Source organism: Pituophis catenifer, unplaced genomic scaffold, assembly GCF_029215685.1.
Source record: "Pituophis catenifer annectens isolate HBS135680 unplaced genomic scaffold, rPitCat1.0.hap2 SCAF_2, whole genome shotgun sequence".
NCBI classification, from domain to species: domain Eukaryota; kingdom Metazoa; phylum Chordata; class Lepidosauria; order Squamata; family Colubridae; genus Pituophis; species Pituophis catenifer.
Window position 1 is genome coordinate 296,986,379 of NW_027256882.1, and position 64,723 is coordinate 297,051,101.

Below are 64,723 nucleotides of genomic sequence, written 5' to 3' on the forward strand. Positions count from 1 at the left end.
ACAAGGTTTAGTTCATCCACTAAGTCGAAGAAGGTTTTTGGTAAATTTTTCCTTATTTTCTTTTGACCTCTGGGTTTTTTGTGATCTTTGTACGCATCGGCCACTCCATTGAAATCCCCAATGATGAAAATATTGTTGTTATCCAATCCTCTTATTATTTCTCTTGTTTTGTTATAAAACTCTTTCAAATTTTTGTTTGGGGCATAGATCGCTGCTATTAATATTGCCGAATTGCCCCTCTCAATTTCAACAATTAGTAATCTACCTTTGGGGTCTGCATATTTCAGTTCTGTCTTCATCTCTTTTCTAATATATAGTGCCACCCCTCTCTTTTTCTTCATGGCTAAAGAAGTATAAAGATTCCCCAATTTTTTATGTTCCAAATATTTTATGTGTTCTTGTTTAATGTGTACCTCCTGAAGACAGACTATGTCTGCATTTTGTATGACTAATTTGTTAAAGAAGGTTTTTCTTTTTTTATGATCGTTAAGTCCATTTACATTGATCGATAGGATTTTCCAATCGTCCATCCTTTTTGCCTTGTGTTGATTTACTTAAATTTGAGGTTGGTATTAGCTCGAACTGCTCTTTGAGGTCTTTGTTTTTTCCCTGCTTCTCTACTTTCTTTCTCTTCCTTTTCTTTCTCCTCTGGGCTCTCTTTCCCCGTCGGGACCTCTTCTTGGGATCTTCTTTGGGTGAGTTCTTCTTCTGTTGTAACAGCTTCCAGTTCCTCTTTGCTACTTTGTTCGTCTTCTGACCCTCTCAGTTGGTCAAGGAATTCTTGAGCCTCCACCAGACTATTTATTTTAATTCTCCTCCCTTGCCAAGTAATCAGCATGCCCTCCGGCAAGGTCCATCTAAAAAGTATATTCCTTTTTTTCAGCTGTGTGGCCAGGAATCTGTAGTCTCTTCGTTGTTCTCTCACCCTCCTCGGCACTTGCTTCAGGACAATCACCTCCTTTTCCTTATAATTGATCGGTTCTTCTTTTACCATTTTATAAAAGATTGATCTGTCCCCGTCCCCACACACACACACACAGCCAGTCGAGGGTTAAGGAAACACTTTGGAATGCACCCAGTTCTTATCTCCGACTTGGCAGCGATAGACACACCGTCTGCCAAGTTACTTTATTTTCACAAACAGACAGATAAGATACGAACGTTCAAGAAAGTCCAAACAGAAATAATATTCCTCCCAGCAGTTCCGGACGAGGCTTTAGTGACTCCAAGGTTTTGCTTTGTTCGTCACAAAAGATCCTTGACCACCACTCTCTATTATATAGTCTCTGGGGTGTGGTCTCTGGGGTGTGGTCCAGTGACTCAGTTCTAATCCCTAGCACGCCTCCCAAGCTGCTGCAAACGTTTATCACGCCTTCGGAGGCGTGCGTCCAGGAATGATGTGTCATTATCACTTTGACTCGAATCAGCTGTCTCCTCTCCCTCGGCCGGCACTTGAGACAATGCCAGAGGGGAGGGGCCTGGAGAGGGAGGCCTGGCTGACTCCTCTTCCTCATGCTCGGAGCTTTCTTCCTCCGATGGGACAGGCTCAGAGGGCGGGGCCACAACACTGATATCCTTAACTTTCTTTCGTGCGAACCTTATATGTACCTCTCTGGGTAGTTTGTTCCGTCGAGCATAGCTCGTCTGTACTCTGTACACCTCATCCAATTCTTTTATTATGTCGTTTGGATCCTGTTGGAACACCTCCGCTATTAATTCAGCCATTACTTGGCCTAAATTTTCGTCCTTGTCTTCTGTAACGTTTTGGAAACGCAGATAGAAAGAGGCCTTGTCCATTTCCAACTGCGTAATCGATTCCTCCAGATCCCTATTCTGGGCCATTAATTTTTGATCTACTGTCTCTAAATCTTTCTCTTGTTGTTCCACCTTAGATTCTATTTTTTGTATTCTCTGTTCGTTCTTTAGAATGGCTTGTTGTATGTCGCCCATTTTCTGGTCAATGCCTTGTATGTCTATTTTCATTTCCTGGTGATTATTAGACATTTTCTCTTGCATTAAGAGCATTGTCTCTTGAATCATTGCTAATGATGCCTGCATCGCTTGCATTGTTGGAATCACTGATGCTTTCTCGATTTTTGGTAGCCCTTCCATCGATTTTTGGGTTGCAGGGGACGACATTATAATTGTGGGACTTGAAACGCTGGAGGTTACTTTCTTTCCTGTTTTTGCCACAGTGGATGCAAAACTTGTCATCTCCCTAAGCACTTTCGCCTGTTCTTTGACTATCCTTTCTATGTTCCTCCAAACCGTCATCCACTAATTGACTTCCGTTGCTTAGTTTAACAGTACTAAAGGAAAGAAAAAGTTTTTTTTTTAAGATATTCCCAATTTACAAGACAAATAGAAATGGTATAATCGACCTTTTCTCCACTATGCTGCCCACTACTTAGCTTTGTTGACTAATCATTATTTGGAAGCTGTGTTTCTAATTTGGCTCAACTCCTAATTATCAATTAATTAGATTCTCAATTCTTAGAGAGAGAAAAAAAAATCCTTTCAGTACCAATATATATAATCAATAAATTAATACTCAATGTCCAATCAGTAAGCACTTAATTAATTGATGTTATAAATTAAATCACTATTTTATAAAATTGATCCTTAATAATATTAAACACAATAATCAATCCATAGCCACTCTATGCACACAGCAATGAATAAATAAGTGATGGATATATAAATAAGTAGATAGTTAAATAGATATATATATAAATGGGTATATAGATAGGTAAATAAATAGAAGATAATAGGTTCTAATATGTCTATACAGATATTTAGATATATTAATTGACTATGTTGTATTACTACTTTTAATACTTTGAATATATAGGTACTTTAAATACTTATATAAATATTTTAAATACTTTAAATGTGTAGAGAGAAAAAAAGAAGAAGAATAAATATGTATATATTATAGTTTTAGACTATTTTTAAAGTAATAACAATATGTATTAATACAGATTTAAATTCAGGTCTTCTTAGTCCCTTCGAGTACCACACTTATTAGAGTCTATGCAGGAAAGTACATTAATTTAATATCACCCTTCTGCTTCTCGCTTCTTCAAGATCTCCAACACCTTGTAAAAATAAGTTTAATTATTCCGTTGTTCTCTTCCTGGTGCTCCTTCTTTCCTCTCTAGCTCTTCGTTGTTCTTCTCGTTGGTATCAAGTATGGTTGCACTTCCGGTCCTAAATTTCCGGTCGTTCTCCTCTCCAGTCAGCAGAATCTCTTCCCCACGTCCTCAGCGCTCGATCTATGCAGCAAATTAAATCCAAAAAGGTAGTGCCGCTGGTCCGCTTGCCGATCTTTCCTCCTTCTTTCTTGCCGGCCTGTCTGCGATCTTTTTAGCTGTCAATCCTCCTCCTTTCTTTCAATCGCCGCTTTTTTCCTCTTTTGAGCCCTTCCACTCCGACCCGGCCAGCGAAGCTTTATCCGATCTTCCGATCTCAAGCGCGCTCTGAAGAAAGTGGTTACTGGTGCACTCGCCTCTCTTTCCCGGAATCTTTGCTTCCCCTCTTGTTGGCTATCGTGGCTTCAGGTCTGCCATTAAGAGGCAGACACGCCCCGTTAGCTTGACAGTGGAAATCGGTCGCGCCGAGTGGGTTTGCGCTCCGCCACTCGACTCACCGAAGCCCCACTATTGTCCGCGAAGCCCTCCAGGCTTCCACATCTTGAACGGTCCCCAAAACGTTGCGTTAAGTGGCAGTGGGAGAGAGCGATCACTCTCACCACGCCATAACACCACGAGTCACCAACTGGAAGTCCACCAAGACTTTACTTTTATCTATGTTGGATTCATGTTGTTGGATAGAGCCTATTGTTCATGTCTGTCAAGATCTTTTTGGATCCTTAGCTTGTCTTCTGGGGTGTTTTCTAGCTTACCAAGAAGTAGGCTGTGGTCTACTTTATCAAATGTTTTACTGAAATCTAAGTATACTATGTCCACAGCATTTCACTGATGCACTAATTTAGTCACTTTCTCAAAGAATGAAATAACATTTGTTTAGTATGATCTGTTTTTGACAAACCCATGTTGGCTTCTGGTTATAACCTTGTTTGCTTGTAGGTGTATGCAGATTTTTTGCCTGATTATCTTTTCCAAGATCTTCCCAGGTATTGAAGTCAGGCTGACTGGTCTGTAGTTTCCTGGGTCTGTCTTTTTTTTTTTTTTTTTTTTTTTTTGAAGCTGGGGGGCCACATCAGCCCTTTTCCAGTCCTCAGGTAGTTCCTTGGTGCTTTCAAAGATATCAGGGGTTTTGTTGGTGTGTGTGTGTGTGAAAGGTATAGGGTTTCCTGCTTGAGCAGGGGGCAGGACTGGAAGACCTCCAAGATCCCTTCTAGCTCTATTCTATTCCTGATATATTTTAATGGTTCCGAAATCTCATCTGCCAGTTCCTTCAGCACTCTGAGATGTCATCCATCTGGACCCAGTGATTTGAATCCGTCTAGAGCTGACAGGTGTTCTCTTATTTTTGCATGTTTTAATTTGCATTCTTAATCTGTCATTTATGGTTCTGTTTTTGGTAAGTTATTGTTTTCTTTTTGCCTGAAGACAGATACAAAGTATGAATGTAGCAGTTCTGCTTTCCCTGTTACTTCTTTGCCATCTTTTTCCATTAGTGGACCAATTGTTTCTTCAACTTTTGTTCTTTACTCCTTACAATGACTGGTGTCCATGAAATTGCTTTTACTATTGATCAGTTGACTGTTTTGGAGATTTATTTATTTTATTTATTTATTCAAATTTCTATACCGCCCTTCTCCTTTCGGACTCAGGGCGGTGAACAGCCAAGATAAAAACATCTATACAAAACATCACAGTTAAAAAATAAAGTTAAAATAATTTATAAATTTGGCCCATAATTTAAAACTTGTCAATTAAAATCAATATTAAAATTTTAAAACTAACCCTAAAATCAAGACAGACCGGCTAACTGGAAAAAATGAGTTTTTAGGGCCCGACGAAAAATCCGAAGGTCGGAGATCACTCGTATCTCTGGGGGTAGATTGTTCCATAGGGTAGGTGCCACCACAGAGAAGGCTCTCCTCCTGGGGGTCGTCAGCCGGCATTGTCTGGCCGACGGCACCCTGAGGAGGCCCTCTCTGTGGGAGCGAACCGGCCGGTGGGAGGCTATTGGTGGCAGAAGGCGGTCCCGTAAGTACCCTGGCCCTAAGCCATGGAGCGCTTTAAAGGTGATCACCAACACCTTGAAGCGCACCCGGAAGTCCACCGGAAGCCAATGCAGCTCGTGCAGGAGAGGAGTCACATGGGAGCGCCCCGTCGCTCCCATAATCCCCCGCGCAGCCGCATTCTGCACCAGTTGGAGCCTCCGGGTGTACCCCAAGGGGAGCCCCATGTAGCGAGCATTACAATAGTCCAGACGAGAAGTGACGAGTGCTTGAGTGACCGTGCGTAGGGAGTCCCGGTCCAGAAAGGGGCGCAACTGGCGTATCAGGCGAACCTGACAAAAAGCCCCCCTGGCCACGGCTGTCATATGCCCTTCTAAAGATAGCCGCACATCCAGGAGGACACCCAAGTTGCGGGCCCTCTCTGTGGGGGCCAATGATTCGCCCCCAATAACCAGTGATGGCGTCAGCTGGCTATACCGGGACGCCGGCAGCCACAGCCACTCGGTCTTGGAAGGGTTGAGTCGAAGCCTGTTTCTCCCCATCCAGACCCGCACGGCCTCCAGGCACTGGCACATCACTTCCAAGGCATCATTGGGATGGTCTGGGGTGGAAATGTACAGCTGAGTATCATCAGCGTACTGATGGAACTCCACCCCAAAACCACGGATGATCTCACCCAGCGGCTTCACATAAATGTTGAACAGGAGGGGCGAGAGGACCGACCCTTGCAGCACCCCACAAACAAGGTGCCTTGGGGTCGACCGCTGCCCCCGTCAACACGGATTGCGACCGGTCGGAGAGATAGGAGGAGAACCACCGCAAAATGGTGCCCCCCAATCCCAGTCCCTCCAGCCGGCGCAACATGATACCATGGTCGATGGTATCAAAAGCCGCTGAGAGGTCTAATAGGACCAGGATAGAGGAAGAACCCCTATCCCGGGCCCTCCAGAGATCATCCACCAACGCGACCAATGCCGTTTCCATGCTGTACCCAGGTCTGAAGCCGGACTGGAGCGGATCCAGATAGACAGCTTCATCCAGGTACTGGGGAAGCTGTCGCGCCACCACACTCTCAACAACCTTCGCAATAAAGCGAAGGTTGGAGACTGGACGATAGTTAGCCAAAACAGCCGGATCCAGGGATGGCTTCTTGAGGAGAGGCCTCACCACCGCCTCTTTCAAGGCGGCCGGCAGGACACCCTCGCTCAAAGAAGCGTTAATAATCCCCTGGAGCCAGCCTCGTGTAACCTCCCGGGAAGCCAGCACCAACCAGGAGGGACACGGGTCCAATAAACATGTGGTTGCGTTCAGCCGCCCCAAGATCCTGTACACGTCCTCGGGAGCCACAGGATCGAACTCCTCCCAGATAACACTCTCAAGGCCTGCCTCAGTCATCTCGTCTGAACTAACCCAGTCGGCGGCCAAGTCTTCCCGAATCTGAGTTATTTTATCATCCAGATACTGTACAAAATCCTCAGCTCGGCCCTGCAAGGGGTCCTCCCGTGCTCCCAGATGGAGGAGGGAGCGGGTCACCCTAAACAGGGCGGCTGGGCGGTTATCTGATGATGCGATAAGAGCGGCAAAATAGCTAGATTTCGCCGCTTTTATCGCCACTAGGTAGGTCTTAATATGAGACCTTACCAGTGTCAAGTCAGACTCGGAACGACTGGCCCTCCAACCGCTCTCTAGGCGTCTTTTCCGGCGCTTCATCACCCTCAGCTCCTCGGAAAACCAAGGAGCTAAGTGAGTTCGGTGCCGGGTCAGAGGCCGCAAAGGCACGACCCGGTCCAAAGCCCCGGCAGCCGCCCTATCCCAGGCGGCCACCAGGTCATCAGCCGAGTCATGAGCTAGAGTCTCAGGAAATGGCCCAAGCTCCATCTGGAACCTATCAGGGTCCATCAGGCGCCTGGGGCGGAACCACCTGGTCGGGGTACGGCGGTCAGAAAGTCAAGTTGAAGGAGCGAGTGGTCAGACCATGACAAGGGTTCAATATCTACATCCCCTATATCAAGGCCACTCAACCACTGACCAGAGATAAAAACTAAGTCCAGAGTGTGTCCCCCCATATGAGTAGGGCCATGAATTACTTGGGTCAGGTCCATGGCCGTCATGGAAGCCATGAACTCCCGAGCTACCTCAGATGTCTCACCGATGGATGGCAGGTTGAAATCCCCCATGACCACAAGTCTGGGGGTATCAGCCGCCACCTCGGCTATAACATTGAGGAGTTCGGGCAGGGTCGTTGCCACGCGGCAGGGAGCCAGGTACGTGATCAACAGACCCATCTGCGCCCCACGACCCCACTTCACAAAAAGGGACTCACATCCGGCTATCTGAGGTACAGTGGTCTCCCTCGGATCGAGACCTTCTTTTAAAATGACCGCCACCCCACCGCCCCTGCCCTGAGCTCTCGGCTGATGAAATGCACGGAAGCCTGATGGGCACATCTCCACGAGGGGAACTCCCCCCTCATGGCCCAACCAGGTCTCCGTGATACCTGCCAGGTCCGCTCCCCCCTCCTGAATAAGATCACAAATGAGGGGGGCTTTATTTTAGATTAGTAGCAATCTTTGTTAAAATGTACCTATTTGATTGCAACATAATTTCTTGCCCTTGTCCTTGTCAGCTACAGTGGGCTTTAGGGCAGTGGAAAGGATTGGCTAAGACTGTGATTATTTCCACCTGAGGAATCCCACCAGTCTCCTCTGCTGTCGGGCCCAGCAAGATCTGCATGCAGGTGACTCAGTTTCCCCTTCTCTGAAATGGGCCCTTGTGTCAGCCTCAGCTTTTCTGCTTTAGCTGCCATAAGAAACGGGGAGGGATTAGGTATGGAGCAAAGGGGGGGAAGAGAGCAGGAGGGGGTTTGTCTTTGTAGGAGGGGACTTCGTGGGAATCGAAACTGGATTTCAGAAGGGGATGGCTGACCAACTGTCTCGACATTCCTGATGGATGACGCTGCCAGACGTGTTGCCACCTGACCTTTGGAAGACCTTTAGATTGGCTGAGAAAATATAAACACGAGGGGGGGGAAGAAGCTTAGTAGATGCATTTCACGCGTTTTGCTCACTTCCAGCTTTTCCTGGGTTGTTAATCTTTTCATATTCAGTAAAAGTACCAAATTCTTCAAAATGCTTGAGTTTGGGGTTTTCTTTCCTGGATACTGAAGGAAGCATACCTGACATTAAGCTGGAAGTCATCCCAGTCATCCCGGACAAAACCCGAGGGGACTGAAAATCCAAAGTATGTCAGATCGAGGGAGTGATGAAGAAGGGAAGATGGGGGCAGCGAGTTCAACTGCCCTCCAGTCGGAAAGAGAAACTGCAGAATGGCTGGAAAAACTCCGTTTGGAACCGGAGGAAGCTAGATGGTCCAAAGGAGTGGGGAGACTGCCGGACTGGGGGGAGAATCCCCGGGGAGTGACGACTTCCAGACCCCGAAAAAGGGAGGCAGTGTGGATGCAACAGCAGAAGGAACGTCTCATGATAGATCAAGCCTTGCAGCTTATCCGTGATGTGGAAGAAAGCAGAAAAAACCGTGAGTCTTTTGAAACTCCTGTGGAGAAGGGGGAAGCAGACCCCAGGGGGGAGGCCGAAGAGACAGCCTGCGGGGGAGAGGAAGAGTTTGAGGAGGGAACATCCCAGGCTTCGGCAGCTCGAGGAAGAGATGCAGCCGGCCAGAGAACCCCAGCCCTGCAGGCCCCCCCCCGCAGACGTAAAAAGCCAAAAATCCCCCCCCTTCCTGGGAAGTTTGATGGAAATCCTAAAACCTTGGGATTTTTCCTGACCCAAGTGTGGAACCACATGCAGGATTGGGGGGAGGACTATGAAACGGAGGCGGCTAAAGTCAGAAGCGTTGCGAATGCCCTAGAGGGAGTGGCGGCTGAGTGGATGGTGGTTCTCCACAATAACAACTCCCTCCTGCTGAGAAATTACAACCAGTTCATGAGGGCCCTTAGAAGGCGTTTTGAAGACCATTTAGCTGAACGAAAGGCGAGACTCAGAATGAAGAGCATTCAGCAGGGTCGGAGGCCGGTGGCAGAGTATATCCAAGAGTTTCGTGAACTGGCACCCTATATGACAGGCTGGTCAGAAATGGCTCTTTTGGAGAGTTTCAAGGATGGATTGAATGAAGAGATATATCGAGATTGCAGGAGCATGGGGGTCCCCGATGATTTGGATAGATGGTACATAGTAGCTGAGGATGTGGAGATCGAGCTGAAACGGAGCGAACTCCGAGGAAGGCGGATGGGGGACCAGTCATCCTCTTTCTACCGTAAGGGGGCGGCCAAGATGACTGGCGGGAAGACCGAATTCAAACCCAAGGTAGCAGCGCCAGTAATGTTCCGCGAAAAGAAAGATGGATCCTTCAGATTAGTTGTTGATTATAGAAACATGAACGCCATTTGCGTGGAAAATGTCTATCCCCTCCCACTTATGAAGGACATGTTGGCCCATTTAGGAAAGGGAAAAATTTTTACCAAACTTGATTTAAGAGAGGCATACTACCGAGTGAGAATAAAAGAGGGAGATGAATGGAAGACAGCATTTAATTGCCCACTGGGGTGTTTCCAATTTAGAGTACTCCCTTTTGGACTACAGGGGGCCCCGGCCGTATTCATGCAGTTGATCAACGAAGTGTTGCATGAGCATCTATATAAGGGGGTGTTGGTCTATTTGGACGATATTCTAATTTATTCTGACAACATGGCCGACCATATAAGATTGGTTCGAGCAGTCTTGAATAAACTCAGAGCAGCTGAACTCTATGCCAAACTTTCTAAATGTGAATTCCATCAAGACAAAATCGACTATCTTGGATATCGTATATCGCATGAGGGAATAGAGATGGACCCGGAAAAGGTCTGGGCAGTAATGGAATGGGCCGCACCACGCACCCGTAAACAGTTACAGAGTTTCTTAGGGTTTGCTAATTTTTATAGACAATTTATCCCCTCTTTCGCAAAAATCGCACTGCCAATTACAAACTTGCTCAAAACCAAAGGGGAAGTAAAACCCAAACCCTCGAAACCACTAGAATGGACTATGGACTGTCAGGCCGCTTTCGAAAAACTGAAACGGTTGTTTGCAGCTGAACCTGTGCTCAAACACCCCGACATAGAACAACCTTTTGTAGTACAAGCGGATGCTAGCGACGTTGCCGTAGGAGCAATACTCTTGCAAAAGAATGAGAATGGAATATTACAACCCTGTGCTTACACATCCCGTAAACTATCTGAGACAGAAAGGAGATGGGCCATATGGGAGAAGGAAGCGTTTGCAGTTAGATGGGCGCTGTTAACATGGAGACAATTTTTAGAAGGGGCGAAACACCCTTTCGAGGTGTGGACTGACCATAAGAATCTAGAAGCATTAAAAACACCACGCAAATTGTCACCCAAACAGGCACGCTGGGCCCAACATTTCAAGCGTTTCAATTTCACTTTACGTTACCTTCCTGGGGGGAAAAATTTCATGGCGGACGCACTTTCCAGATTACCACAGTACAACAGCATAAAGAAGGAAGTGGTTCAACCAATGATCCCCTTAACGCAATTGGCAACACCTGTCACTACCAGAGCGCAGAGTAAAACCGATCCAGAACTCTCGGGGGATTTACTCGAAAAGTTACGAGAAGCGCTAAAAGCTGACGAGTGGTTTAAAATCCACTCGAATGAATGCACACTTCGCGACAGACTAGCTTGGGTTGGATCAAAATTGTATGTTCCGACCACATTAAGACCAACCGTATTGAAATATGCGCATGATGCCAAAACCGGAGGACACTTTGCGTTTGTCAAAACTTTACATCTTGTTAAGAGACAGTTTTGGTGGCCTGCACTAAAAAAGGACATACAGGCATATGTGGCTAGCTGTCCAGTATGTGCCTCGGCTAAAAGACCTCCAGGAAAATCCCCTGGATTACTGCAAAGTGTGGCTAGACCGAACGCCCCATGGAAGGAAATATCTATGGATTTTATTGTGGACTTACCCGACAGTGAGGGCTGCACTGTCATTTGGGTAGTAACTGATTTGTTTTCCAAACAAGTACATTTCATACCTTGCTCAAAGATCCCTTCAGCAAAAACCCTCGCAAAATTATTTATTCGGCAGATTTACCGACTACATGGGTCTCCGAAAAGAATAATTTCTGACAGGGGTGTGCAATTTACTTCCAGTTTCTGGAGAGAATTTTTAAGATTGATAGGCTCCGCACAGGGGTTGAGTTCCAGTCACCACCCTCAGACAAATGGCGCTTGTGAAAGAACCAATGGGGTGCTCGAACAATACCTTAGGTGTTACGTGAATTACCAACAGGACAATTGGGTAGACTTGTTGCCATTTGCAGAAGTGGCGTATAACAATTCTGTACACAGTAGCACCGGATTCACCCCTTTTAAGGTTGCATCGGGCCAGGATTTTGTACCCATTCCCGAGTTACCTCAAGATGATCCCCAAAATCCCTCCTTGATAGATTGGATGGAACAACTAAGGAGCACCTGGACAGTGACTCGGAAGGCATTAGATGAGGCACACCGAGTTCATAAGGCACAAGCCGATAAGAAAAGGTCCCCAGCTCACATTTATAAAGTGGGGGATAAAGTCTATTTGTCTACCAAATACTTACAAACCACCCAGAGATCTAAAAAGCTGGGGCCTAAGTATGTAGGACCATTCCGTGTGATTAGACTGATAAATCCAGTGACAGTTGAATTGGAATTGCCAAAAACATTGAGATGGATACATCCTGTATTTCATGTTAGTTTATTGAAACCTGAACACTCATCTCCCCTAAGGGTTGATCATAGCAACCCTCCAATTCCCATCCTCATAGAAGGGGAGCAACATTTTGAGGTTAAGGAAATCTTGGACTCTAGAAAACACCATGGTAAAGTCCAATATCTGATTGCCTGGAAACATTTTCCACTATCTCAGGCTGAATGGGTAAATAAACGGGATGTCCGAGCTCCCAAGAAAGTACAACAATTCTATGCCAAATACCCTGATAAACCTTGATCATTGTATATATTCTGTTTCTGTTTCTCTTTTTTCCTTTTATTTAGGACTAACGTCTCTTCTGCAAGAGGGGCCGAATGTCAGCCTCAGCTTTTCTGCTTTAGCTGCCATAAGAAACGGGGAGGGATTAGGTATGGAGCAAAGGGGGGGAAGAGAGCAGGAGGGGGTTTGTCTTTGTAGGAGGGGACTTCGTGGGATTCGAAACTGGATTTCAGAAGGGGATGGCTGACCAACTGTCTCGACATTCCTGATGGATGACGCTGCCAGACGTGTTGCCACCTGACCTTTGGAAGACCTTTAGATTGGCTGAGAAAATATAAACATGAGGGGGGGAAGAAGCTTAGTAGATGCATTTCGCGCGTTTTGCTCACTTCCAGCTTTTCCTGGGTTGTTAATCTTTTCATATTCAGTAAAAGTACCAAATTCTTCAAAATGCTTGAGTTTGGGGTTTTCTTTCCTGGATACTGAAGGAAGCATACCTGACACCCTGCACCCTGCCTGGCTTGCCCTGACTTGACGTGGCTCCCCACCAAGTCTGTGCAGGTGTTTCTGCCTCCCACCCGCCTTTCAGAGCCGAGGCCCCTCCGTGTCCTGCAGGAAGCCCGGCTGCTCAGAGAGGGGCATTCTCAGCTCAGGGGATCTTTGCTGCCCTGCCCTGAAAGAGGAAGGTGTGGATTCTGAGCAGGAGACCCAGGTAGGTAGGTTGTTTGGGGGGCCAGGGGGCATCAGGAGGGCCTGCTGCTGGGGGTCTGTCTTGGGATATGACTAGGAGAGTGTCAGATCTGCCATCAAATCCCTTCAGCCCTGCTTTGCTTCGCTTTGGTGGTAGCTTGCCAGAGAATGTGGGGAGGGGGGATGGGAAGATAGGAAGGGGGGATGATAGGAACCAGAGGTGCCATGGAGAGACAAATGGTTGAACAATCCAAGGTTAGGTTTAGGGTTAGGGTTAGGATTCTCCCGAAGGACTCAGGGCGGTGAACAGCCAAAATTGCTTAGCGCATTGTAAGCCGCCCTGAGTCTCCGGAGAAGGGTGGCATATAAATCAAATTTAAAAAAAAATAAAATACATACAGTATAAAAATTAAAATAAATTAAAAATAAATCAGTTTGGCTTCCCCAAATTTTAAAACCCTTTACCCATAAAATAGCCCATTAAAATTTTAAGCCAGCCTGGCTTGCTGGAATAAGAAGGTCTTCAACGCTCGGCGGAAAGTACGGAGGTCCAGGATCAGTCGTATTCCTGGGGGTAGCTCGTTCCAGAGGGCGGGTGCCCCCACAGAGAAGGCTCTCCCCCTGGGGGTCATCAGCCGACATTGCTTGACCGACGGCACCCTGAGGAGACCCTCTCTGTGGGAGCGGATTGGCCGGTGGGAGGTTATTGGTGGCAGAAGGTGGTCTCGTAAATACCCAGGCCCTAAGCCATGGAGCGCTTTAAAGATGAGAGCCAATACCTTGAAGTGCACCCAGAAGACCACCGGGAGCCAATGCAGCTCGTGCAGGAGAGGTGTTACATGGGAGCACCATGTCGCCCCCATAATTACCCACGCGGCTGCATTGTGGACCAGCTGGAGCCTCCGGGTGCTCCTCAAGGGGAGCCCCATGTAGAGAGCATTGCAGTAGTCCAAGTGAGAGGTGACGAGGGCGTGAGTGACCGTGCATAAGGAGTCCCAATCCAAAAAGGGACGCAACTGGCATATCAGGCAAACCTGATAAAAAGCCCCCCTGGCCACGGCCGTCAAATGCTCTTCTAAAGACAGCCATGCATCCAGGGGGATGCCCAAGTTATGAGCCCTCTCCGTGGGGGCCAATAACTCACCCCCAATAGCCAGCGATGGCACCAGCTGGCTATATCGGGACGCCGGCAGCCACAGCCACTCGGTCTTGGAGGGGTTGAGTCGGAGCCTGTTCCTCCCCATCCAGACCCGCACGGCCTCCAGGCACCAGGACATCACTTCAAGGGCATCGTTGGGATGGTCTGGGGTGGAGATGTACAGCTGAGTGTCATCAGCGTACAGATGGCACCGCACCCCAAAACCACAGATGATCTCACCCAGCGGCTTCACATAAATGTTGAACAGGAGAGGCGAGAGAACCGACCCTTGCGGCACCCCACAAACAAGGTGCCTTGAGGTCGACCTCTGCCCCCCTGCCAACATGGACTGTGACCAGTCAGAGAGATAGGAGGAGAACCACCATAAGATGGTGCCTCCCACTCCCAACCCCTCCAGCCGCCGCAGCATACCATGGTCGATGGTATCAAAAGCCACTGAGAGATCCAATAGGACCAGAACAGAGGAACATCCCCTGTCCCGAGCCCTCCAGAGATCATTAACCAACGCAACCAATGCCGTTTCCATGCTGTACCCAGGCCTGAAGCCAGACTGGAACGGATCCAGATAGACAGTTTCATCCAGGTACTGTGGGAGCTGTCGCACCCTCGGGAGTCACAGGATCAAACTCCTCCCAGATAACATTCTCAAGACCCGCCTCGGACACCCCGCCTGAACCCACCCAGTCAGAGTCCAGGCCGTCCCAAATTTGAGCGATTTTATCGTGCAGATAATGTGCAAAATCCTCAGCACACCCTTGCAAGGGGTCTTCCTGCACTCCCAGGTGGAGAAAGGTAAACAGGGCAGCTGGGCAATTATCTGCCGACGCAATAAGAGTGGAAAAGTAGTTACACTTTGCCGCTTTTATCGCCACTAAGTAGGTCTTGATATAAGACCTCAGTAGTGCTCGGTCAATCCAGAATGACTAGCCCTCCAACTACTCTCCAGGCATCTTTTCCAGTGCTTCATCTCCCTCAGCTCCTCAGAGAACCAAGGAGCTCGGCTAATTCGGTGCCGGGTCAGAGGCCGCAAAGACACGACCTGATCTAAAGCACCAGGGGCCGTCTTATCCCAAGCGGCCACCAGGTCTTCTGTCGAGTCGTGAGCCAGAGTCTCAGAGAATGGCCCAAGCTCCATTTGGAACCTATCAGGATCCATCAAGTGCCTGGGGTGGAACTACCTGGTCGGTTCCGCCTCCCTGTGGCGGGGTGTAGCGGTCAGGAAGTCAAGTCTAAGGAGAGAATGGTCTGACCATGACAAGGGTTTGATGACTATATCCCCTGTATCTAGACCATTTAACCACTGTCCAGAGACGAAAACCAAGTCCAGAGTGTGTCCTCCTGTATGAGTAGGGCCATGAATTAACTGGGTAGGTCCATGGCTGTCATGGAAGCCATGAACTCCCGAGTCACTTCCGACATTTCACCGATGGACGGCAGGTTGAAATCCCCCATGACCAAAAGCCTGGGGGTATCAACCGCCACCCCAGCTATGACATTGAGGAGGTCGGGCAGGGCCGCTGCCATGCAACAGGTATGCAACCAGCAAGCCCACCTGCATCCCATGGCCCCACTTCACAAGGAGAGACTCACATCCGGCTATCTGAGGTATAGTGGCCTCCCTAGGATCGAGGCCTTCCTTTACAATAACTGCCACTCCCCCACCCCTACCCTGGGCCCTCAGCTGATGAAATGTGCGGAAACCCGGTGGGCACATCTCAACAAGGGGGACACCCCCTCCTGGCCCAACCAGGTCTCTGTAATACCCGCCAGGTCCGCTCCCCCCTCCTGAATCAGCTCACAGATGAGGGGGGCATTGTTGACCAAGGACACAAGTGTTGTGGCTCCGTTACCTGAGCCTGGGCTATTGACAGATGCAGACTCTGAGAGTGAGGGAGAGGAGTTGGCAAGGCCTCCCTCTCCAGGACCTCCTCTCTGGCAATGCCTCCGGAGGACACCGAAGGCCAAATGATAGGCTCAGAGCCAAGCACGTCCCCGCAGCCACAGGTGGACAGTGACGAAGAAGATAAGTGCTGGCTGGACCCGCGACAGAGGCGCAGGGAGAAGCATGCACAGCAGAGGGGAAGGCGTGCCAGAGATTAGCTGAGTCACTGGACCACACCCCACAGGGTATAAATGTGGGTGTGGTGGCCGGTTCAGTTTGTGACGAGCAAAAACTGGAAATACTCCATGATCTCTGCGTTATTGGACTTTGCCTGCTTTATCAGACTGCATTTGGATTAATCCTTGTATTGTTGACACTCTGCCTGTTTTATCGGAGTGCTTGCAGTCTAATCTTTGTTTTGTGTGAGTAAAGTCTGAATTGGCAGCTAGCCACTGGGTTGCTGCCAGCTTTATCTTCAAAGAGTTTTGTCGTGTGGCTTATTAACTCCAGGCCGTCTGTGGGGGTGTGTGTGGGGTACGGGGACAGAACAACAAGCCTGGGAATGGAATGCAGAACACCCATCCAAAGAGATGCCAACATGTGGAATTGTTGCCAAAACACCTAATTTGAACATTTTGGGACAAAGTGGGGAGGCCTGGGAGAAAGGAAAATTACTGGGGTTACATAGGAAATCCTCAGATCTGTCTTTGCGACTCTGTAACCGCTGGCCTTTAGTAAAAGTACACCTTTCACTACAAATGGAGTCAAGGGTCTTTCTTTCCTGAGGGCTCAAGCTGGGACAGATCCGACAGAGAGACTATTGGGGAAGAGGTTTTCAGGTAAACAGTCAAGGAAAGTATAGACACAAAGTGCACCTGTGTGCATATGTATACACCAGGGTCAGCAACCTGTGGCTCTGGAGCCGCATGTGGCTCTTTCACCCCTCTGCTGCAGCTCCCTGTCACTCAAAATATGTGTCACAACCGCCAATGTGCAACCCCCGCTGGCATGCGATTATTGAACTATTCAACCCCTGGTAGGCCAATCATGGATAAATCCAAGAAAAGAAAAGTTTCAGAAGAAAACAGAATGTTTAATTCAACTATACTGTATATGCTAGTTTTATGGCCGCTCAAGAAATAGTCAGGCATGGGAAGAGTTTTGTGGCTCCCGGTGTTTTATTTTCTGTGGGAAATGGGTCCAAATGGCTCTTTGAGTGTTTAAGGTTGCAGATCCCTGGTACCATCCTTCTCGTGGCCTCACACTTCCTCCCAGAAGGCTGGGCCTGAGACTTCGATGCTGGGCCCTGGAGTGTCTGGTAGATCCAGGTTAGGCCCAGGTCTGCCTCTATCCTGGGAGCTGGCACTGGGCCCTGCTGACCTGCATTCCTTGAGGAGTTCACACAAGGCACCTTCTGCCTAGGTCACTGCCCCATCTCGCCCCACCCTTCACTTCCTCCAGCTCAGAGGGTCTCATGGCCAAGAGGTCCACTGCCAGTCATTTGACAAAACAGCGGTGCTCCTAGATCATCTTCCTAGATGCATTGTACTCCAGTACCCATAATCCCTAGCCAGAAGGAAGACACACCAGCAAATCAGAGGTGGTTGCCAGAAGCCGGGCAGGAGCTATGAATGCCATTTGCCCTATTTAAAACCTGGAGGGGCTTTGCTACAGATGGTGGGTGAGATCACCAGGGCCAAAGAGTGGCCTTGCGGGGGAGGTTCTAGGGCCTGTGGTGGTGAAAACAGCCAGGGGGCAAATCAGAGACCAGCCTCTAATTCCCATCGTGGCATCATTCCCTTGGTTTCTTGACAAATGGGTCAAATTTTGCAGAAAAGACTTAAAAAATCAAGTTTGGCACCAGGATTGTGAACAAGAACAAGGCAGTATCGAAGTGTCCATCCTCTTGGATGCTCTGGGCTTTGCCTCCTTCCACCCTGATGGAGAGGCTGCTTGGGAGTTTCAGGCCACGCCAGTTACTCCCGGCAAGCATGAAGCATGAATTCCCTCCTTGTTGGACAGATTTATTGGATTTGCAGGCTCTGGAGGCTTACAAGAATGGCCTCCTGAGGGGCCCCTGCAATTTGGCCCAGGTGCAGCCGGCCTTTGTGTTTTCCTCCTTGGAGTAAAGCTGAGAAAAGCTTCCCTTGCGCTGCTCTTCAAGGGCTGCCTACAAGGGCCACGAACCATGTGTCAAAATGGTGAGCATGAGCAGGACTGCAATGCACGTTGCATGCTCCCGAGCACATAAAAAGGGCTGGGACTTTGACCCCCTGGTGATGCCCACCATTTCAATGTGGTTAGCAGCCCCTGCGGATGCCTCCGCTGTCCACCCATAGTCAGTTCTGGAGGAGGAAGATCCCAGCTGTCACCCGCTTCCTTAGTGGAGGCATCTACTTCTTGGGAAGATGGCTTCATCCTAGCCCTGGAGCTGGTGGCCAGCATCAGCTGTAGCTCCGAATGATCAGTTCCAGTTTGTTCTCCCACATCAGGCCGTTTGCAGTCCAAAAGATGCAGAGTCTCTCAAAAGTCCCTCCACAGCCTTGAAGGAAGAAAGCAGAAATGTTGACATCAGGAGGGAAACAAGGCGAGGGAGACCACTCTGGGCAGCTGGACTGAATAGGGTACACTGCATATGAAAAGGGTCTCGGGCAGGGGTGAAATGCTATCGGTTCAGCCCGGTTCACTCAAAGCGGTAGTAGAAAAATATTTTTTAAAAAGTTCCAACGATCAGTTGAGTCACGTACGACCGTTGGAACTTTTTTTTTTTTTTTTTTTTTTGCTTTTATAGCATTTTTTACTATCGGTTCTCCAGAACAGGTAGTAAAAAAATGCTTTAAAAAGTTTTTTTTAAAACAGTTCTGACAATCATGTGTCACTCAGCTGATCGTTGGAACTTTTTTTTTAACTTTTTAAGCATTTTTTTACTACCGGTTCAGGTAGATAGGTAGTAAAAAAATGCTTTAAAAAAAGTTTTTTTAAAAAGGTTCTGACGATTGCGTGGCACAGCTGTGATAGTCAGGATCTTTTTTTTACTTTTTAAAAGTATTTTTACTACTTATTCACCCACACCAGTAGTAAAAAAATGCTTTAAAAAGTTTTTTTTAAAACAGTTCTGACAATCATGTGTCACTCAGCTGATCGTTGGAACTTTTTTTTTAACTTTTTAAGCATTTTTTTACTACCGGTTCAGGCGGATAGGTAGTAAAAAAATGCTTTAAAAAAGTTTTTTTAAAAAGGTTCTGACGATTGCGTGGCACAGCTGTGATAGTCAGGATCTTTTTTTTACTTTTTAAAAGTATTTTTACTACTTATTCACCCACACCAGTAGTAAAAAATGCTTTAAAAATTTTTAAAAACTTTAAGTTTAAAAACTTAAAAAGTTCCCAAGATTGCACACCGCAGCTGATTCCCCCCTCCCCCATTGTTCTCCTTACCTTCCCAAGCCTCCTTTTAGTGTGTCCTGTGCATACGTGCGGATCAGGCATTTGGTGCAAACTGCGCATGTGCATGCACAGTGCGTGCTTAGCTCGCATGTGCGGCCAGCAAACCGGTTCAGACTTCCCCCTTGATCTGGGGTCTGGGGTGGAACACAGGCTGAACATAAGCTGGGGCTATGATGCGGCAGCAAGAAGGGCAAGAACAGTTCTGGGCTATGTTGACAGAAGCAGAAGGTCAAAGTCAAAATATGTTTTTGCTCTTCTTGGTTCTGCATCGGGCAAACTGCTCCAGAATGCTGCAGCCCCATTTTAGGAAGGATTTGGGCAAAAGGGAGGGGTGGGAAAGACGACAGAATGAGTAGAGATTGGGGGGCAAGCGGCTGATTTGCCGAGTCTGGAGAAGGAAGCCTGGGGGGCCTGAAGGGGCAGAGACCGAAGCCAGCCACAGAAATTTTGGGCTTCAAATTCCAGGGAGCAGATTTTGGCTGGATATCAGGAAGAATTTCTTAAGGACAGAAATTGCTCCCCGTGGGCCAGATGGAGCTCAGGGGAGAGAAAGAGACCCTCCTTCTGAGCAGAGGGTAGGGGACCATCTGCCAGGAGGTTCCCGGGGTGGATTTTTCTCTGCAGCACCCTGACCCAAGGGGGGGGGGCAATGTGATCCAGAGTCCTTGTGTCACCTTCTGTAATGTCCTGGTCATGGAATTAACCCATGTTCTGAGTTCACAAGGTATCCTGAGGCAAAAATTGAGCAAAGTGGCTGGGTCCATACCAGGGGTGAAATGCTCCCGGTTTGGACCGGATCATTTGATCCAGTAGCGATGGCGGCGGGTGGTTCGGAGAACCGGTAGAAAAAATCCCTGCCCGCCCCCCCATGCCCAGCTGAGCCGCACGATCATCAGAGGCTTTTTTTTTTTTTTACTTTTAAAAGCATTTTTTCTACAACCTCTTCCGACGAAAAAATGCTTTTAGAAGTTAAAACAAAAAAGCCTCTGATGATCGCGCGGCTCAGCTGGGATCGTCAGAGGCTTTTCAAAGCATTAGAAAAAATGCTTTGAAAAGTTTTAAAAAAAAATTACCCACCACCACCACCAAGCCACGCCCACAGAACCAGTAGTAACAAATTTTACATTTCACCCCTGGTCCATACCACACATTAAACCATGAGAAACCAACTAAGGTTAAAACTAAACAAGTTTGGCATTTTCAATCTTAGCTTAGAATCAGTATTCCCACTGTGCACTTTGTCCCTCCCTTCCCGGAATGGGTCCGTTGGCTTCATTAAGGGAGTTGCGTACCCATTGCTCAGTGGGTGGTCCTCAGGACTGGCTGCCCTCTCGCAGATGAATCTGTAACTCGAAGATGATGATCCCTCTGAGGATAGTTGTCCGTTGTGAATCATTGCGTAGTCGCTGTAGTAGCTATTAGATAGAGTTTCACTTCTGGAATGTTTAAAAGATACTTATGAAGAAACCCCGAAGTCAACATCTTCACAGATTTCTTTCTTTCTCTACTAAATATGAAACACAAACTCTGCAGCAGCCGAATTTCCAAAGTGGTTAAAGATGAATGATGATGAGGTAAATATTAGTGTATATAATAAGGTAGATTAATGAATGGGAATGGGAAAGTAGACACTGTAACAATAATAGTGATTTTGATAGTCTTGAACTTAAATTGTTATTGTATTGGTAAGAGAAGAATTATAGGATATACTGTGATGTTATTTAGGTGAAAGCATTGAATATGAAATGATAAAGAAATGTGAAAATAAGTAATTTGATAACATTATTAATTTTGATAACAATGTAAATTAAGATGAATATTTAAAATGTCAATTGTAAAGAGAATAACAATGTTGAAATCATGTAAGCAATTATTATTGTAAAGAAGGATGAATAGAACTTGTTTGTGATGAACCTCAGCAGATGGAAATGTGAAAATAAGTACTCTAGCAACATTATTAATTTTGATAACAATGTAAATTAAGATGAATAATTCAAGTGCTAATGATTGGGAAAAAGGAATTAGAGACATACTTCCGGAAATGAAGAAAGATGGTAAATAACTGCAATAATTGAAACTGAGGAGAAATATAAGGCATAAAATGATCTTATTTGTAAGTAAAATTGAAAATGATAAAGAATTATGGAAAGAGAACAAAATGGCAGAAGTTGAAATAATAAGATATGGTGAAAAATGACTAATTTGTGATAAAGAATTATATAAAAGAGATGAATATTGGAAAAAAATGGGAAGATTAAGATACATTATAACTATGATTGTGTATAAGATGTGACCCGGTCAACACTCTGTTCATAAAATATGTATGATGAAAGAAGAAATGTAATAAAACTTGTATTAAAAAAAAAGTAAGAAATTGCGGGCAGTCCAACACTGGGAGGGTCTCCTGCTTGAGCAAAGGGGTGGAACTAGAAGACCTTCCAAGTCTTGTTATTCTGTTCATCTAGAAGGCTGGCAGCCGGGCAGGCATGGCTTCCTCAGGCGTTCACTCTGAGCTGAACCATCTAGGGGTGGAGCTCGCCTCAAAGTGGCCTCCCTGCCCCAAAGTCTTTCAAAGGGCGATTGGCAGGGGCCTGTAGCCACCTCCTGGGTAGCCACCCCCTCCCCTTTGCTGATGTGGAGCTGCCTCCACACCTTCACTTCCAGCAGACAAGCATTTCTGCAGGAGACCCAGAGGGAGAGCCAGGATCTCCAGTGGGCAGAGTGACTGGCTGCTTCCCCAGGACAGCCTCCTCTGCCATTCCCCCCAGCCTCCACCAGGCCCTTCAGTCTCACTCACCCTTTGTAGGGGGAACCATCCACCCACTTCCAGGTCCAGTCTGAAAGTCCAGTTCTGTCTTTCAGAAGTCCGATCCAGAACCACTCTGAATCCCAGGAACTCAACACCTAGAAACGAGTAAAGTAATAACTAGCAGTCAGCACGGGTTTGTTAAAAACATATCATGCCAAATCAATCTTGTTTCATTCTTCAACATAGTGACTAAATTAGCAGACCAGGAAAATGCTGTGAACATAGTATAGTTCGACTTCAGCAAGGCATTTGACAAAGTAGACCACAACCTACTTCTTAGTAAGCTAGAAAAATGTGGGATAGACAGCATCACCACCAGACAGATTCGTAACTGGCTGACACACTGTACTCAATGAGTAGTCCTTAATGGGTCTACGTCTACATGGAGGGAAGTAAGCAGTGGAGTACCACAAGATTCCATCTTAGGCCCAGTACTCTTCAATATCTTCATAAATAACTGAGATGAGAGAATAGAAGGGGAACTTACCAAATTTGCAGATGATACTAAACTGGCAGGAATAGCCAACACCCTGAGATAGGCTCAAGATCCAGATGGATCTTGACAGACTTGAACTCTATAGGGTTTGAAGAGGAAAAGTTCTGCTCATACATTCTAAGAATAGGTTGGTGCTGCTCCGTTGAGACTGGGGGTGTGAGGGGGGGCTGTCACTCTTATGGAACATGTTAGGAAATTGTTATTGCTCAACTGGTTGGTCAGGAAATATATAAACCAACATTGTGTGTTTGTAGCTAAAAGTATTATGTAGCTTTAAAAACTGTGTTGCATCGGCTTCCGGTTTGATTTCCACCACCGCCGGACAGTCTTTTGGGACCGCCAGCCTCGCCCCCCTTAAAGAGACGTCTCTACAGCTGAGAGACGGCTCAAAAAACTCCGTCTCCTTGAGGAGACGTGAGATAGAGCCGGCAAGAACAAGTAGAGCACTCTGCGAACTCCCCAGAGTTTTTTATTACTCTTGGGGAGGAAGCAGAATGTGGCTCCCTATTCAGCTCGCCTCTGCTCCGGGCATTGGGGGAACTCTGCCTTTTTGCAGTGTCAGGCGATGGGACTAATCCAATCAACGAAATTTAATAGATTGTCTGAATAAACAGGATGAAACCCGGATTTGGGACCCTAAATCGCAAGTATTTCTAACAATTTTATGAGAGATTTTAAAAGCGAAGAAAGAAAGTTTAAAATGGCGACTGGCTGAGGCTTGAGAAGAAGAAAGCTGAAAGCGAAAGTCCTTCCGTTTGAATAGCTTAATATGCTACAAAGTATCTGAAACAATAGCGCTGGCTAGAATTGAAGAGAAAAAATTCTATTTTATGTTTCTTCCTTCTTAGAGACTTGATATTGATATTGTTTGGAGAAAAGTTCTTTTTTTTAAAAAAAAGAGTTTGTTTGTGTGGCAGGATGGCGTTAAAACAGACAAAGCCAGACAACCAAGCTGTGGGGGGGGGTTCCCCCATTTACAAATCATATGAGCAAGTTTTGAGCTTGCAGATTCAGAAGAATGGCTCTAAAGACCTAAAAGAATTTGTTTTGGAGGAGATGGCAAGACATGATTACTTACGGGACCACCTACTACCATCAATAGCCTCCCACCGACTGGTACGCTCCCACAGAGAGGGGCTCCTCCAGGTGCCATCGGCCAAACAATGTCGGCTGTCAGCCCCTAGGGGGAGAGCCTTCTCTGTGGGGGCACCGACGATCTGGAATGAGCTCCCCCCAGAGATACGGAGGATTCCGGATCTGCGCACCTTCCGCCGCGAGCTGAAGATGCTTTTGTTTCATCAAGCTGGCCTCGCCTAAATCTTCTCCCTTTTAAGTGTAAATTTTAAATTTTTACTGTATTTTAAAATATGGGTATTTTAAATTATGGGTATCAATTCAGCCAAATTTATTTAATTCATTTTATTCGATTTTAAATTTTGTATATTATTTCATGACTGTGCACCGCCCTGAGTCCTTCGGGAGTAGGGCGGTATAGAAATTCAACAAAAACTAAACTAAACTAAAACTAAAAAACTAAAACATGATGAGATTGTGAACCAGAATCTTGAAAAATTCAGGCAGGAAATTAAAGAGTTGGTACAACGAAAGTATGATAATCTGAAACAACAGATTGTAACAGCTTTGAAAACTTTTTCAGAAATAGTTATAAAGATGGATAAAGATACCAACTTAGAATTAGAGTCTAAAATGAAGGAAGCTGATGATAAGATTTATAATTTGGACAATAAAATACAAAGAATTGAAAATGATTTGATAAATATTCAAGAAAATAGCTCAGAAGTAAAGCCTAAAATAAAGGAAGCTGACCACAAGACTTACAATGCAGGTAATATAAAACAAAGGATTGAAAGAGAAGTCACAATGATGCAATATAGGTCCATGGAATTTGCGGTCAGAATGAGGGGAATACAGGAAAATAATAGAGAGGACTTGAGAAAGATGTCTGCTGAAGTTCTGGCTGTGATTTTAAAGGTTAGTCCTGAAGAGGTATCCTGTAAGATTGATAAGGCCTACAGAGTAAATTCTTGGGTTGCAAAGCAAAGGCAGTTGCCTAGAGATGTGGTGATTTACTTTACTGATAAAGGAATAAGAAATGATATTGGGCAAAAGTCTTTTAACTCCACTCTAGAAATGAATGGAAGGAAGATTTGGATATATAAAGAGCTGCCGTCCAAGATGTTAAAAGATAGAAAGGAATTTGGATTTTTGGTGACTGAGCTAAAGAAACAAAACATCCCATTTAGGTGGGATGCTCCAGTTGGTATAATATTGAGATACCAAGGAGAAAGATATCAACTAAATACTGTTGAAAAAGCGGAAGAATTTTACTACAAGGTTTTTAAAATGGATCCAACATCTCCACGTATGCCATCAGTGTCAGGAACACAGGAGGGGAATAAAGAAAAGCAAAATGAACAAGAGATTGAAACTCAGCCTAAGCAGATGGAGATGGAGGTAATGGAAAAACAAGTTACAGAGGCCCTTTTGGACGAGCCACTTTTGGATTCTCCTTCAGAAGTTATAGCTGGATTACCTATAAATATAAGAGAGGCAGCTTTCGACTTTAATGAGATGTCTTATCAAGTTACAGACCAGCATGGAACTCAATCAGCTGATATACAAGTCCTAGAAAGGCAACTAGGATGGAGATCTAAACCACAAAAAATTAAGAAAAGAAGAAGCAGGTTCTACAAAACTAAAAAATTTTAAACTAAACAATAGTCTAATGCCAGTTACTGAAGAGACGATTAAATATAATAAGCGGGATTTATACATGGCTGATACATGAAAATATAAGTGAGGCAAATTATTGACTTATACTATTTTGAGAAGAATAACAGATCTCTGCAGTGCTGGTGCTTTTGGGATGTGGAAGAAGGCCTCTGATTGAGTGGATTGGAACTTTCTATTCTGGACTCTTTGAAAAATGGATTACGTATATGCTGAGTTATAAGGCAAGAGAACTATGGGATTGGGGCATGCAGAAGATCTGGTTGTTACCCCAATGTGGTGGTTGGAATTAATAATCTAGATAAAAGACACTATAGAAGATACTATATGGAATATAAATATAAAGTCACTCGGGTGGTTTTTTATATACGAAAATACTTACTATTGATGGGGGCAGATGGTAATGGAAGATACTGAATATACTGTTGGAAGCTGAACCTGATGTTACCCTAACATGGGCGATGGAATTAATAATCTAGTTGAAAGACGTTACAGAAGATACTATATGGATTACAAATTTAAAGTCATTTGAGGATTTTATTCATATATGGAAATATTTTTTAGTTGTGTGGTGTGGGCAGAAGAACAAAGATATTAAAAATATTATGTATGGTAGACCTGTAGGAAAATGGGTGGAGATGGGTTAGGTTACTGATTGTTTAGTTTAGGAAAAGGGATGTTATGTTTAGATATAAATATACGTAAAAGATTTGAAATAGGAGATATATGTATGGGGGTGGAGGAAATGGGTAGATTATGAGTTGAATAAATGTCAAATTAGGATTTATTATATAGTTTTATAGCTGAAGGTTGCTTTGAAATGTATAGTATAGGGGGGATATAATAACAATGTTAGAAAGAAATGGTTAGCATGTGGGGGGGGGTGTAAAAGGATGTTAAAGTATTATATAATTTGATATCAATTTGGATTTTACTTTTGGAGAAGCCATGGGGGGTGGGGAGGGTGAGGGGGGGTTAGGGAGGAGGAGGGGAAAAAAGGGGGAAAAATCTGTATTTGAAAAACTTTTTCAATGAAAAAAAAACAAAAACTGTGTTGCATCATCATGCATCCTGATTGGCTGAGCTCTGTAGCCAATGTACTTAAGGAGAGCTGAATTATGGTTTGTGTGGACACTATACCATTTTACCTGCTGATATGCTGTAACTCTATATTTGATATCTCTGCATGATCATTGCTTGATCGTGGTTATTTATTGCTTCTCTAATCTTTATTGACTGTTTTTATATTGAACTGTGTTCCTGAATGAAACTAAAGAAGATCTGTTTTATTGTATTTTTCTATAACTGGTAAGAAGACTTTATATTGGAAAATATCCCTGGACTGATCTTTATCTCACTTTATATGTGTATGACTTGGAAAGTAAAAGTAAACTAAAAGTAAAATATTATCAAAACCCAGTTTGTTTGTATGTGAACTGTTATTATCCACAATCATTCTCAGTCGCTTTCATGTGTAAACTCAAAGGGTACTCTGCTCAATAACCCACAACATCGGTTATTAGCCAAGAATATCCTTAACATTGGTTATGGGCCCAGGACACTGAGAGTGGGTGTGAATATACAGTACTATATTCAGACAGCTGTGTTTGTTATTTATTGTCCAAGTCAAGATGGCACAAGAACAGTCATCCAGTATATCCATGATAACCTGGTTGAATGGAACAAACTATGTTTCATGGTCCATGAAATGCAACCTACTTCTCTGTAAGGAAGGACTGTGGGATGTAGTTAATAATCCACCGGATGTAACTGCATGGAATCCAGAAGATAATGAAGATGAGAAGAAAATAGCTAAATTTGTTTGTGATAACGAACGAGCTCTTTGCATAATTGGACTGACACTGAGTGATCAGCAGCTAGTCCATATTCATGGTGAAGATTCTGCTGCTAGGCGTTGGAACAATTTAAAGAGAATTTATGTTCGTGATAGTGTGGGTGCACATATACACCTTACACGTAACTGTTTAAAACCTGTCTTCTTAAAGGTGGAGATACGTTAGCTCATTTGGAGTTTATGATGAGAACTTTTCAAGAGCTACACAAGAAGGAACTTATTTTTTCAGAGTTTGCAACAAGTTTATATTATTCTTTCTTCTTTGGATGAAAGTTAAGACGACTATGTTTCTTCACTGGAGGTTTTGACCAGAAATGAACTAACATTGACTGGCATAACCAGAAGATTGTTGGAAGAGTCAAGAAGAAGGCAAGAAAGAAAACAATTTAAGAGAGAGACAACCACAAGAAGAAAGATTGTCTTCAACTGCCTATATTGTTAAAAGACATTTTCTTGTGGGGCTAAGGGACATATAGCTAAATACTGTACTAAGGGTAAGAAAATGATTGTTGGTAATCAAAAGAGAACCAAGAAGGATGTTAATCTAGCTATATCAAGCCCTACTACTGTAAACAATGATTTGTGGGTAGTTGATAGTGATGCATCTCAATCCATCACTGGAAGTAAAGAAAAGTTTGTAAAACTGAAAAATAGCAAACAACATGTAACGTTAGCCAATGGGTGGAGAATGAAAGTAGCTGGAGAAGGTATTGCACATTGTTCATTTATTAATGAGCATTTGCCAATGTTGTATATACCTAATTTAAAATTCAACTTGTTATCTGTTAAATCATTATTACAGGCTGGATTTGTAGTAACCTTTAGGGGAGGTAAATGTTTAATTGAGAAGGATGGTAAATGTGTTACTGCAAAGTTAGAAAATGACTTGTCTATATTAAGAGATAATCCAGCAATTGTGGCTAATACTAATTCAGTTTATGACAATAAGAAGCCACATGATGGATGTATACATTTACTTCATCGACGTTTAGGACATATGAATTTTAAGGTATTGAAAAAGACAGTAGAATTATCTGAAGGGATAAAGTTAAAACCATGTAATAGATACCTCAATTGTAATGCCTGTAATCAAGAGAAAAGCAAACCGAGTGAATGGATTTAAAACCAAAAGACCATTAGAAGTAGTGTTTGCTGACATAATTGGACCTAAACAACCCAGTTTGGGTGGAGCCTGCTGTATCTTAAGCATTGTTGATCATTTCTCTAGATATGGTTTCTGTTACTTGATGAAAACAAAGTCTGAAACATTTCAGCCTATGTCAAATTGGCTAAAATTTGTTGAGAGAAAACAGAAACATAAGGTGGTTTGCTTGGTAACAGATAATGGTACCGAGTTTACAAATCTAAGATTAGAGAATATGCTGCAGGAGGCAGGTATTGAACCTAAACGTTCTGCCCCTTAACAGAACACATCCGCTAATCCTTAACAGCTAATAACAGCTAATATCCTTAACAGAACACATCCGCCGCCTGCCCACCCCCCCACCCCCCAGGCTCTTTGCTTGGCTTTTCCTCACCTGTGTGAACGCTTCACCCACAGCCTCCCAGAGCTCTCGGGCCAACCAGGGCTTCGGGAGGACCAGCAGCCGTGAGGACTTCCACTCGCAGTCCAACTTGCTCTGTCTCCACGTCTTCCGCTCGCTCGATGCCCACAGGCACTTCCAGCGGAACAGCGTCCATCCATGAGGGCAGCACCCTAGAGGGAAGGTTCGGAGGGGGACCTGCCAGGACTGGGAGAGCGGCGTCCGCTGGAGCTTCCTCAGGTCCGCCCTGCCCAGGACCACTGGTGGCACCGCTCCAAGACCCGCCCCGCCCCCCAGTCCATCCCCCTGCTCTGAGATGCCATCGAAGCAGCTTTAAGTCGGCCAGGGGGACGGGGGTGCAACCAGCATCTCCGGGGAGTCCCGTGAGAAGGAGGCGGTGTTTGCAACAGCTTAAGAGGGAGCTGGTCACACTCAGGTTCCCCTGGTCCAGGCTGAGGAACCGAAACTTTGGGGACGGGGTGTAAGGTGCTCAGTGACACCAGGCTCAGAACCTGGGGGCAGTTCATTCCAGGAAGTTAGCAAATGTGGAGAAGCAACCACCACCCCACCCCACCCCACCCCACCCCTGGGATTTACCCACCCAGACCCCACCTCCTGCTCAGGGAAGCCCCCAAGGTCCCCAACAATGCAGGCTTTTCCACTGGAAGAGGCAGGAAGAGGGGAGGCCAGACAGAGCCCAGAACCTACCAATCTGCCGGCAGGAGGTGGCCTGGCTGAGGTTGGTCTCCAGGCTCGCCTTCTCCCTCTGCAGGAGAGCCAGGCTGCTATTGACCTGGCCCAGCAGCAGTTCCTGGCGCTGCAGCTTCCACCGGGTCTGGTTCTCGGCCGCCTGGCTCTGCCAAAGGGCCACCTTGGTGGAGTTGAGCTCCTTCTTGGTGGAGTTGAGCTCCTGCTCGGTCAGGTGCAGCAGGTGCCAGCTCTCCTCCAGGCCGGCTTGAAGGTGGTGGGTTCTTTCTCCCAGGATGTGGCTCTTGGCTGCATGGTCGTGAGATGCTTGCTGAAGCTGCCGGGAGGCCTGCAAGTCTGGAGAGAAAGTGGGTGCGGATGAAGGTCTCTTCTCCAGGATTCTGGGCTGCCAGGTGAGACAATTCTCAGTTCAGCAGCCCTGACTCTCCTGGTGGTGCCCTGGCTTCTGTGGCATTGAGCAGGAGCTGGGGGTCACCAGCGCTGGAGTCCTGCACAGGCGGAAGCTGCCCCACAGCCTCCCATAGTGGGGAGCCACAGCATGGCTTGTCTTGGCCTGCGTGGGGACCTGCCCTCCCTCGAATACAGAGGGAGGCACACCTCCAGAAAACCCTTCTTCTCTCCCCCCCACAAGAATCTGGGGGTCTGCTACCCCCTTGTTCCCTGGAGATTGTCAGGGGACAGGTTTGAGCTTAAAGCAGCTGCTACTCACACTGGACGCCAAGCGTGATGTTGGTGGCCAGAAGGAAGAGGCACAGAGCCAGGGCTCCCAGCATTGGGCGGTTTGTCACTGAAAGAAAAGTCCAGATCCTTCTTAGTACGATGCGCCCCACCCCACCCCACCCCGGTTTGCAAAATTGTTTCTTCCATGATGTAGAATAAAGAAGGGATAACCTGGTGTCCTACTTTCTGCTTTCATTCTGCTGCTATTAAAACAGTTATCCCACAGCTGAGTAAAGCTGGAATAATGTCCAGATAATAGGGTGATATAAAAATAAATGTGCCAACTCTTCTCCAAAATCTGCCCCCTTTTTCTTTGTGTCTCCTTTCCCCCCTTTTCTGTTGCAAACACTTTCTCCATTTCCCTCTGCTGTCTCTGCCCCCCCCCCACTTGCACACCTAAATTGGACCAGCTCCAGAATAATGCCCAGTTCAAACACAGCTATGTTTCCACTGCCAAAATAGTCTTTTTGTCCTGTCCCAAGCAGAACAATGCAAAGTGCTCACCTAAGAAAAGTTCACCTAAGAAACAGGAGGTGAGAAATGGGAGCTCTTCCCTCCCCATCAATGTGAGCCTTGAGGGTCTCTGCGCATCCCCTCCTCTTTGCTGTGGAATCCGCAGCAGCTTCACTTTACAAAGACTTTTTCCTTATCTCACTTGCTCAAAAGATCCCCAGGAATCCGCTCCTTCAGATTTCTCATCCTCGTCCCCATAATATGAAAAGATCTCTGCCTTTCTATTATCCAGGGTCCCTTTTTTTCCTTTCTTTCTTTCTAGCCAACCCAGTGATTCAGTATTCCAGTATCTGAGAGGCTGCCACAAAGGGGTTGGTGCGTTTCAGCCTATTCTCCAAAGCACCTGAGGGCAGGACAAGAAGCAATGGATGGAAACTAACCAAGGAGAGAAGCAACCGAGAACTAAGGAGAAGTTTCCTAATGGTTAGGACAATTAATCATAGGAATGGTTTGCCTTCAAAGTTGTGGGTGCTTCATCATTGGAGGTTTTTAAGAAGAGCTTGGACAGCCACCTCTCTGAAATGGTCTAGGGCAGGGGTGTCAAACTCCAGGCCCGTGGCCAGGATCTGACCCGCAGGGTACTTAGATCTGGCCCGCAGGGCCGCCTGGAAACAGCGAAGGACCAGCCCGCAGTGCTTCTGCGAGCGAAAACGGGCTCCCGAGCATTCGGCCTTCCCGAGCATCGTTTTCACTGGCAGAGGGTTGCAGGAGGCTGTGGCAGCCGAAAAGGGAGCTCCAGAGCCTGTTTTCGCTGGCAGAGCACTTGGGTCACCACAGGCACCAACAAGAGGGAGGTTGAACTGGCCATGCCCCACACCCTCCCCAGGTCAAACACAACCCTGATGTGGGCCTCAATGAAATTGAGTTTGACACCCCTGGTCTAGGGCCTCCTGCTTGAACGGGTTGGACTATAAGACCTCCAAGCTCCCTTCCAGCTCTATTCTGATTGATTGATGCTTGAATAAAGTTTGGCCAATTCTTCTCAACATTGTGATCCTTTCTTTGGCAAAAAAAAGTTCCAGGGGGTTATTGAATTAAATCTTTCTTTCACCTTTCATGTGAGCTCTCTGTCTCTCCCTTTATCTTTCTCTCTGTCCCCCTCCCCCCTTCCCCCCTCCCCCTCTCCTTTTCCTCCTGCTTTTCCTTTTTTACTCCTTCCTGGTGTCTAAACATCCAGCTCCTTTTTCTCAGCTGAACTGAGCGTGCGGCTCTGCCTTGGAGAGAGGAACCAGCTGGGCATGTGCCAGCTGCAGCCTCCTGCCAGCTGTCCAGACACAGGCAGGAGAGGCTTCTGCCAGCCTTTAAGCTACTCACCTGGTCTCCAGCGGTGACAGGAGGTGGCCCAGCATGGCAGTTCTGGCGTATTCTTCAGGGGGCCACACTCTGCCGCCTCTTTCTCCAGGCCCCGGGGTACCTGGAAGTTCTCATAGGTGAGCTCCCCATCATTGGGCTCTGGAAGACAAAGGGAGTCAGGAAGGAGAGGACAGAGGGGAGGTCGGAAGGACCCTAACCAGGCTGACCCCTACCTTCCCCATGGCTTTTCTCCGGAGGGCTTCTTGCAAACCGCAGGTCAGCATAGGTGAGGTCCCCAGCCATCAGGCTGCACGAGGGCAGCCCTGGAGCAGCAGAACAAGGAACTGCAGAGGCACAAACAATGGGCAGAGTCTATTCAATGCTCTCCTGGGACAGCACAAAGCAGAAGTAGCTCTCTGGTGGGTGGGGAGCAGCCGGCCAAGCCCAGCCCCAAATTCCCGCAACTCTAGCCCTGTGCTGCACCCCAAAGCTCCGTCTCTAGGGACCGAGCCAGCTGCCTCTGCGGACTTTCCCGGCCCAGCGAGACACGAGCACTTGGCTTCCCCCCAGTGAATGACACATCTTTGCAGCCTCAAGGGTAGATGAGCCAGAGGTTCTGGGAGGAGAATTGCTTGGTTCTGCTGCACCATCGTCAGTGACCCCATCGACCTTGCCCAAACCACACCCCTCCCTGGTCCTCCAGTCTCCCCACGGGGCTTCCATCATTTGTCCCCCGGGCTGCTGGCCCTCCTTCTCCTTCCTTCCACCTCTCCCAGCCTCAGAGCCCTTTCCAGAGAGCTGGGTCTTTGCAAAATGGGTCTCCTCAACTATGGCAATTTAAGCCTGAATATTTGTGCCTCAAATCAGAACCCGGGATTGATTTGTTCCAGGATCCATTCATTGGTTTATTTGGCTGTCCACCATATTCTCCAAAACCTTCTCCAACACCATAGTTCAAAAGTATCCGTGCTTCTCCTCTCCTGCTTCTTCAAAGTCCAACTTGTGCTTCCATAGAGGGTCCCAGGGAATACCACGATTTGCACAATTCTGATCTTTGGATTGAGCGGATCCAGTCATTTCCCAAGCCCCTCCTTGCAGGCCTTTATGATGTTTGTAGGTAAAGGCAATCATGATAGCTGAGAATCTTCTCCAATTCCTTCAGGGTTTTCCTACCACGTTCTCGTCTGCAGCAAATTCCTTGGCTGCCTGCTTCCTTCACAATCACCCCTGCAATATCTTCACAGTCAGTTGTAAGGCTGTTGCCATATGTTGTGTCTCGGTCCCGTTTTTACTCTGTTCCGTGCAGAGTTTGCTGATCACTTGATGGCTTCAGCCATCAAAATAACAGCATCATGCAGGTTATCAATCTCTCTTGCTCCAGTTTTAAATCATGCTAATCTTGCTCTGGTCCAGCTCCCCTCAATCTCCATTCTGTACCTGGGTTGAATAAGTTAGGGGAAAGTATTCAGCCTTGTCTTTCTTGCTCTCTTAAAAGGCATCCTCAGAAGGTCCTCCACACAGAAGAAGGAAAACCACCCCCTCCTCAACCTCAGAAGGAAACCTCCAACTGGCACCGGCAGTGCAGCTCAAACTACAGAAACAATCAGCATTCTCTGCCCTGCTGCCCCCCCCCCCGCTATCAAGTGTGATGAAAGTGCTTGGTGTTAATTAGAGAACAAAAACAAAGCTGGTAAGAGAGGATGTGGCTGTCCTGGGGGCCATCTTGTGATTTCAGAAGCCCCAGCTCAACATCTTCTCAAAGGGAAATTATCACGAAAAGAGAAGAAAAGCAAGAAGACCAAGTTCTTGGGGAAGATCGTGGGGGGGGGTGTTGGTTCCTGGGAATGGTCCACGGCTGTCATGGTTGCCATGACCTCCTAAACTGAGAGGGAAGGCAAAGCCCATCAGCTGTGGGAGCTCCAGGGCCAAACCAGCAATGAGGCCCAGCAGCCATTCGGGAAAAGGCTCTGCAGCAGGAAGGTAGACAAGGGGGGGTCCTGCCTTGTCCACAGACCCCCATCCAGTTATCTGCAGGAAGGTCTCCTAAATGTCAGCATCCTCCTGGCAGCCCAGCCTCTGCCTCTTTGGAGGCCAGTGCTACCTAGATCCATGAACCGTTCCGCACTGGACTTGGTTTCCAGGCTTTCTGTCAGGTCTGCCATTTTCAGCTTGGTGCCATGCTGGCATCCTGCCATCAAAGGCTATGGGGGAGGGAGGAAGCAAGGGGGAAACAGTGGCCAATAAAACTGTATTAGTTGTGCTGGTAAAGAAGGAGGGGGGAAGTGACATCTTGATGACCAGAGCATTCAAGGCCAGGCACCCTGAGAAAGTATGCAGACTACCCTAAACGTCTCAGCATTCTCAAAACACCTGGGTGAATCTTCATTGGCTGAAGATGACCTGGTCATAGGGGGTGGGGGCTGGGTTGAGGGGAACCGTTTTTGTATTCTTTTAGCATAGGAAGTATCTTTTACTAAAAGAACCTATCACTTCAACCAAATGGAGTTGAGGGTTTTTCTTTCCTAAGGAATTGGAGTGGGGCAGGCCTAACACCTTCACCCTCTTGGCAGTGTTCCTTCTCCTCTGAACATGCTTCCATTGGTTACAAACCCTTTCAAACTGGGGTGCCCGTGGCTTCCTGCTGAGATCTTAGCCTTCCAATACCTGAAGGGCTGCCACAAGGGAGAGGGGGCATCTTACTTACCAAAGCACTTGAAGGCAAGACAAGAAGCAATGGATGGAAAATAACCAAGGAAAAAAGCAACCTAGAACTAAGGAGAAATTCCCTAACAGTGAGAACAATTAATCAAATTGCCATCAGAAATTATGGATGCTCCAACACTGAAGGCTTTCAAGAAGAGACTGTCAGAAATAGGTCTCCTACAAGAGCAAGGGGTTAGACTAGGTGACCTCCAAGGTCCCTTCCAACTCTATTACTGTTACATCCCTGGAACCGCCCCACAAGTGTGAACAGGGCTGCAGTGGTATCGCTGGCCAGGACAGCCAGGTTCTGCTCACGAAAACCTCTCCAGAGGTGCTGGGTGGCAGCCAGCCTCTAGTATTGGCCATCCTGCATGCAGGGCTGCTGTAGATGTGATGCCAAAGAGACATCACTCTGCAAGCTGCACAGCTGGATGCTGGGTTGCCATGGAGATGGGTGGGTTGCTGGGGTTACAGTAACAAAGACTGTCATCCTGCCTGAGGATGCCCTGCGGAAACCCCCAAGCTCAGCACCAGGACTGGCCGCTGTCCACGCAAAGGCATCTATGTAGCCAGTGACTGGCATGAACGCTGGGGGGGGGGGGGGAGGAATGGTTGAGTGAGTAGGGGCTGCTTCAGGCCAGTCCTTCCTTGCAAGCAGGGTAGCATTGGCAGAATGCCCCCCCTCCACAGCCTCTTATTCTCAGCCCCCCCCCAATCCTCCTGTGGAGCTGTGTTCAGGGCACAAAGACCCTCCCACCTTCCATGGTGGCCCCACATGTAGAGGAAGGCCAGACTGGTGCACAAGAGCCTTCCTTGCAGGAACAGTCGACCAAGGAATGGACCATCACGCTCTGGCACTTTGGGAGCCTATTGCACGGGCTCAGCGCCCATGCTTGCCCCCCTCAGAGCAAACCTGCAAACTGTGAGTGGTAAGAGCAAAACCAAAGGTGAGAAGGAAAAGTGAAATGAGGAGGCTGGCACTCTCTCGCTCTTTCTCTGTGAAATGAGAGTTTGATTCTGAAAGGATTTAACATGTACTTGGCAAGCATGAATTCACCAGGTCAGCCTTTCTCAACCTTTTGCCTTGGAAGAACCCTGGAAATAATTTTCAGGTCTCAGGCAACTCCAACAGCCAACACACAGCATGTAAAACGTGCCACCACTGCTTGCATTGCATGGCACATAAAGTTCAAAACCCATCTTTTGTTCCTATCAGAGTCCCTCACGGAGCTCCAGGCAGAAAGGCTGATCTACATTGTTATGAATGCCCATGAAAATCAGAACAACAGAATTGGAAGGGACCTTGGAGGTCTTCTAGTCCAGGGGTCCCCAAGCCCCGGGCCAGTCTGTTTCAAACCTGACCGTGTGAGCGATGGGCAAGAGTGTGTGCGTGCGAAGCTCCATTCGCATGAGCAGAGGGCACTCCCGTGCAAAGCTCCTTTTGTGTGAATGGAGTTCACACTCCATTCACACAAAAGTTGTGTGTGATCATTCCAGGCTCACACATAGGAAGCTCTGGTGGCTCAGCAGACTAATTAACATCCACTTACATCTGCTGCCTGCAATTACTGTAAGTTCGAATCTCACCAGGCTCAAGGTTGACTCAGCCTTCCATCCTTTCAAAGGTAGGTGAAATGAGGACCCGGATTGTGGGGGCAATAAGCTGACTTTGTATAAATATACAAAAGTATGAAGGCTATTGCTTAACGCATTGCAAGCCACCCTGAGTCTCTGGAGAAGGGCGGCATATAAATCAAATTAAATAAAAAATAAAAATAAAATGAAGCTCCATTCGCGCCAGTGGAGGGCGAGTGTGCCCACAGCTTGCACCAATTGAGCTGTGCGTGCACGTGTGCACCTGCCACTCACACATACATCTACATGTGCCGGGCCGGCAAGGTGGAAAGGTTGGAGACTCTTGTTCCAGTCCGACCCCCTGCCCTACACAATTCCTTCAAAGCCTCCAGCCATGGGAGCCCAGAGAAGCTGCCAGCTGGAGGCAGGAGAGAGCGGCTTCTGGCACTTGGGAGTCATGAGTGGGGGGTGGGGAGACAGGTAGGTGGGTGGGTGATAACTGAAGAACCAGAAAGGAGTCCCCCGCACCATCCTGAGGGAGGGAGGGAGGGCCATCCTGAGTTAAAGAGACAGAAAGTCAAGCCAGGAGAGCCTTTGCCTCTCCTGCAGGAGAAATGCCCATTTTGAGTCTGTGCTGCAGAAAGGGAGAGAAATCAGGAAGCATGGTTGCCTTTGTTGTTTGTGGTTGAGATGCTGACCCTGGAACTGACCGTTTTTTGGCTGTGCCAAAGCTTTAGGGTCCTGGAAATGCTGGACGTGCCTGTTGGAAGACACGGGATGAATCCTGTCTGAAAAATGGACAGGCAGACGGAAGATGGAGAGGCGGCAGGGGGGCAGAAGCTGCTGGGAAAGGGAGTTTATGGCTGCATGGGGGGGGGGAGGCATGAAAAAAAAGCAGGAGGAGGAAGAGGCTGCCAATAAACAAAAATGCATATAAAGGAGATGTTGCAAAAAAAATGAAAAGATTGTACAATGTTTATCGAGTTGTATACAGTTGCAAAGATTCCAGTAAAGGAGAGAACAAGGAAAGTTTAAGTTCAAAAGAAGCAACCGAGAGAGAGAAAAACTTAGGGAAATTTTGATAGAAATAAAAAACAACTCTGAAATTGTCCAGGAGCAAATCCTCCAGCAGAAGGGAGGGATTTTAAAAAAAGCAGGTATGGCAAGATTTGGGATCAGCCTGAAGCTCCCCAGCTGTGGCCTGGGCCAAGCGGCCTTCAGGAAATATCAGTGAGGAAGGGGCCTCGTGCTCAGGCCAGCCCTGCAGCCCCTTCCTGACCTCCTCTAGCTAACAGGAAGGGGCCGTATCTGACCAAGGACCAGCCCTGCCCTCGGGGCTACACTTTGGTTGAAACAGCCAGTATCACCCTTTGTCTTTGGAGCCTGTTAGCCCATGACTGGCCCTGGATCAACCCTCGCACTTCCCTTCTTCTTCGCTGCTAAGGCCAGGACTCGCTGCTTCTCCCGGCAATTCTGCCTGCAGATCTGTAGATGCACAAACAGACCACGAACATCTAGATGACCTTTTAGGAGAGTCTGCTGGAATTACTCGAGAAAAACCTCTCCCCCCCCCACATACAGACCCAGAGAATGACAGAAAACAGGGACCCAACATACCTTCTACCATCCAACCTGCCCAATCTTCTCCCCCGTCCACCCCACAGCCTCCCAATATCAGAAATCAATACAAAACAGCACAGGGTGTGGCAAGAGTACATTTATGCAACAATCACAAGCATTTCCTCATCCGAACTTTGTTTTAGACCCTCAACCACAAGTCAACCAAAATTGTGGTGATGCTATTTGAATCCTTAAAAGCCTTCTGTCAATTCCACAGCCTCCCCCCAGCACAGAGTCCCTCCTGCTTACAGCCCCCTCCCAAAGTGAGCTGCTTCCCTTTGCTGGGGGCTGCCCCAGGGACCCCCCCCCCCCACCCTTCTGCTCAGCGGTGTGAGACTGAGCGGAGGCCACTTCCCCTTTCGGCCTTAAAGCAACAGACGTCGGAAAGTCACAGCGGCCCAAGGAACAAGTTCATGGGCTGAGGCTTCCGGCTCAGGCACATGGGAGCACAGCAGGGCCGCATTTCTGTTCGCAGAGGGGGTGAGCCCTGGAACCAGAACACCAGGCCTGCCGCATGAGCACTTTCCAGCCATCATCAGGGAACTTTTGCCTCGAGGAGGGTTTTCCCTTCGGAAGCTTCTGCTTCACGGAGCTCTTAAGCCCACCTAACAAGCATCCAGGGCTGTTATGAAGAAGGACCTCCCGGGTGGGATCGGGACAGGAAAAAAAACAACCCCAAATTGTCAGTGAAGATCTGCGGCAGAAGGCCAGGTAATATCTACATTTCAGGACTGAATCATGAGCAGCGTGCAAAGGAGGCTTCAGAGTTCGTTGTGCTGGAGGCCTCTAGAAATTCTGCTGGATAAATCTTGCAAGTGTTTCTTGACCTGGAAGGACAAAACAGATTTTATTCATCCTAAATAGAGTTTAGACATTTCAGTCACAATTTAACTTAATTTATTCAGTTTACATCTTCCAATTTGAAACCACTCTGCAGTTTCATTTTTTAAAAAAATATGTAACATTTCTGCTTCAGGATTTTAAAATCACAGGATATAAATTTATAAATGAAGAAAAAAAAAGTACAGATTTTTCATTAAAGCCCACACTCGGTTTTTACTTTCTAAATGAAAACACTTCTTGTCTCATGAGCAACTTTTACCTTATAAATCCCAAGCATTCAGGGCATGATTGCCAAGAACTTGGTTGCAATTCAAAAAGAAGCAGCAAGTCCTCAGGAGGAGGAGAGGGCACTACCAGTTGCCAGCCTGACACCCAGCCCAACAGCAGCCCCCGAACTTGGCTTGGAGCTCACCAGACCAGCCACCTTTCCAGAAACTAAAATGGTTCCATGAAAACCACAGCCTCTGCTCCGTCAGGCAGGCCGAGGGGCCAGGCTGCCTTCCCTCTCCCCGGCCTTTCTACCAGATGAGGAGGCCCAGCAAGCAATGGGCCGAGGAGCTGCACTGCTTCCTGGCTGCTGAGGCAGCCCATTATCTCAACAGCTTTTCCAAATGACCGTATCTGACTGACTGTCTTCATGGCAGGATGTGGGTTTGTTCCATGAAGCAGCCTCCTTCTCAGGTTCTGCCCTGCTTCAAGTCCAAAAGGATCTTGCTGAGCTTTGGAACCTGCAGCTATTCTGCGCGTTCTGCTTAGATGACTTAGGTGTGTTCTGCTTAGGTGCTCGCTTGGCCGCTCTGCATTTCTGGACATAATTCTGATTTCCCCACCCTGAAGGTCCCTGCAGGTGCTCTGAGGAAAGGCACACCTGAAGGACAGGAACTGGGAAGCGCCCCACAGGAAGGCCCAAAAAACTCAGTAACTGCCAGGGGCCCCTCAGCTGGTCACCCAATGGCCACATCTGTTTTGCTGCCATGGTTTCACTCTTGTTGTGTCCCATGTCCATGTCCCCGCCCCCTTCCAGGTCAGGATCGAAGCCTATTTGCAACGTGGCAGTGGAGGGAGAGGGCTTCACAGGGCTTGGGGCAGCAACAGAGGGGCTCTGGCCCAGGACGGAGGGGCCTGGACCACCCCACCTAGACCAGGACAGCTGCTCTCTCTCCTCTTAATACATTTTGTGATATTAATTTTAATTCTTAATTTCGATTATAATAATTTTATGGTTTGGGATTTTTTCTTAGCCTGGAACCCAGGCAAAAGATGCAATCAAGGTTAGATGGGTGAGGATTTAGCAGCTTCTCTGCTCCCCCCCCCCGCCCCCCCGGGTAGGGCAGAAGGCCAAAGCAGAGGGCTCCCTGCTGCCCACCTTGTACCCCAGCTCTTTCGTCTTCTCTTCCAGCATGGCGTATTTCTCCTTGTTTCGGCCGAGATGCTCCTTGTCCCCCGTTCCTTCCACGTGCTTCAATTTCTGGTGGGAGATCTCCAGCTGCTTCTGATAATGGTGGTGCTTTTCCACTTTGGCTTCAAAATGTTTCAGCTCTTCCTAGAATACAAAATAGGCCTTTGTCCAAATGGGAGCTTGTCACATGGCCACCAAAGAGAGCCAGTCCCTCTAAGCCACACCAGCACTTGCCATCTTCCGCATGCACAGCAGCACAACCCCACCAACTGTCTCAGGTACAAACAGGCCGAAGCCACTGAAGCCCTTTTCAAAGAGTGCGGGGGGGGGGGGGAAGGGGGGGGGGAAAGGTAGCCACTCTCCTGGTCCTGAGCCACTGTGGCACAGTGATTAGAGTGCAGGACTGCAGGCTGCTTCTGCTGACTGCTGGCTGCCTGCAATTTGGCAGTTCAAACCTCACCAGGCTCAAGGTTGACTCAGCCTTCCATCCTTCCGAGGTGGGTAAAATGAGGACCCAGATTGTTGGGGGCAATATATAAGCTGCTTAGAGAGGGCTGTAAGGCACTGTGAAGTAACTCTTAAGTGCTATTGCTAGCCGTGCCAAATCATTCCAAATGTGCAAACTTACAAGTTCCAGAACTTTCACCGGACAAGGGCATTGCCTGGACATCCACCTGTTGGGGACACCTCCAGTGGGACTCTGCACTGACCAGGTGGCTGGATTCAACGGCCCCTTTCCGTTCTATGGGTCAGCCACAGGTCCGCAGATGCTTTCAGGACCCATGGGAAGAGTAAAGGGCAGGTGCCTTTGGGGTAACTATGCCTGTCCTTTGTCTGAGGAAAGGGGCCCGTGAGAGAACTGCCCTCTTCGAAGGGCAGAGGTCAGGGGCCTGGCATTTCACGCAAGAGCAAACAGTAATGCACCCAGGCTGCCTACCCGAAGTGATTCAAGCTCTTTCTCTGTGAAATTAGTTGACTGAGCCAAATCCCACAAGTCAATCACACGGGGCTCTTCGAATTCTGGAGGAGGAAAGAAAGGGACATTTTCAGGGCTGAACACAACATCGGCCGACTCAATCATCTGTGTATGTGTCTGCAGAGACTTCCGCAAGATGCGTTTGCAACAGGACTTTGGAAGAGGCGGCCGAAAACAGTAAGAGCTGTCTGTGAAGGCAGAGGCAGAGAAAAAGCACGGAGGCCCGTGGGCACCAGGCAGCGGCGGTTAGAACCAGCCTGGAAGAAAGACTGAGACCATCTGGCCTTTCCCGGCCAATCAGAGGTCCTCCCGAGGACACTTACCCGGGCGGGGGCTCCTTTGGGCTGGGCCCCTCTCCCAAGCCCAGCTCCCTGGGGCCCTTCCTGCAACCTCCAGACAGCCGGTGCCCCTTCCATCCTCAGAGCAGCTGCAGACCCACCTGGGCTCCAGGCAGCGAGTCCCACCTTTGGCCCTCACGTCCACGAAGAGGAAGGTGTCCCTCTTAGCTGCTGCTTGGTCGCCTCCCCCTCCCTCCCCCGTGCCTGGCTAGCCCGAGGGAGCCCTGAGGGGGATGGAGTGCTCACCGCTGGCGGAATCGTAGCCCTGGTGGCTGACTTTGCGCAGGCGCTCAAAGCCCTGGTTGATGCTGTGCAGCTGCTCCTTGAGCTCCGAGTGTTTGCGATGCAGTAGCTCCTTCCTGGCTGCGCTCTCTTCCTCCGCCGGCCGGTCGATCGTGTTTTTGTGGACATCTGCAAGGAGAGGAGCTGGCACCGACCCCAGGCCCACCCAGGGCCCAGATGTGGAGGCCTCACTAACCCCGCCTGGATCAACATTCACAAAGGTAGAGCTGAAAACACGGGGGTCTCTTGTTCAGAACCAGAAGTGGGGGAGCTCCTGGCAATTCACCAGAGAAAGGCCCTGCAGGGGGCATGGACCTTCAGCAAAGATGGCGGGGACAGACAGGAGAGAGCAGAAGCTGCCTTGGGCACCTGCCCTCAAGACAGGTCTTCTTCCCGCTGGGCAAGAAGCCAAAGGGGAGAAACAGATTCCTTTTGTCAGACTGGAAAGCAGCCCCCGTCCCTGGCTTCCTGCTTAGAGACTGCTTCACTTAATGACAGAACTGCCAGTCACAATTGTAACTAAACAAGGACCACCTGAATCAGCCAGCCATGCGCCTCTCACAGCTCAGGGGGCCTCGCTGCCCCTCCCCCAGCTCTTAAGCTCCCTGAGGGCTCATCTCCATACCTTCTGTCCGGCTCATGGTCTCCAGCAGGATGTTGTATTCGTGGACTTTCTCTTTGTGGTGCTGGAATTCCCTCCACAACTTCTCCAGTTCCTCATCTGAGAACTTCCCGGAGCTTTTGGCCTTGAAGAGAGATCCAAGGGAAAGCAGGAGGATCACTCCCACTCTGCTTAAAATGCTCTCCCTGTGCTCAGTAGAAGAATCGCTTCTGAAAACTATTCAATAGGGTATTGAAGATACATTTCCTGGGGGAATCTAACATTAACCACTTAATATTTTAGCTTTAATTAATATTAAAATTAAATATTAACATTAATACTTTAATATTGAATTTTTAACACTGCTTTTATATAGTTATATGATTTTCATATATGCATTGTTGTATTGGATTACTGTATGCCACCCAAAGTACTCTTGGTGAGATGAGCAGCCATTTAAAGTTGATTATTTAATTAACCTTCTTGATATTCTATTCTCTGGAAAGAGATTTTGCTACTGCCCCCCAATTCTAAGAGAAGGAGCTGCTGTGGAAGGCAGGCATTCTTCCGGGCCAGCAGCCCAAGAGGGTCTCCCTGAGCGGAAGGAGGCAAGATCGGCTTCTTCCTCCAGCCTCGCGACCAGAGTGTCCCTGTGGGATGAGAATGGCAGGCACCACCAGGACCAGGAATAGGCAACCAATCTCTGCCAAACGGGGCTTTGGGGAGCACAAAATTGGGGGGTGGGGAAAGAGCATCATTGTGGCACCTTAAGGCCCTAACAAAAGGAGGACTCACTATCCCAGCCAACCAGGTTATAGAGTGCAAAATGGGTGGGAACTCATTTGCAGGGAGACTCCTTCTCCCTGCAATGCAGCTGGGCATCTTGTCCCCTCAAGCATGACTTACTAACACCCCAACTTGGAAACAGTAAATAAAACTCAATCAATGAATCAATGAAAATCAGAAGCCCTCCAAGGCCCCCCCCCCCCCCCCCCGGGCCCAGGGCTCCAGACAAACCTTGTTCCAGAGTTTCTCCAGCCGGGGGTCACCAAGGCCATCCTGCGCGAAGCCCTCCTTGATGTGGTTGGTCTCCCACTGCTGCCCCTCCTTCTTCCCACTCAAGCCGTATTTAGTCATAATTACTGGAGGGAACCAAAGGAGAACAAGATGGCAATTTTGGCCCAGATCACTAACATTTATTTTCACGGTTTTGTGAAACTGGGAGTGAGCAGCCAGTGGACTCTTTGGGGTGTCGGGAGAATCTAGTGCTTTCTGCATTTTGGGAAATTCCACCTACCCACCCATAGAGTGGACTGACCCTTAATCTGATTCAGCAAAGCAACATATTTTTGACAAAAAAAGTGCACCTTCAGGACCATTTAATATATTTTAGTCAGATATTAAAAAGGTAAAGGTTCCCCTCACACATATGTGCTAGTCGTTCCTGACTCTAGGGGGCGGTGCTCATCTGTGTTTCAAAGCCAAAGAGCCAGCACTGTCCAGACACCTCTCCGTGGTCATGTGGCCAGCATGACTAAATGCCAAAAGTGCACAGAACGCTGTTACCTTCCCACCAAAGGTAGTCTCTATTTTTCTATTTGCATTTTTTACGTGCTTTTGAACTGCTAGGTTGGCAGAAGCTGGGACAAGTAATGGGAGCTCATCCCGTTATGCGGCACTAGGGATTCGAACCACTGAACTGCCAATCTTTTGATCGACAAGCTCAGTGTCTTAGCCACTGAGCCACCGCGTCTCCCAGTCAGATATTAATATTAATTTAATTTAAATATTAATTTAATATCCCAGTCAGAGATTAAATTGCTACAATTATCAGCTGCCACCTCAGGCTTGCTTGTGCCTCGCTACCATGGGGGACAGTCTGCCGTGGACCCAGGGGATGGGAGGGAGGGTGCTTGGGGGAAAGCAAAACTAACTGCTGTATCTCCCCGAGAGGCTGCTTCAAGGTTAGCCGGCTGAGAGGAGGTGGCAGCTGCGTACCAACCTACACTTGACTGTTCTGAAAACATCCTGATTCAACTTGATTGGACACAGGGGTCAGCGATGGGAGTTAAGGGAGAGAAAAATTTAACTTAGGGATTTTGGCACGCGATTCTTAGTTCTGGCTATGCTTTACTGCAATACACTTGACTTCTATTAAACAATACCTTTCTCAACAATTGGAGCCAAGAATCGTTTCTAATGTTTAAACTGTGGCAGGACTGACCACAATTAATGATCAACAGGTTCAGGCTTTGGAAAAAAATGCAGTTCCTCTGATTGCATGACAACACTGAAGAGAGGCTTTCATTCTTAGAAGGGCCTGAACCAGCTGGAAAAATGGGACTGATGCAGCCAGGTAAATTTAGGGAACAGATGCAAATTCCCAGATTTGGGCAGAAAATATCAAGGGACATAAATAAATGGAATTCATCCAGAGCGGCAGTGTGCAAAACGGTCCTGGGCGCCTTGGGGATCAAAAGCCATATAGAAGCCAACAGCAAATGCACAAAGTGACTCCATGACTTCTTGTAGCAAGCAGCTCCACTGGTTAATTGTCCTCATTGTTAGGAAGTTTCTCCTTAATTCCAGGTTGCTTCTCTCCCTGACTAGTTTCCATCCATTGGTTCTTGTCCTGCCTTCTGCTGCTTTGGAGAATAGCTTGACTCCCTCCTCTTTGTGGCAGCCCCTCAAATATTGGAAGACTGCTATTATGTCCCCCCTCCCCCCCCATCCTTCTTCTCTCTAGACTGGCCTCTCCAGACCTCGCTCTCCTTCTCAACACAGTGGAGACGCCAAACTTTTCAAAATCATCTTTACTAACAGGATTTGCAGAGCAGACCTCAGGGGATCCCTGGGGAGGAGGGGGGGAAGCTGACAATGAGCCCAAAAGCCCCCCTCGCCCCCACTAAGCAAGCAAGGAATTTAACAGGGGAAACGAAGCCTGGTACAGACTGAAAGCAAAGGAAGCCACAGAGAGGTCGCACATTAACGCCAAAGAGGGGGAAAGTGTCAGAGAATAGAGGTGCACCCCCAGCACCCCTAAAACTCAGAAGCTCCCTGGGATGAGACCCTACTTTAAATGGCCCTCTCCAAGAACAGCCTTTGGAAAACTGCCGGTTGGGCAGCAGATCTGAAGGTTCATGTGAGATGCAGACACGAACCGCAACTGGATGCTGCTATGCTCAGTCATACTCAAGTCAGAATAGACCTGGAAGGGACCTTGGAGGTCTTCTAGTCCAACCCTCTGCTCAAGCAGGAGACCCTATGCCATTTCAGACAGGTGGCTGTCCAGCCTCTTCTTAAAGAACTCCAGTGATGGAGCACCCACAACTTCTGGTGGCAAACGGTTCCACTGGTTAATTGTCCTGTTAGGAAGCTTCTCCTTAATTCCAGGTGGCTTCTCTCCTTGGTTAGTTTCCATCCGTTGCTTCTTCTCCTGCCTTCTGGTGCTTTGGAGAATAGGTTGACCCCCTCTTCTTTGGGGCAGCTTCTCAAATATTGGAAGACTGCTAACATGTCACCCCTAGCCCTTCTCTCCATTAGACTCGATGCACCCAGTTTCTGCAACCGTTCTTCATGTGTTTTAGTCTGCAGGCCTTTAATAGCCTCCAGGCACTCCATATGGCCTCCTGTCTGATTTTGGTTCCATGTTCCTGCCTCCTTTTCAACCCCAGAGACCCCTGCAGGAATCCAAGAAGACGGACGGAGGAGCCACTCGGAGCTGGCAAGCAAGATTTCTGCACCGCTGTCCACCCGCAGCGCATCTCCAGTGAGATGCCTGGAGCATAAAGGACGCCCAGCTGCAAACTTGGTGCCTGGAGGAGCTCAACCCCCCCCCTGGAAGACCAACACCCCCCCACCCCCCAAGGCAGGCAGACACTCTATCGACTCGCAGCATCCTCGTCTTCTATAGATTGTGTCTGGGTTTACTGGCCCACATCCAGTCCATTATTTCTGCAAGGCCAGGAATCCTGCCAAACTTGGCATTGATCCACAGCCAAGCCCCCCCTCCCTCCCCCTCCCCCAATCCCAGCTCCAAATATTGCAAAGTGATCAGCGCCGCTCCATCCCATAATAGGAAAGCAGAGCCCTCTTTGGATTTTAAGAGGAAGGAGCCCCCTGGGGATGGCCAAGCTCTCCCAGGCAGGATGGCTGGGGAACACCCCGCTTGTTCTCCATGGAGTAGATAATCAAGCGGCATTTTCTCTTTGGCAGGAAAAGCTGAGAGAGGGTCAGCTTCTTGAAGGCAAGCAGAGGAACGTCCTAATTTGCCCCCAGAAGCTGTGGGTGCTCCAACACTGGAGGCTTTTAAGAAGAGACCAGACAGCCGCTTGTCTCAAATTGAATATGATCTCCTGCTTGAGCAGGGGGGTGGACTAGAAGACCTCCAAGGTCCCTTCCAACCCTGTTATTCAACAAAGCAGGTAGCATTGTGACAAATGTCTATGGAGATTGTCAGTCATCCAGGTCATGGCTGTCCCAAAGGTGCTTTTTCAAGAGACAACTGGACTTTGCTTTTCATTGAATTCATTTCGCTTCTCATCCAAGAAGCTTCCTCAGTTCTGACTGAATTGTGAGGAATGAAAGGATTTATATTCCTTGCAATCATCTGGTCATTAGCACTTTTTCTGAGAGTCACTGAGGCCACTTGGAGGTTTGTCTCTGCCCTCAGGGTCATCTGAATAGAACCAGTGGTCCTCTCTGCCCAAGGGATTGTGACAATTAAACACAAAGAGAATAGCTTGTCACAAAAGAAAACCACAAATACGAACTATAGATAAATAAAGATATACCCGGTAATCAAATTATTGCTGGGAAAAGCGCCTTTTGCTGTCATGTATTTATGGTACTTCTGAATAACTGCTTGATTTTCTTACCTCTTTGACCTTGAGCAATTGACTAATAATGAAAAATAATGCATACTGCAGTTAAAATGTTGCCAGAACATTGAAAACTACTAATAGAACAAAATTAAAGACTTCATCCCTGTGCTGTCTCTTAATCTTGGTCTTTTGTATAACTTAACATTTTTAATTTACATATTGTAATTATTTATCTGCTTGCCTTTTTATAATCCGTAAGTGGCCCAGAGTCACCTTACAGGGGAGATGGGCGGCATAAACATTTGAGGAATAAGTAACAGAGCCGCGTACAGCGCCTCAGAAGACGACGGATAGAAAATCGGAATATGGGGGGGGGGGGCAAGACCCTTCAACTTCATCTCAGCAGTGGGGAGCAGCCCAAAGGCCTCCGGGCGAAGGGGGCGGCCTGGGGAAAGGCCGGCTGGGGGACTCGGGCAGCGGGACACCCACCGAGCCTCCTTAGCCATTAACTCCGCCGCAGCACTTAATAGGTGACGGATGAAGTGGGAGCGAGGCGGCTGAGAGAACCGAAGGGCCGAAAGGGAGGAAGGCCGCACAGCCCCCCCCCCCCGCAAAGGGCACCGAGACCAGAGGGGGGGAGGGGGGGGAGGGGTCCCGGGGGCCTCCGCACGTCACTCACCCTCCAGCCGGCGCCTCAGGCGGGCCTCCCGCTCCCCGTCCTCGTCCAGCCCGGCGGCCTTCAGCTTCTTCCAGCTCAGCTCGTCCTTCTCCTGCAGCCGCAGGTCGCTGTGCAGCTCGGCCAGGCGCACCGCCGGCAGCCCCACCTGCCCGCAGGGAGAGACGCAGGGAGGGAGGGAGGCGGCCGCCCCGTCAGTCCCGCCGCCCGCCGCACCGCCTCGCCTCGCCCGCCCGCCCGCCCGCCGGCCCGGCACTCACGCGCTGCGCCTTCTCCCACAGCTGGTTCAGGCGCACCAGGCGGAACTCGGCGGAGGGGGAGGCGGCGGCGGCCTCGTTGGCCTCCCGCGAGTACAGCCCGCCTCCGCCCGCCTCCGCCTCCGCTCCCGCCAGCAGCAGCAGCAGCAGCAGCAGCAGCACCGGGGCTGCCATGGCGCTCCTCGGACTACGGATCCCAGCAGGCGCCTCGCTCCCTCCCTCCCTCGCGTCGCCGGGAGCAGGCCCCGCCCCTGAGCATGGGCGGAGCCTCGGCGGGCGCGCCACTTCCGGGGAGGGCCGAGCGAGCCGGCGCCCGTCCTTCCGGGGAGGAGGTGGCTCCGCCTCCCCGCAAAGGCTGTCGGGAAACGGGGGCAGCCTCCGTGGTAGGAGCGGGGGGGGGGGGCGGGCGGAGAAATCCCGGAAGAGAGTCGCCGCCGGTGGCGCTTCTGGGGGGGCGGGCGGGGAGGCCGGTGGCCGCGGGAGGAGGAGCCGGGGCTGCCTTGCCTGCTCCGCGGCCTCCCCGGCGCCCCGAGCCGCTGCGAGGAAGCGGATGAAATGGATTCCGAGCCCCGCGGCGCCTCCCGGGGATTTGGGGCTGGAAACGGCGCCCACATCGAGCGAGGCGGCCTTGGACTGCCCGCCCCATCAGCCACAGCCCGCGTGGCCGGCCGCCCTGGTGGAAGCGAGGGGCGCGGGCTGAACGGGCCGGCAGGGGAGCAGCTGCCCCTTAGCCCGAGGCGGCCCTGCGCCAAAACGCGGACGGAGCCAGAGCAAAAATACATTTAATGTGCATTTCAGTTGCAATTACAATGAAACACCGCGGGTAGAGCTTCCCCCGTGCACGGAGCCACTTCCCTCTTCCCACATGAGAAACGAGAATTTGCTGGCACCTTTTGGGGGGCTCGGAGACCCCCCGGAGCCCCCAACCCCGAGCCTCTTCCAGGATGAAGCGCCCTGGGCTCCGGCCGTGGGGGGCAGGGGGGCGCCTTTCCTCCCCGCTGCTCTCCCGGTGGGGCTCCAGGGGGAGGGAAGCCGCGGGGTTAGTGGCGGACGGGGCCCTCTTGCCCCCTGCAGCTGCAGCGGGAAAGGCCTGGAACTTGGCGGCCGCAGCCCAGGTAGCCAGCCGAGGAGCCCCTCCCGCACCAGGCAGTCGGAGCCGCTCCCTTGTGGGGGGCTGCCAGCTTCCGCAGGGAGGTGGGAAAGGAACGGTGCCCAGAAAACTTTCCAGGTGTGGGCAGGCCCTGGCTACCCCAACACCTGGATCTCGGTGAGGAGGGCGGCTCTCCACAGGCCAGGGATGACTTGTGGGGAAACCTTGCAGCGGGCTGGCTCAACCTGTCTGAAGCCAGGCACTTTCTCAGGGCCGGCCCTCCTGCCCCCACCCCAGCCAAAACTCCAGAGGCACTAATGTTATGGCTGGGTGCCATAATGGAGGCACTGTCCCCTCAGACAGGCAGGGGGGCACTGGCAGCAGCCTGGCCTTCCTGTGGGGAGCCCCAGACTTCTGAAGCCAGAAGCAGCTGCTGCTTTGCCCCTCTGAGGATGCAAAGGCCTTGAGCTTGCAGGGGTGGGGGCTGTTCTGCCTCTCTCCAGAAATGATCTTCCAGTGTAGTGTGTGCATATTGGGAGGGGGGGGCCGGCGCAAGGGAAGGGCATGGTGGGGGAGCCTCGTGAACTGGGGGGAGGAAGACTCCTCTTCTGCATCATCCCTGGGCATCCAGGCAGGTAGGCACGTGACAGTCTCCCCTCCCTTGGCACCAGAGGCCCTGGGCCAAGAGTGGAGGGGTCCATAGTTGGCACAGAGTCCAGAGCAAGAGTGGTCTGGCTTGGGGGGAGGCTCTCATCTTGGCCGCCCGTCTGTCTGAAGTCCCCTAGGCCACCGCCCTGCATCAGCTGGTGCAGACACTGGTGATGGAAACGCCAGTGCCAGCATTGCCTGGGTCCACCAGGCCGAGCTCCTCCTGCTCGTTGATGCAGAGCTGGTAGCCGCAGCCCTTCCGGCGAGGCAGGGGTCCCGCCAGCTCGGATGCCTCCGCCTTGGCCTGGGGTGGCAGCAAGAAGCCCACACTGCCAGCAATCAGCATGTGCCAGATGCTGTGGATATAGAAGTAGTTCTCCTCCGTCTCCACAAAAGCATAGAGCAGCACGGCCGAGGCGGCAATCAGGGCTCCGGGCAGGAGGCAGAAGGTCCAGCGCTGCCAGGTGGGTGGGTAGCAATGCCGCCGGTGGATGCTGCGAACCGTCTGCAGGCAGAAGAAGGTTGGAGCCAGTCCAGGGGGCAGCCTGGCCAAGGAGTGGCTGCTCGTGCATGTCGCCCATTCTGCAGAGCTCCAGCCACCCCCGCCCTGCCACAGGAGGGAGTACAATACTGGCCACAATACTTGCTGAAAATCAAGTCCTCCTGCCACCCACCCACCCCCGTGTTTGAGGGAGCAGGCGTGGGCAGCCTGGCTTGGAGGGAGACTCTGGTGTCCTGGGCTCAGCCTCTCTTCTGCAGGGCATAGAGGGGGCTGCTCCCCCAAAGTCAGGCTGCCTCTTGAAGGAGCTCTCCGATTCACTGAAGGTGTCCGAGGCCCTTGCCGAGTGTCCAAAGGTCTGTCCATCTGGAAGCCCCACAGCGAGGCTGGGCAGCTGAGCCTCTGGCCCAAGCAGCCCAGCTGGGGACCCAGGGGAGGGGAGGGAGGCCCGGGGTCCTTACCCAAGCGATGGCCATGACGCCCACAGCAAAGAGGCTGGGCCCCAGCAGGTTCCAGAGGCCGTGGCGGTCCAGCTGCAGGGCCATGGAGAGGAGCATGGCTCCCAGCAGGTACAGCACCTGCTCAGGGGAAGCAGAGGGAGTCACTCTTATGGTCAGTCTGCTGGCTCAGAAGCACCGCCTCAGGAGAGCCGGGCAGAATGGCTCCCGTGCCCTCAGCTGTCCCCAGATCAGCCTGCCTCCCCAGCCCTCCCTGCAGCAGAAGGGTCAGCCCAGCAGGCGAACCCTGAGCCCTACAGGTGGCTGGCAGCAGCACCCCTGCCCTGGTGCTGCCTTGCTGGCATGCCAGGCTCACCACTCCTCCTCCTTCCCCACAGGTCCTGAGCCTGGTGGATGCTGGAGCTCTCCTGGAAGGGGAGGAGGGCCCCACAGCCCCTTCCCCTTCTGACCCAGAGAAGCAGACTGGGTCTATTCCCCACACTGGCACAACAGCGTAGGGAGAGGGAGCTTGCCCTGGGGCGTTCGTTTACTCTCGGGGCTGGGTGGCTGAAATTATGACAATTTCTTGCCTTTCTTATGTGAGCCAGGGCAGCAGCCATAGTGATCCCTCTTTCCCACACAACAACCCTGTGAGGGAGGCTGGACCAAGAAGGGCCGTTGACCCGTTCCGGGAAGCGGTCTCTGACCTACCGGCTGAGTCCCTTGGACTCGGATCCTTTGCCAAGCTGGACCCTATTTCCTATTTCCTTGGCCGAGGCATTGTCCTGCAGGGCACTGCGTAGCCTCTGTTATGCTCTCTGGTTCCTGCCCAGAATCTGCCAGGATTGGCTCACTGCGATACACCCTGGGGAGGAGTGGGGCTGCTGCCACCCCGGGCACTCTATGGTCCTGCTCGCCATCTCCCTGCCCAGGGCGTGTGGTGCTCTACCAGCCCGACTCCCAGGGCCCCGCCTGCTTCCATCCTGGGCTCCCAGCTGCTCCTTTGAGCAGCCCTGCCCCCTTCCTTCTCACTACCTGTTTGATGACGGGCTGCAGGCGGGCCATGGCGATGACGGTGACCCAGACGGACATGAGGGAGCCCAAGAAGTCACAGAACTGCAGGACGTCGTAGTCCATGATGCAGAAGACCACAATGCCTGGCTGGTCACACGCATGGTAGAACTGGCAGAGGCAGAAAGGATCACTCCATCAGGAGTGGGACTGATCGCTTGCCCCCACCTGGGCCAGCCCCTCCAGCAACCCGGCTTCTCCTCACCCTGGAACCTGGCCAGTTGGCCTTGCCCTTGGGGGCTCCCTTCCAGTTGAGACCCCCAGAGACTACATCAAGCAGGGGGCTCCGTCTGAGGGAGGGGCTGAGGGAGCAGCTGAGAGACCTTGCAAGAAGATCCGGATGCTCTTGCGGCAGGCAGGGGGGAGATAGAGCCACCCTCCCCAGGACTCAGAGTTGGACCAGAGGGGAGAAGGAGGCTCTTCTGGCATGCCGGGCTGCTGGACCGGCCACTGTGGCTACTGTGGGAGGGGGGGCTGGAGAGGCTTTTCGCTTTGCCAGTAAGAGCCAAGTCTTTGGCCCAGAGGACTACAGGGCTCCTTCAGGGCTCATTCAACTAAGGGGGTCAACAGGAATTAGAAACCGGGTGGGGGACCCCCCCTCCTTCCACCCAGGAGGCTGAGTGGCTGGCCAATCCCCGTCTTAAAGCCACTGGGGCAGAAAACCAAGTTAGAGAAGTTTGCACATCAGAGCAGGCAGCACCAGGGCCACTCAGAACCTTCTCCCCCCCCCCCCCGAGTGACCGCCAACTGCAGGTGAGCCCCTTGCACCTTCCTGCCCTCCCCCTCCCTCCTGTCCTTCTGTCTCAGGGGGGCATCCCTGGCAGCCCTCACCGTGGAGAAGAACATGGTGAATATGTAGACGGCTGCCTCCAGCAGGTAGCCGGTCCGCACCGCAATGGCCACTGGGGGGACGAACATGAGGTTGCTCAGGCACAGGAGGAGGGTGGAGAGCAGCTGGAAGCCGTAGGAGAAGGCGGCCGCATTGTCGGTGCAGCCCCAGCCGCTCCAGCCTGCGGGCAAGAACTGGCATCAGGGACGGCCCCAAGAGAGTGCGCTCTCCCCACCGTATTTCAAAGCCCATCCCCAGGGACTCTCTGGTGGGGGCCTCCCTCCCTCCCCCTCCAAAGCTAGGAGTGACCAGGCAGTAGGGGCTGGCAGTTGTCAGAAGAGCAGCGGCCCTGGAGACAGGGCAAGGTGGGAATGGAACCCCTCTCCCCCCAGACAGCATCTGGGGGCCAGGCCAATCCACTGCCCACTCACCCGCTTTGCACTCGCAGGCTGCATACAGGTAGTTGTTGGTGCGCAGAAGCTTGCACTGGCCGTAGGGGCCGCAGTCGTTTATGCAGGGTGAGAGGAAGGCACGCAAGTACACTTCAGCGGTCACGTTCCCACAGGACGAAGACCTGCAGGGAAGGAGGGGGGCTGGGTCGGGAGGGAGCGCCCTGGCAGCATCCCACCTGCCGCTTGAGGCCAGGCACCTGGGCCCATGTGCCCAGAGGGAGAACGCCCGGCCAGGCAGTGGACAAAGAGCCAAGCTTGAGTTCTGGCGCTGGGGGTGGGGGGGGCAGGACACAAGCAGCTAGCTGGGGGGATCCAGATCTCTTCTTCCAGGGGTGTGAGTGTGGGGTATGTGTCACCCAAGAACTGCCAGACCTCCTACTGATGGGAGCAAGAAAGGGGTAACAAGGAGCTGCCTTTGTTGTTTCTAGTTTGAAGTATGAAGAAATTGTGTGGAATACAGAACTCGTAGAATTGTATAGGAAAGTGAACTGTAGTAATTCAAAAACTCATTATAATGGCAAAACCACACCTCTTGAATATTCAGTTAGTTATTAACAAGCAATGCTAAAAGTATTATGGGATAATACATGTTACATGGTACATGTATAGCTTCTGGGCATACTCTCTAGATGTTTGATGGTTGAAATGGTGCCGACCAACTGAAAAACACATTCCAAGCCTAATATGTTTAAAGTGTATATAAAGTTATTTTTTCCCCTTTCCACCTTCTACTTGAGGGAAACCTATCCTTTGCTCATGCGTAAATAAAAGATATTAGTCTACGTTTCTGGTTGGGATGCTATTTTGACCCAGTAAGAGTCTTGGCACCGTGAGCTAAGACCCCTACTATGGGAGAGCTCCCAGCTGCTTCTGCGGGCACCACATGGCTGCCTCCTGCTAGACGAGGGCATCGGGTGCTTCCCCCACAGCTGAACCCCTCCCTGGCAGCCCCACAGAGAGGCCCATAGGAGCTGGGGAGCCTCCCACTCTGTCACAACACCGATATCATAGTGGGGCGTTCTGGAAAGTTTCTATGATGTGGATTCCGTCACTCCTTCTAAGCAGGCCATGTCTTCTCAAAACATTTAGCTGGGCATTTTGACAGGAGGATCACCCTTCACTCAAAGTGGCACAACATAAATGGCAAAGAGAAAAATTAACCACTCACATTGTCTCTCCTCTACTGAGCGTAGTTTCCTCCCAGCTGCTGGGCATGAGGGAGGCCCTCCCAGCCGGTGGAAAAGAGAAACAACTGCTTTCCAAAGGGGAGGTTTTCCCAGACAGGGAGGGTTCTTCACCACCAGCTCCGGGCATGGACTGGGACCACCCCAAGCAGCAGGCACAGGGGCAACTCAGGCCAACTAGGCTTGCCTTCTCTGTTTTCTGCTGCTTCTTGGGAGATGCCCCGCCAGGCTGCCCTACCTTTGGTCCGTGGTGCAGAGCGAGCGCAGACTCAGGTACCAGCTCCCTGTCTGGGGGTAGGGGATCCGCAGTCGGGTGAAGGGGGAGGTGGCGTTGATGGACAGCAGGAACCCAGCCAGCAGCTCTGCCAAGGAGAACCAGCGGCTGAGGGCAGCTTGCCTGCCATGCGAGGGCTGCCCCTCTGGTTGTGCAGCAAAGCCCCCCTGCAAGGAGAGTCCTCGCTGGTCACTGTAGATGGGGGGGCGGTTCTGACTTTACCTGTCTGGCAGGTCACTGAGGAGTCCCCTTCTGAGGCCAAAGGCACCTCGTGGTTCAAGCACGCAAAGATGGTGGCATTCTTCCCGTGCAGAGAAGACTAAAGGAAGAGAGACGAGGCTGCATCATCACCACAAACATTTCCATGTCTCCCCTCGTTCCCACATTCAGTTCTGCCCCCTTGCTGCCTCGGGGCTCCCCTTTGGGGCAGAGGGTGGTCGGAAGAAGTCAGTCACGGAGGCTGTCTCTCCACTCCTGCCTGCACCTGGGCACTGGGCTCCCACCCCCTGGCCGCCCTTCTGTGCCCCACAGCCACTGACCACTGTTGAGAACCCCCCCGGACGTGCCAAAAGGACGCACCACATTCAGCTTCAGCTCCAGGTTGAGGATCCCTCCGCTGTCCAGCACGGGCAGGAGATTGATGGCAAAGACGGCTGGCCGGTCGGGGGGCACTGACACGTTGGGCCCGAAGAAGATGTAGAAGTGCACCGAGAAGGTGTCCAGCTCGTTGCGCAGAGTTGGCCGGGTGGGCCAGCAGTGCTCCCCACCTCTGGGAGGCCTGGGGGGCGTGGGGGTGGCTGGGGGCTGGAAGCTGCTGGGGAGGGAGGGGGACAGGAGGTCCGCCAGGGCCAGCCCTCCTGGGGAGCCGAAGGAGTGAGGCATGTTCAAGTGGGAGGCAGGTAGCTGGGCTTCCCCCAGGCCAGTCCGGGAGCAGTCTGTAAAGACAGGAAGGGGGGCATTTGGATCATGGCCCACCCAGCAGCCCCTCATTCCAGCAGCCCTCCCGCCCTCAATAGGACAGCCTCCTTCATTCTCCAGGAGACCCTCTTTGGGTCAGGGTCTCTGGACAGGGCCATCTTAACAGCATTATGGGCCCCTGGCAAAGCAGTGTACTGGGGCCCTTACAACAACTACTCACAGGAACAAAAGTGAAAATGGTCAATAAAATTAAACATATATTTGCATGTTAGTATTAATTTAAAAATGCAGTAAAATCTAATAAATATGTTGCTGTATTTATATGATACAAGGTGCATTGAAGAGCTAACATTCACAGATTAATATGGGGCCCCTATGCTTGTGGGACCCCCAGGCAAGTGCCCATCAGGCCCATGCGTTAAGACAGCCCTGGATCCAGTCCCAGCGGAACCATCTGCCAAGGGGTCCTTTTCACACAAGGGTCAGAGAAGGGAGCCAACTGAGGCCCCTGGGGTCCCCTCCCTCCCCTCATCAGGGACCCCCACCTGAAGCCGCTCTGCCTGACCTGGGAGGTGGGAGATCAAGCGCTTTGCCACTTGGCAGTACCAGAGGAGTAGCACCCCTCCCCCATTGCCCAGGCCTTCTCTGCCCTCTGTAGGACAAAGGCAGTCAGCCTCCTCCCCCCACCTTCCCTGGGTTTAATGCCCCCCTCAAGCCCACCTTGGTCTCTATCCCTGACATTCAGCCTGCTACCTGGGGGGGAGCTGGATGGGCCCTAGATGACTTCACATTTGTGTCCTGGGAACCAGGGGAGCTCAGTTTAGGAAATGCATCCCACCAGGTGAGCTTGCTCAGTTCCGTGAAGTCTCCCAAGAGCAATTCTGCGCTCCCCGTTCCATGCCACATCCCCAGGTGCCACTTGAGGCCCGGAGCTGGTGCTTCCTACCCCAGCAGCTCCATCCCTCGTGGGCCCAGCTCACCTTTCAGCTGCACCCCCAGCTGGAAGCTGATCCGGTCAGGCAGCGGCAGAAGCTTCTCCACCAGGATGAAGTACCAGTTTTGCCAGAAGGGGCGCTCCAGCACGAGGCGGCAGGGCAGCTGCTCTCGGCAGTCCACGGCTGTGGAGTTGTGCAGAGGGGGGGCTTTGCCACGCACTTTCAGTCCCAGTGGGCAGCCTGGTGCACTCTGGTTGCCCCTGTGGCAGCTTCGCAACTGCAGGAGCACCCTGGAGGTGTAGCTGGGGACGAAGACCCTGTGGGCAAAGGAAATCTCATCGCCCCGTATCAAGATGGGCAACTGGTCGTCTTGGCTGCCCCTCCCAGAGGTGGCCCAGGACAGGCAGGCCAATCTTTCAGCCAGCTTTTTCTGCATGTTGGGAACACTGGGGGAAGGGAGGGCTCCCTCTTCTTTGACCTTCATTCGTTCCAAAGCCCCTGCCCCCCCCAATGATGTCATGACTTTCCCAGCATGCCTCTTGCTGCCAACAAAGTGGACCCTGGACCCAAAACGGTTGTCTTTCCAGGTGGCCATTTTTTAACTGGGAGCCAGGTATGAACCTGATGCCCTGGCTGGGTCTGTGGGGGCATCACTGGGGACCCCCGGCTAGATCAGTGGGGGCCTCCTTCATTCAAACTTCTTGGCAACATCCCCCAAGACCTCTCAGCCAGAGGCACATGGGGAAGAGTTGAAGAAGGAGGTTTTGTGGGGTGGGAAGGAGCAGATCCTGCAATCCTTTCTCTGCAGGAAAGGTGTGTTTTCTATCAACCACCTCACGGAGGCTTCCCTCCCACTTTCCTGGTCCCCTCATGAGATTTTATGCTACCTTGGAAACACCTGGGACACCTCATTATTCCCTTGTGCACCCGTCCGAATGCCTGCTTCCCACACCACGAGAGAAGCCTTGTTCCTTGGCCATGACACTTACTTGTACAGCAGGGACCGATTGTGGGGGGAGAGGACATGCTCAGTCTCATAGCCTGGGTGCAGCACCGCAATGCCCACCAGGCGCTGGACGATGAGCTGCGGCTGGAAGAGATACTGGCAGTCCTCTGCAAGTCCCTGTGGGGGGAAGGGGGCCCTGTCAGAAGACCCCAGCCAAGTCCAACTGTCCCCCATCCGTATGCCCAGCCTTGCAAGATGGCCTGAAGCTGCTGCATGGGCCTCACCTAAGAGTCAGGGGCCGGTGGCTGCCCTTGAGATAGGTGTGATGCAAATGCCCTCCTTGTGCCTTCTCTCCACACAAGGAACCCCTTATGTAATCCCTGCATCATCCCCCTCCTCAAATCCCCCCCTCCAGGGCAGAACTGCCTCCCATTCCCCACCCTAACCCTTCATTCTGGGCTGTCTCCATGGAGGAGCAAACTGAGTGGGTCAGGGAGCTCACCCATATGCCAACTGCCCCTGCCCCAACCAAGGCTTCTTCCCTCAGAAGTCCAGACACCCCAGCAGTCTCCTGGGCCTTCTCCCTCCCCAGGCATTTTTTATGGAGGGGGTTACAAGCATCATATCTTCTTTGGCCTTTTTCATTCCATGGTGCCATGAACTGGGCCACAACCTCCATCATCTCTGCCCTTGCTCTCTCCCTGGGACTGGCTCTCCCAGATCCTCCAGGGATCTGCCCTCCTGCAGCCCACACTCACCTTGACAGAGATCTTGCCCTGCTCTTTGGGCAAATGGGCAGCCAGGAACCAGTCCCCGGGCAGGGGGCTGGTGATGTTGAAGACTCCGGTGGTCCGGTTGGGTAGCGTCCAAGTGAGCGTGAGGGCAAAGGAGCCAGGCACGGCTGTGTCCCTGGGGAAGTGCATGCCCAGCGGGTTAATGACTGGTGGCGCTCCTGAGCGAAAATACCTGCTCAGAGAGAAAAGGTGAGAGTTGGAGGCAGGAGAGCCCGGGCACTGAGTTGGGGGAGGGCTGGCCTGGTGGGAACGGACTGCAAGAGGAGGAGGGAGCTGGAGAGTTCACATTTCTCTGCCAGGATGGGAAGCCAGCCCTCTGTTTTGGGCCTGGAAAGCTTCCCCTTCCCTATCCTGGCACCTCATAAGGGTTCTGCCACCCTTTAATCGGCCCCAAAATTAACAAAACCAAACATCCAGCTCCCACCCCTCAGCGCAAACTTCCGTTTGCAGAGTCTTCGTAAACTCGGGGCCTAAAGCTTTGGGCGGCCTGCGAATCCCGCAGGGGCCCGGCCATTCCCTCGAGGGCATGGGGCCGGTTAAAGGTTGAAGAGCTCCCGGACAGAAACGGGAGCGTTACAGCGCCGAGAAACGAAACCGGGAGGCCCCGCAGCCGGACCAAGACCCCCGCCTCGACTCACACGGTGATTCTCCGGTCCGGGCATCGGTCCCCGAGGCTGCCGCCCTGCTCTTTGAAGGTGACCAGGTTCCAGACGGCCACCGCCGTGTCCTCCGGGATGCGGAAATGGAAGAGCTCTAGGCTGGTGAAGGAGCGGAAGGCATTCAGCTTGCGGGGCGTCCGGGTGAAGTAGTCGGTCACGAACAGCCCAGCTGGGGAAAGAGAGGCAGGGCGGAGGGCGGTCGGAGGCTGCTAGGCAGGGCAGGGGAGCAAAGCCAGCCCAAGCCGCGAGGGGGCAGCTGGTTCCCCAAAGGGCCGGCCACCCATCCCACAGACCTGGAAAGCCTCTGGCGGCTGAAGGACAGTGAGCCGCGGGCTGAAGATGCGGTTAGGCGCTTTTCTCACCCGCCCTCTCCGCCTCTGCGAAACGGGTTTGCAGCGCTTCCAAGGCGAACCAGCAGAAAGTTCTGTGCGGAGAAGACTCCGCCCCAGAAGGCTCAGCTGGCCTAAGATCAGAGAAGCTCCCCCCCCTCAAAGCAGATGTACCCTTCCCCATAAGGATCGTCTGGGCCTGCCTTCTAGAAGAGGTTCCGGTGCCCTTCTGCACCGTATTTGCAGCAAGAGGATCCTGGAACTGGCCTTTCCGAGGACGCCTAGCAGCCTCTAGTCCAGTTGCAAGGACAGTGGTGCCCGCCTGGCCTGCCATCTTCTGAGCTGGCCAAGCACTTACTCAACTCCTGTCAGCTGTCTATTACCCTCCCCACTCAGCAACCCTCCACCCACAACACTCTGGCTGCCCCAGATTATCTGGGTGGAAAGCAGGGCCTGTTCCTTTCTGACAGGGAGAGCAGGCAGAAGATGGGAAGGGCTGCTCCTTGGGTGAGTGGGCATTCTTCACCCTCTGCCAAGACTCAGAGATGGGACCAAGGGCAGAGGCAGCCTACTGGAGATGTGTGTGTGAGCGCATGTACATGCACACCCTGTCTCATGGCAAACTGGAAGAAATCTGTGTAGAGAGCATCACTGGGCAAATCAGTGTGCTAGAGAGGCTACCTTTGTCCATCTGTGAGATTCTCCATCCGGGAAGCCCAGCCTGTTGCCTCAGGTTTCCCTTTCCCCACTTGGGACCTCACTTCCTGGAGTAGACAGAGGAGCCCTGCTCCGCAGAGAAGAGTGTTCTGCCTTCTCCGTGCGTTTCTTCCCCATAGGACTCAGTTCCCTTTTGTGCCTGGGTGAAAGCCACAACCAGGATTGTGGTATCTGATTGATACCCCTGGAATTCGGTCTGAAAGCTGCTTCCCTGTAACCGGGATCCATTGCTTTCTGGAGTCAGAGAGAGCAGGCAGGGGCCATCTTCTGTATGGGACTCTGGGGTGAGTTCGTCTGTGGGGCTGGTGGTGGCTTTTCAGCTGTGTTTTTATGACTGGATTTGGTCTGGGGTGGGGAGTTGTTTATGGTTTAGCTTACTATTGCAAGCCAGTCAGAGTCTGTTGGAGAGGATGGCTATAATAAATGTAAACAGTGTATAAATGTAATAGTGAAATGGTTATTTTATTCCCCCCTTGTCCTTTTTCAAGGTCAAACATGCCCAGCTTATTCAGGGAATCCCCCTTCAGGCCTCCTCCCAGGACTCTAGCTGTGGACATTCGCCTCCAAGGTGCTCTTACCAATCGTCCCAGGGGGAAGCTCCATTAGGCCTCCTCCTTCTCGGTGGTTGGAGTCTTTCATGGACTGAAGAGTTCTCTGTTTCAGATAAGTGAGTGGGCTATAAAGAAGGGTGGGCTGCATCTGCAGAGAAAACCCCCTCACAGGTTCCCACCAGGTTAGAGGGTTCAGATGTCCTGGGGAAGCTGAAGGGATCATTAACCCTGGAGTCCTTGGTGTGTGTCTGCACACTTGCTTGCTTGCAAATATTTCACAACCCGATTTGGAAACATCATCAGGGCACAGAGCACTGATAATGTGACCTTGCCAGCTCATGAAATACCTGCAAGCAAACAGCCAAGCACAGAGTGGCAGGAGCCCAGAGTTCAACTCTCAGCTAGGAAGATCTGTGGCTCATTTACACTCAGCCAACGGGAATGAAAGGCAGCCTGTCCTCAGATCGCCTTTGGCTTTCGGCTTCATAAGCCTGGCTTAGACTCACACCCACAACAAGGCTCAGCTACTGTAGGTGGAAGCCCCTACAGGCAAAAACAGGCTTCACGGGAAGCCCAAAGCAGCCAGAAGAACTGGGCCTCTCTGTTTCTACTGTTGCTGCCTGGAGCAGCATTTGATTTATTTACACCTGTCCAGCTCACGGGTCAATCTGAAAAAGAGACAGCACTCAAATAATATAGACAGAACTAGCTGGCTGGCTAGCTTGAGTGTCATATATATGAATAGCTAAAACCAGGCTAACAAAATCCCATTCTGATAGTCATACAACATCCGTGGGCTTTGCAAAGAGAAGGATTCTGACGTAATCGGAGGGCCTGGCTCACACCAGGCAGTGGCTGGATTCCCACGAGATGCTGAACCACAAACTCCCCAGTGCCATTTTAACCTGAAAGGAAGAAATGAGAGACACACACAGAGCAACCAGGCATGAATTTTAAGTTCAGTGTTGCAATGTGCCCTGAATTCTGAAGGGTCATTCAGGCCTGGCTGGTGCTGTCATCAGTTTTAGCCTCAAGAACATTTGGGACATGGGAAGTCTGTCCATGCCTGATGCGGAGTGGGGAGAAGCACAGGCAAGGAGGTGCTGGGGTACTAGAGGGCTCCCCCTTCCATTCCCAGCCATCAACCAAGGCATGGAACAGTTACGCCACCGACATCACTTCTCAAGGTGCTCCTCCTTTCTTAGGTGCTCTAGAAGAAGCACAGAATAATGGAATATCCTGCACATAGGCTGGAAGGGAAGCACAGAACATAGAATCCTAGGCAGGAAGGGGCCTCAGAGGTCTTCTAATTTAGTCCAACCCTCTGCTCAAGGCAGGAGGCCCTATACTATCCCAGTCAAAAGGTTGTCCAGTCTATTTCTGAAAACTTCCAGCGATGGAAAAGCCACAACTCTGGGAGGCAAACTATTCCATATTTCTCCTTACTACTAAGTTGGATCTCTCTTTAACAAGCTTCTACCCATTACTTCTTATCCTGCCCTCTGGTGCTCTGGAGAATAAGTCATTCCCTTCTCCTTTGTGACAGACCCTCAAGTACCAGAAGATGGCGATCACGTCACCACTAGTCCTTCTCTTTGATAAGCTAGACATACCTAGCTCCCTCAACCATTCATCGTATGATCTACTGTCTAGATCAGTGATGGCTAACCTTTTTGCTATCATGGCACATGGTGGGCCCATTTTTCGCCTTCCCCAGACTCCAGCGGCTTTCTTGGAGCCTGGGGAGGGTGAAAATAGCCTTCCCCATCCCCCCAGAGGCCCTCCGGAGACCGGAAACCTCCCATTTGCTGACTTCCGGTGGGACTGGAAGGCCTGTTCTTCACTCTCTCCAGGCTCCAGAACCTTTCTAGGAGCCTGGGGAGGGCGAAAATGGCCTTCCCCACCCCCCTGGAGGCCCTCTGGAGGCCGGAAATAGCCTGTTTCCCAACTTCCAGTGGGCCCAGAAGCCCCAAAAATCAGCTGAGCTAGGGTAACTCTTGCATGCCCACCGATATGGCTCCATGTGCCACTTATGGCATGTGTGCCATAGGTTTGCCATCATGGCTCTAGACCCTTTATCATCTTTGTTGCTCTTCTCTGCACACTTTTTAGGGTCTCGACATCCTTTTTTGTATCATGGTGACCAGAACTGTATGGAGTCCTCCAAGTGTGGCCTCACCAGTGCAGTATAGAGTGGTACTATAATTTCTCATGTTCTTGATGCTATCCTTCTATTGATGCATCCCAGGACTGCATTGGCTTTTTTGGCAGCTGCAGCACATGGCTGGATCATACTGAAGTGGTGGTCCACCGGGACACCTATATCCCTCTCAGTTACTACTGCTGACCCAGGTACCTTCTATACTTATGCATTTCATTTTTCTGCCTAAGTCTTTTCTCACCATTGAACTGTGTCTTGTTGGATAGGATCCAACGCTCCTTCTGGATTTTGACTCTGTCATCGAAAGTGTTAGCAATTTCCCCTGGCTTGGTGTCAACTGCAAAATTTGCTGAGCTTCAATCTCCTTATCTAGATCACTTGTTAAGATGTGGAAGAGTCCTGGGCCTGAGACAGAGCCTTAGGTTACCCCACTCCATACTCCCCTCCATCTAGATGCAGTCAGCCAGTTGGTTAACCAGTTGGTCAGCCAATTACAAATCCATCTGGTGATGATGCTGTCTATCCCACATTGTTCTATCTTGCCAAGAAGTAGGCGATGGTCTATTTTATCAAATGCGTTACTGGAGCCCAAATATACTTTGCCACAGTATTTTGCTGGTCCATTAATTTAGTCAGTCAAAAAAGGATATAAGATTTGTCTGGCATGATCCATTTTTAAGAAACCCATGCTGGCTACTAGCAGGCTGAGTCCTTCAGAGATGCATGTCTGTAATGGCTGCATAGAAGCTGAGAAGGGAAAGGGGGGGGCAAATCAGGGCCCAATCCATGACATCAGATCCATGACATCTTGATTTGGCCTCAGGGTTGCCTTTCAGTTTGAGCAGTCTAGGAACTTTAAATGTGGAGTTTGAAATGCTCCCATCCCCCATGTCTTTTCCAGGAAACAAGTCAGAGAGCTTCAGTTAGACAAACACAAGTAAAACGTGCTCTGGTGGGGAGCTTGTGCATTCAATATCCTCAGAGAGAACAAAAAGCTGATGCATAAATTAGGACAATCCCCAAAGCCTGCAAGTTTCCTAAACCACCAAAACAGCACCAAAAACTATCTAGGGTCATAAGAAAGATGGAGGTGGGGCTTCCTCCTGAAGAAGGGGGCTTTTCCTGAAGAACCTCCATGGCCTGCAGACCCATCAGTCACATCCTTTGGAAGGTGTGTTTGGAAGGGTGCTGTAGCCAAGGGCACATGGCAAGAAATGTGAGCAGCCCTGCCATGAAACAATATTTGCAAGTTCAAAGAAGATCAGAGAATATTCCTTCACCTGAAAATGAGCTCCCTTATGAAAGCCATCAACCACCAGGTCATTAAAAGTCCTGAGAGCTGGCAGGCAGTGGTTCCACAGAAAGGCGGCCCTTGCCATTGGTTGGCAGACAGGCAGGTACCTCTCTCTCCCTCTCCCCCTCTCTCTGTGGAGGATAGGAAAAAGTAAGACTCCTGGCCTCTGAAGCTGAAGACAAGGAGGGCAGGGCCAAAGGGGAATGGTGCCCCCTGGGGTACCAGACCCTGCCTGAGGACCAGGGACTGTATTCAGGCACCCTGGGTGGAAAGGCACGGGGCCTCCTTGTCCTCCTTTAAGGGCCTGCTCCACGGCTCTTTGGGCTCAGAGGAGCGGTTCCCACTCTCAACACCCACTCCGCTGCCCTTCCCCAGCTGCTTCCCGCCCTTTCCCTGTGAGCACCGCAGGGTCTTTGGCCGGACCGCCATAGGGCTGGAAGGAAACTCCGCCTGCAGGCGCAGGGCCGCTGGGAGGCAAGATGGCCAGCCCGTTCCAGAAAGGCGCGGGATCTCCGGCGAAGCTGGGCGGAAGATGCTCTCCCAGCCTCTCCGCGCCGGCGCGGCTTGCGTTCAGCACCGCGGCGAGGGAGAGCTCCGAGCTCCTGGCGAAGGGCTCCGGGCGGCTCCTTCAGCACCAGGCGCCCCGGACAGCTCCCGTCGGGCCCGCTCCCCCCGCCCGCCCGCCCCCCGCGCACTCACCGGCCGGCGGGCGCAGGCTGAGCCCGGCGAGCAGCTGCAGCAGCAGCAGCTGGAGCTGCCCGAGCGCCGCGCCGCCCATACCGAGACGTCCGCTCCGGGACGGGCCGCCGCGCTCGGGCTCCCGCAGAAG

General features: G+C 50.6%; 3 protein-coding genes across 3 annotated transcripts; all 3 read right to left on the minus strand.

Moving 5' to 3' along the window:
• Positions 1–18,258: 18,258 nt before the first annotated feature.
• Positions 18,259–32,678, minus strand: LOC139311574 (B-cell differentiation antigen CD72-like). Its single transcript, XM_070936036.1, is given in 9 exon segments — positions 18,259–18,420; positions 20,617–20,760; positions 22,122–22,228; positions 28,774–28,952; positions 29,488–29,823; positions 30,197–30,274; positions 32,035–32,172; positions 32,247–32,327; positions 32,330–32,678. Coding segments are annotated over 9 exon segments (1,431 nt in total). The 3' UTR covers positions 18,259–18,401.
• Positions 32,679–37,993: 5,315 nt separating this feature from the next.
• On the minus strand, positions 37,994–48,313 carry LRPAP1 (LDL receptor related protein associated protein 1). The gene is made up of 8 exons (XM_070939008.1): positions 48,110–48,313; positions 47,853–47,997; positions 43,368–43,492; positions 42,375–42,495; positions 41,714–41,878; positions 41,091–41,173; positions 40,121–40,297; positions 37,994–38,738 (listed from the first exon to the last, which is right to left on the minus strand). The coding sequence occupies exons 1-8, from the start codon at positions 48,278–48,280 to the stop codon at positions 38,673–38,675; spliced, it is 1,053 nt and encodes a 350-aa protein (XP_070795109.1). The 5' UTR covers positions 48,281–48,313; the 3' UTR covers positions 37,994–38,672.
• A 1,682-nt stretch (positions 48,314–49,995) lies between these two features.
• Positions 49,996–59,505, minus strand: TMEM8B (transmembrane protein 8B). Its single transcript, XM_070934586.1, has 13 exons — positions 59,346–59,505; positions 58,822–59,011; positions 58,148–58,355; positions 57,433–57,566; positions 56,489–56,760; positions 55,170–55,525; positions 54,813–54,909; positions 54,555–54,678; positions 53,112–53,254; positions 52,683–52,861; positions 51,816–51,962; positions 50,805–50,921; positions 49,996–50,349 (listed from the first exon to the last, which is right to left on the minus strand). Exons 1-13 carry the CDS (start codon positions 59,503–59,505, stop codon positions 49,996–49,998), a joined length of 2,481 nt encoding a protein of 826 aa, XP_070790687.1.
• Between the last annotated feature and the right edge of the window lie 5,218 nt (positions 59,506–64,723).

Bases quoted from the DNA above. Each gene is read 5' to 3' on its own strand.
- TMEM8B (XM_070934586.1), bottom strand. From the start codon at position 59,505: ATGGCAGGCCAGGCGGGCACCACTGTCCTTGCAACTGGACTAGAGGCT. The intron at 53,255-54,554 runs GTAGGGCAGCCT...CCTTCCCTGCAG, and splicing joins CTCTGCACCACGGACCAAAG to GTCTTCGTCCTGTGGGAACG. The intron at 51,963-52,682 runs GTGAGGGCTGCC...TGCCTCTGCCAG, and splicing joins TCACCATGTTCTTCTCCACG to TTCTACCATGCGTGTGACCA.
- LRPAP1 (XM_070939008.1), bottom strand. From the start codon at position 48,280: ATGGCAGCCCCGGTGCTGCTGCTGCTGCTGCTGCTGCTGCTGGCGGGA. The intron at 43,493-47,852 runs GTGAGTGACGTG...GGTTCCCTCCAG, and splicing joins CCTGAGGCGCCGGCTGGAGG to TAATTATGACTAAATACGGC. The intron at 42,496-43,367 runs GTTTGTCTGGAG...TCTCTCTTCAAG, and splicing joins TGGAGAAACTCTGGAACAAG to GCCAAAAGCTCCGGGAAGTT.